This window comes from Thalia democratica, chromosome 2, assembly GCF_965202585.1.
Source record: "Thalia democratica chromosome 2, ktThaDemo2.hap1.1, whole genome shotgun sequence".
Taxonomy (NCBI): Eukaryota; Metazoa; Chordata; class Thaliacea; order Salpida; family Salpidae; genus Thalia; species Thalia democratica.
Window position 1 is genome coordinate 63,843,060 of NC_139166.1, and position 72,089 is coordinate 63,915,148.

Genomic DNA, 72,089 nt, shown 5'->3' on the forward strand with positions numbered 1-72,089 from the left:
ATGTTTATTTATATAAAAAGTGTGTATATTATAAAAGTAAAAATTATAAGCTTAACTCGACTAGGAAGTATCAAAAAAAGTTTTATTAGAGAAGTAGAAAAATAAAATTAATTTTAACTAATTAATTCCTGAACTACTAGAATAAATTCCAAAATTTATTGACCATGGCTTTAAATATTTTAGAAATATGCAAGTAAATAAACGAACTATAAACAGGTGAATCGTGATGATCATTAAATAGGATTCTTTGAACTATAATAAAAAGGTCAATCTAATTATTGTTTACAAAATTTCAACTAAATATGAAAAGTATGGTTTTCATTAATTTAACAAGGCAATAGTAGTCCAAATTTAAAGAACAAATAACAAACGCCCCCGATTGATTTTATTTTTAGCTAAATATTTAAAACGTGAAAATAACTTTGGCAGCTAGCCTGTTATTAATTTCATTATTAAGTTTAAATACTAAGTTTTAATACATAACTGAGGTTATATGTAAAGCTGTTATTTAGCTTATCAAAGTTGATAAAAAGGCTACCTAAAACAATTGACAAAAGTAAAAGTTTTCCATGTTGTTTATCAACTCGTTTTTGTGCTTTTAATTAAAGTACTTTTAATAAACTAAAAGGATGAATAGCAATCTTAGTAACAAAATAGGAACTTTAAGTAAATTAAGAATTAAATTAGGAACGCGCTACGTATTAGTAGTTTTTTTCAAACGTGACCTTATTTTTACTGTTCGTTACAAACCTTAAAATATGAAGTGTAAGTTTCGACTGTTTCTGATTTTATCAGCAGATTTACATGCTCGCGGGTCACATTTGGTTTGCGTGCCGCAGTTTTTTGATTCCTACTCTAGTTAAAAACCTATAGATATTAAAACATCTAAAGTTTTGGTGAAATTTAAGTTTTGCTTAGGAGATTACAATAAAGAAAAGTTATTTAAAAGCATTTTAAGATTTAATACACCTTCAGTGTAGTCCCCACCTACGCTATTAAAAATAAATCTTTTTATAATTATACATATTATGATATTCATAGCTAAAACTAACGTTATTTGCCAATAGCCCATTTAAGTTTGAGTATATATTTTGGCAACTACAAACCTCCCCTATTGTGCCGTCTACTCTCAACTGAGCTGTAAAATTATCGCCCATTTGCGGAATACAAGCACAATAGTTTAAACCAGGGGTCGGTAGCTTTTTGAAAGTGACAGATTAGAATAAATCCTTTAACGCTTAGTGAACTCTTTTAAACTTATTGTTTTTTGAACACGTGATTTTTATACTTATGGGGGAACACGTCATTTTTTAGGGACAGATTGTCGCTCAGTGAACTGTTCTGAATTTAGGAGCTTAACAAACGTCATTTTATACTTTTTAGAGGTAGATTTACCTACTCCTGATTTGACTATCTATAAACAGAAAGAGTTTTAAGTAGTGAAAATGCAAAAAAAAAGCTCAAAGTATGCCTCAATCTAAGAAAATATTTTGACTTTATATCAAAACATAATTCAACTATTCCCAGTTTTTTATATTGCCGTAAACAAGTAATATTTATCAATTAAAATACATTAATGTTTCCTTAATTTTTACTTTTGAATCTTAAACAAATAATCTACATTTTTAACATACAATTAATATGATTAAGACAACTAAAAGTAAGGTTTTAAAGCTTTGACTGTATAAATAAAAAGTATTTAGATTTTAGTTCACAAATTTTTTTTTATTAAAGGATTGATTTATGAAAGAATTATATTTGTTTTATTTCTAAGATTTTTCCGAAAAATTAGACACTGTAAAATGTAGTTTAAAGATGACGCTCTAGTTTATTTTCTTTTTTGTTCTAGAACCAGGTTCCTGAAGAATATTTTGGTTATCGAGTGGCACACCACGGATACTTATTAATATGTTGTCCAGACCGAGATCAAGGTCAAACGTCAGTGTACATACGCATTTTAAAGAATGTAATTTATAAAATAAAAACAATTTCTTTTCAAATAGTTTATTTGCGAGCACTTCGAAGTGTGGTTTATTCGCTCCAATATTTTAAAACTTGTTTCGAATGCTTTTAAAAACTACAAAACCGAGCATTCAATCTCGACACAATGCTGTAATAGTGATAAAAACATAGATTACAGTAATAAGAATATTATTATTATATCAACAATAAAAAACAATATTTGTATAACTGGTACCAGCCAACATCTATAAGCTGGCTGAGGGTAAAGTACATACTGGTAAAACTATTGCATCTTTACATCTCCTTACGAGTGACTTTTCGTTTCCACCTTCCCCTGAGATGGAGGTATCCTAGTTAGAAATTTTTCTCGAAATGGTCAACGTTTAACTACCTAATAGAAGAATAAGTAAGTACAATAAACTTTAAAAATTTTTGCTTTTACTTAATTTTTGGTTATTCTGAATTTGTACCTGATTTTTCTTTGTACTGACTTATATAGTGAAAACTATTTTGAACTTTTATATCTAAAAAAATTAGCTGATTGACTAAACTTACTTTTTTTTTTAATTTCAAATACTTTTAATGCAGTAGCTTAGATATCACATAAAACTTTTAATCTAAAAAAATAATGGTTTGAATTTAAACAAAAAAACCAAAATACTTTTGTTCGACTGTGAAAAAATTAATTTTCAAATTAGTACAAATTAGTTTTAGTCGGAAACTTATGGAAGTTTTTGAACTTTATTAGGCTCAATCAAGACTAAACTCTAATTAGCAAAACAAGGATCTTGTTTTTTTTTACTAAAAATATAAATTTACTAACCCCGCATTCTATATTTCTAATAATTTTAATGTATAACAGTGTTTTTATTATAAAATAATGTAATATTAATAGCTAACTTTTCAAAGCTTATACTACTTACATAGTTTATAAAGCAATTAAGTTTTTAAAAAAACATATTTGGTAATTAACTAAAAAGTTAATAATAAAAATAAATACAATTTTAAGTTTTTATTAAGTATCTGATTCCTCTGCTACACCTTTTTAAAATAGCTTTTTATACTATATATTGTAGAAAAAATAGCTTCAAGTCTAGTTTAGTTCAAATAACTAATATTAAAAGTACATTCTGTGCGTTTTTGTTAAAAGGTTGTTAAAACTATAAAAAATTTAGAGGTACCAGAATTGTTGTAATCATTAAAGAAACTTAAAAAGCCAATTTTACAGTTACAAAATAAGTTATTTATTGTTTTGAATTGTATAAAACAAAAAGGTCATTAGTCATAAAAACTAGGTTTTGAAAAAGTTATATATATTTATAGTTATATACATCTAGGATTAGTATATATTTTTGTTCTCAATATTTAATTATAATTCAGGTATCCTATTTTTAAACTTACTTGTTTATACTATGTTATAGTAAGTATATTAGTAAAGTATATTTTCTTAAAAAGTTTAGATACAAAAACAATTGTGCAAATTAACTATTCTACTTATTACCCGGTTTCAGTGGGAAAAAACCGCTTCTTTTAGTGAAATAGTAAATAAAGAGAATGGTTAAGTTTCACATTTAATGTTATACTCAATAAAAATATTGCTTTACAGTAAATTGAGCAAAATATTATAGATAATATAAATAACTACATTACAAATTTTAAAAAACTTAGAAGTTGTCTTAGAAGGTGTTATCAAAAAGCTTTTTGTCAGTATTTTAAACTGTGCAATAGGTAATAATTAGTTAAAAACACAGTGAAAAATAAAAATTAAAAGTTATTAGAAATACTTATTAAAAAAAGGAGAAAAAGTTTTCTCAAGTATTTACCAATATTTTTACATTGTTCTAAATACTTGGAGTGCACGACTATTCAAATTTCGACAATTCAAATTCTTAAAAAAAATTGAAACGGCTACAAATAAAAAAGTTATGTATATTTGTCAAATATAAAAAATAGATATGTAGGTCATATTGATATCTACAAGCTATTTTTTTCATTTTGCAAAACATTAAATATTTTTCAGATATGGCTTAAATAAAGTAAAAAGTATAGTTATATATTATTGATTTTAAATATCTTGAAAATATTTTAGATCTACAAAAAAGAAAAAAGTGGCTTGTAGATATTAATAAGATGTACATATTTATATTTTATTTTCTTCAAATTTATTTAACTTATTGAGATATAATGACTAATAAATTTGACTTGTCCGAATTTTAATTGTCATGTAAACAAATACTTGATACTTTAAAAACATTTTTAAATTTAAATACCAAGTCAGATTTGTGATATGTTTTATTTTAAAAACGTTACAGATATGTTGTTTATTTAACTTTATAAGTCTGCATAATTTTAATTGGTTACCAAAATAACTTTTTTTAAAACAAAATCTTTTAAATATTTGTCTATTGTATTGTACAAAGTATAAAATTTGGTAGAATTTAAAAAAGGCAGCCATATTTTAGTAAACTATTAAGTTAAATAAATATTATTAGAGCTTAATTTTAGATTATTCACCAAAAAAGGTACAATTAGGTTTATAGTTTTTTTTAATATGTTAACATTTTTTTGAGTTTTTATGAAAGTAAAAGATTTTGTTCGCAGAGGTGTGCTACTTCATACTATGTCAGTTTTCGCCATGATGCAAAACATAAAAATAAATCAAAGAATAAGGTTGCAAGAAAGAAGGTTAAAATCAGCTTTGATGTTCGTGTTTAAACAAAGTATATTTTGGTTTTTCATTTAAGATAACTAACTTAGTCATATTGAACTATAAATATATTAGCCTTTTTTAGTCAATTTTAAAACCATTATATGTTTTCAAGACCGGTAACAGAAAAAGAGGAATTGAAGCAGTTGATAATAGTAGCAGTTCAGTATCATAAGCTGGCAAACAAAAAGTATCAAAATCATCAGTTTCATTAGAGGTTGGTTTGTTATATTGCTACATTTTAATTTTTATATAATTATATCAAATAAAATAAGTCCCAGTTATTTTTTATAACGTGATATGAACTATTTAATCTCTTTGAAATTTTCTTATGTAACAAATTTCAGACTGCTGCTGGAAAAAGAAAATTAAAATCAGCTGATAGCAGCAAAAAGTCTCTCTGAAAGTAGCTGAAACATCTAAACTCAAACGAGTAAGATATAATTTCTTAAATTTCATAAAACAAACAAAAATCTAATAATTTCTGAATTGAAACTGCTTAAAATGAAACTAAGTTTTAGTTTTTGTTAATCTGTTGTTTTAATAAACTTTTAAAAGTCCATTTTGCAGCTTATTTTTAAAAAGAAGAGATATAAATTTTAGCATCAATTGATAGCTTGTTTAGTTTGTTTTTTTAAGTAAAGATAAGTTTTAAACAAGACTATCATAATTATAAAATCAAAATCCTAGTCTCGTTTGGTTTACAACATTAACTTTGAGTTTTATTTAGTGAAATCTCTAACTTTTAAACTTTTGGTTTAAAAATGCTCAAAACCACTAATTTAACATATGCCAGTTTATTTATCTTATTTTTGTTCACACTATCAAATCCAAAACTCCCCAGAAAAAACAAAACAAAGAGCATATGGTGTGCAAGTGGCACAAGTGTGGAGCCGCCAAACCAAAGAAGAAAATTTTCGGAACCGGAAAGTTTTGCTCCAGAAAATGCGCCAATGCTTTCACGGGAAGCAGAAATGGCAAAAGAAAAAAACGTCACGTCTGAAAAGGTCAAACTCGGGGTGAAGGACGATGTGACAAGAATATTGCCAGTGAAAAGTTGGAGCAAAGCTCAGGATAAAAAGAAAAGAAAACATGTAACAGAATCACAGCAAGCAGAACAAGATGAGTGAGTTTTTCTATTGTGGGTTTAAAACACAAACTGTTTAAAAACCAAGCATATGGGTGTATAGTGTTCGTTAGATTTTATAACAAATTTTTAAATATTTGTATTGTTATACAAGTAATAACTCTATTGAAAATGTTTTACAGTGCTTTTTGATTGTAGCTTGACTGTAAACAGTATAGACAGCTTAGTTGGCTTAATATACAATTAAATAAAATTAGTCAAGTTAGTTTTTGCAGTACAAACAACTTTGTTTGTAAACTTTACATTTTATTCATTTTTCAGAACAAAGGAAAAATACGTTAGAGTTTATCCTGATATGCCGACGCAAACAAAATTCTGGACAAAAGTGTTCCACAACGGGCTCAAATGCGACAACTACGACAAGTACTTGGACGGGTAACCGCGCGAATGTCTTGATCGCATCCACATGGTTTTTACGAAACCTGATTACCAGAACGCCTTCAAATCAGTTTTTGAGGTTGGCAATAGTTTAGAATAGTGTTTAAAGGTTTTCCTACAAAGGGTGCTTAGAGTCGAAATTCTGAGCGCGAAAGAGTTTTGTGATTTGTTTTCATTTAAAAAAATCTTGTAAACAACAACATATATCAAAATACTATTGATGTAAATCAGAATTTTCTAAACTTTTTATCAAAAGGCCCCCTTTGAAGAAATAAAAAGCAATGGCCCCTTCAATCACAAAATATTTATAGTAAGTATAAATACCACTAAAAACACAAAAGACCTTATTTTTTGCTTTTCATCATTAACTCAAGAATATCTAGTGCAAGTTTTAAATCACGACTTTATGCCCCCGTGAGCCCCTTTGCTACTCATGGCACTCAAGGGGGCCCCTCGACCCACTTTGGGAAACCCTGATGTAAATGAATAATGTAAAGAATAATGAATTAGCTTTTTTTTTCTTACACTTCTACATTTCAGCCGCTGTTAGACAACATGAAAAGAAATGAACCTGAAATCACCTAGAAAGAGCTGACAGCTAGAAAGTACGAAATATCCGACAAAATCATCAAGATGATAATGCAGTTCTACAACAAGTACGGTGCGGAGGTCTACAACTTGTACACCAACAACAGAACTTTTCGTCCAAATCAAATCGACGAAAATTCAGCTGATGATCTGGGAGACAAACTCAATTCGGACGTTCAAGACGAACCCTTTGATTTTCTCGAAATCCTGCCAAACGCAGACGATCTCAGTTCAGACGAACTCGACAGGTGCCTGCAAGGGTTCACCGGCATCGTTGACAGCCGCGCCATCTTCCAGGTTTCCGTCATCACGAGGATCATCAGAGGTTACTAGATTCCTCTCGACCCGCCGAAGCTGTTGGAGAAAGCAGTGACTGGTGTCCTGATGGAAATTTTCAAAAAGGAGAGTTTCTATTCGGAGCGCCCGACTCTCGCAACCACCGCTGATCCGGTGAAGACCAGAATTCCAGGAGTTACTTGTCGGATTTTTCAGACGGAGACTGGTAACTGAAAACTTATTAAATCTATGACAAACTAAAAATGCTATTATGTCTTCTGGCTGGTAACTATTACTTGTTGTTGCAGTTGTTAACTCAGTATATTTATGAAATGATAGAGCAACATTGTACAATCTGTTATTTTGTTGCTGCTTTGGTATGTTCATGATTTGTTTGAAACATTTAATACTTGGTTGCTTATAAATATTTTAGCTTACTTGATTGTCTTTTTATTTTTTAAAGAAAATGTCTTTTTTTAAAAACTCAAATTAACAAGGTTTGTTTTAGTATCATTGTTTACATAAAATTTTAAGCGCAGATATTTTCTTTATAAATTACTATCAACAGTTTTTAAAAACATCAGTTTTGTGCATGAAATGCTATGTTGCTGAAATGGTTAGTAAATATTTAGTTATGTTTTTTACTTTGTTTAGTGCGAATAAAATATAAAAAAAAAATGCTTATCGTATTACTATTAGTTGTTAGTGCTTTTTATTCCGGTCAGTCATAAATTGTTAGTCAACTTTTTGAGAAGTTTTAGAAAAAACCTTAAAATTAAAAAAAAACATAAACAAACAACTGTTTTAAATCTGAAACCTTCTTTGTCCATGTTAAGTTCAAAATCTAAGTGTAATAAAAGTTAGATAAAAAATGCTTTTTGCTTTGTAAATGTAATATCGGCTTACTAAGATGTTATCTTTGACTCGTTAATTTTAATTCAATGTTTTAATTATCAATAATCTAGAAATTTAAAGTAATTAAAAATTACAAAAGTTTTTATTAATATAGTTTTACTACCTTTCTAAAATCAAAGTAAAATGTTTATAAAACTACAAACTTATCAAACAGAACTAAAATAAATACGTATTTCTCTAAAGTTTTTTTTTAGCTAAATTTGTAAACAATGCTTAAAATCTAATTACTAAAATTTCAATGATGTGAAAAACATAGCTACCATCTACTATAAAGTCTATTTTTTAAGTTTTAATATAACTTAAATTTCTTAAAGTTAACGGTTTTTCAAAACTTACAAATTATAATAGAAAAATTAAAAAACAAAAATTTGACTTTATATAAAAAAGAATAAAATAATTTCTTTACAAGCCTAAAAGATTAGATATTAGTTCTCAAATATTACAAAATCTATTTAACTGTTTTTAAAAACAACTAAATATATGTTTAAAACAAAACAAAATCAAGTAAAATAAATAAGTAGAATATCGCTCGAATAAAGTTGAAGTAATAATTAAAAAGCACACTGTATGACCAAAAAATTTCACATATATGTAAGTAAATAGTATTCAATAACAAATTGTTTTAAAATGTTGTAGTAGGCGTGTTATTTCGTTTTTATTGCTTAACAATTTTTCCCCATCAGCTACGACAAAAGCCATTCTTTCTAAACTTCACATATATCTGACTTCATAGGAATTTGAATAGAACATTCAAGTTTTTTTCCGAAAATATTATTTGATACAACGTATTCAGAAAAAGTAGATGCTTAGGGTTTTCCATTGATGCTACAACAAAGCTGTAAATAGAAAATTTCATTATTTAAAAAACTTAAAAGTATTTTTAATCAGACTCAAATCATGCACATATCACGCTAGTTCCACGGTTTTTTTTTTTAAATGAGTGGGTTTGTTTTATTATGAAAACACATTGACCCACATAGTTGAACTTTGCATTTGAATTTAGCCGTTGAAAGCTAAACAGCTTTTAACTTGATAATTGCTGTTTCAGCTTGATATTCACATTTTTTGCTTAATACATACAGTTTCAGTTTGGTATTTACAGTATGAAAATCGCATTGCTTATTCTCATTTGCTGCATTTCTTTTTCGCTTGCAGATAAAAAAAAATATCCAGAAAACAACAAAAAAGGTTTGTTGAAGCTTAATTTATATTTACAATAACTAACAAATAGATAAAGAAAAACATAATGTGTTTAAAATTTTTTTTACCAAAGCTCTTTATCTTTAATTTTTTTACTAAAAAGTATAAACAATAACGCAAAACTTTAAACAGTCTATTTTTTATTATTTTTTCAAACTTAAAGATCCTCTTTTTTTCAGTTGATAAAGCTGATGTTAAGATACAAAGTTTGTTTAAAGAATTCTCAGTAGGTTAAATACAAATTAATCATCGCACAAACAACGTATAAAGCTTGTGTTGAAAAAGTAAGAACTAAGTTAATATTTAAAAATATTCCCGCCAAAACAACTTATACAAATTTAACAGCAGATGGTTTTGGAGAGGAAATGCTTCCGTTGGAATGTCTGAAGCTGAACAACGGAATGAGGGTTCCGATGGCAAGAAAGTTCGTTAAAGCGGGAAGAAAATTTGTTAAATGTAGATAGGCATTGTTTTAATATTTAAAAAAAAACTAAAAGTTTATACTTACACTCCTACTCTTAATTTTTACTGTGTACTGTTTCCATTTCCAACAACATGTGAATAAAATAACTAGATATATAAAGTTTAAATATTTTTCTTTCTTCTAGAAATAATTTGTAAGTAAACAGTTCAAATAATTTTAAAACAGTCTAATTTTTTTCGTTTTATTTGAATGTTAATTTGTGAACCATGTTGTCAACAAACATTCAAAAAGGCTAATGTACATACTTCCAATTGAGATACAAATACATAGTTTTTTGTTTAACTTAATTAAAAATTGACCATTTTAAGACTGTGACCTATCGAAAACATTTCTATGTTTCTACAAATTCGAGAGTAAATTTAATACAAAAAGTAAGCTTCAAGTACTAATCAATAAATTTAAACAATTTTGTAATGCAAATTCTTTTATCAAAAAACATACAATAAGACGATTTATGTGGTTATAAACACTTTTTAAACAAACACAGATAGTATAATATAGTGTATTTATTTAAAAAGTTAAAAGTTTATTTTATTTAAAAAATGCCTTACATTACTTTTGCATTTCAATTCCTGAATGAATGAGTAGAATTTTTTTTGAAGAAATAACAACAGCATGCAGTTGTTAAGAAAAAAGTTTTATATAACAGATGACTCTAAAGTTCAAAAAAAATATGGAGATTTACAAAATAGTTATTAGAAAATTCTCGAAATTTTAAATCATTTGGAACATTATAAAAGTTATTGGGGACTTTTTTCTCTTAAAATAGAAAAAAAAACTGTGCAAAAATAAGTGTGTTTAGATTATTTTTGTTAAAAATGTTGCAACTAAGATGCAAATAGAACTCATAAGCGTTTTTTGATGCTACTCATGTAAACGTTATTTTACAAATTGAAATTTTCAACACTGCTGTTTCAAAAAAGTAAACAAATATAATTTTTTTTTGTTTTTAGGAATTAAGAAAAAAATTGAAAATTAAAGTTAAACGTAAAGTATAAGTTTTTTAACCTCATTACTTTTTGCCTTTTTAAACAAACGAGATGCACAAAACATGAAGTTTTTACTTTAAAGTTTTTGTGTCTTGCACAATTTATGAATTCATTTTGACAAAGAAATAAATAGATTTATGCAAATTGTATATTTTATACGCGAGCGGTTTCGGTGGCAAGAGATTGCGACCTTTTCAAGCAAAAAATTAAGTATCTTTTATTTTTGCTTGAAAAGGTCGCAATCTCTTGCCACCGAAACCGCTCGCGTATAAAATATACAATTTGCATAAATCTATTTAAATAAGCTCTTTACATCCCAGTAAATTGAGCTTTCTTTTTAGTTAAGGCAAATAATTATACGACAAAGAAATAAAGAAATATCTCGATAACCGAAAGGTTTTTTGCATACTAGGTCATTGGACCAAGTATTTTTAAGTTCTTATTTTGTCGTTCCAGAAAATATTAATTTTATTGCAATTCTTATATTAAAACTATTAAAAGTAATATCAAAATGTCATTGATTTATTATTCTTTTTCTTAATAATTTATTTGAAGTATGATTTGAAATACTTAATTTATTGTAAATAACATACACGAAGTGCCGATTGAATTAATAATAAAAATAATCTCTAAAAAGCTAGTTAGAAATAACACACTATCCTGAAAAATAAACTAAAACAAAATTCAAAATCAACAGTTTTTGAATTTTAAATAACATTGTAAAAGTTTTCCAAAACAACTTTTTACCTTAAAAAACTTTGCGTGTAAATATTATATGTAAAAGAAAGTAAACTTTAAAATTTTATCTATGGTCAATATTTGAAAAAAATTATTAGCGTTAATGAGAGTAAACAAAATAAATTAAAAGTATAAATTAAGCATGTTTAAAATACTTGAAAAATCTTAGCTTTTTTTTTTCAATTTGAAAGTTGATAATAACCTAAATATAAATACTACACTTTGCATAAAAACTTATCAGTATTCAAAACAGTATAAAAATTTTGTTTTACATTTGATTTAAACACCTAACATTGAATAAAATGCATAAGTATAGTACAACTTTTGGAATTTAGAATAGCTTGAAGAAATAGCACTAAACATAAGTTTAATATATAAGGCAAAATATAAGTTAACTTTTGTAAACAATATGTTAATGGTAACTCATACTTTAAATTTAGTTTTACTTTTATGTGTAGTCTTATTTTTCTAATTCATCGCTCTGTATACTTTTGTTTTTCAGCTTCTTTAGCGTCTGATGAATTGCTTTGCAGGGAAACGGCGTAACGTAATAAAAGTTAGACCAAAAATTAGTAAAATATAAATTAAAACAATAAAAATAAAAATTGGTGGCAACTATATGAGTAAGATTTTTAAAAACTATCTATTTTTAAAACTACAGTTACATGTAATTACTTAAATATTAGTCTTCGTAATTTTGATACAAATTTATTAAAAAAGTGAAATTTTAGGTTAACTATCAATTCTAACCAGTGATCGTTTCTAACCAAATCATATCTAACCCGATCATTTCTAACGCAATCATTTCTAACCCAATCACTTCTAACCCGATCAAAAAAAAATTATTTTTAAGTATATTTTCAACTGTATTTAGTTCAAAAACAAACTAATCTTAACATAGTTGTTCTTAAAATAAATTATAATTTAATTTGCCTTAACCAAAACTTAATGTTTATATAGTTTTAATTGAAATAACTTTAATTAACATTTAATTTCAGCTTACTTTTCTCAGAAACTTTCCACAGAAACAAACAGAGCAGGACGGATTGGCTCCGAGGGCTATCAGAAGGTTTCAACTTTACACAGCTGATCAGAAACATATAGGTTAGCAGTGCAGTTTTTGCATGGAAAGAATCTTGTTGAGACACTAAGGCAGTGGTTCCCAACCTTTTTGATGCCCCGCACCCCTAAAATCTCTTAATTTGATCTCGCACCCCTAATACTATATGCTATAATTGTTTATTAATAATTTGATTATAAAATCATTGATTTCATTAATTGATAATTTGTTTTTTAATTTTTATGATAGTGTACTATATTAACAAAAATAAAATGCATTGAAATTTAAAAACATTTCAGTGTTCAACTGTTTCAGTGCAAGTTAAACCAAACTGAACATAACTATCATTCCACTTTCTTATCTTTGACATGATTGAGAACTAATTATATAAACTGTATTCTAAGAAAAATAAAAAAGTCAATTACTAAGACATTTTTTTCATAAAATTTATACAAAAACATTGCTTCAGCCTATGACTTCGTCATTTAGTTTTTTAAGGTTTGAAAAAATATTAGAAGTGAGGAAAAAGCACAAGAAAAGTAATAAATATTAGGCAAAAACTTAAAACTAAACTTTTTATACATTTTGTTATGAATATATGTACTTAAAAAATAAAAACTAGCTGTTTTAAGTTAAGCTTATGTAATGTTTTATTTTCAAAACTATTAGCAGCTAGGAGGTTTCAAAATAATAAAGATTTTAAAAAATTAAAAGATATTTAGTCTTAAATTGTCAAAAGATATGTATAAAAGCAAATACAAAAAAAGTTTGTATGCTTACAAAATAAATAGAAAAAAGTAGATTGAAAAAGATAAACGGTTTGAGTTCAAAAAAGGAATGAATAAAAATAAAGTTGATGCATTGATTACTTTTGCTAATCTATAAAAATTGGTTTCACTAAAGCTAAAAACAAGTTTTCTTAAATGGTGTAACATACAGTAATTGCTGTGAACTTTACAATTTACTGATGTAAAATTTTTAAGCACAGTTTTCTGCACAACTAAGCTTAACAAAAGATTACATTATAAATGTAATAGACTTAACAGAACCTGTTCTTAACAGCTATAAAAAACCTGCTGAACATACTAATTTTTAATCTAAGTATTTTAATTAAAGTAGATGCTAGATCATAAACTGTTTTAAATAATTAATGGCCAGTTAAGAAAATAAAATATTTAAAGAATAGATGATTAAAGTTAACAGGTGTAAAACTCTAAGAAAGCTTTACTGAAATGTCAATTCTAAACTAACAGCTATAAATGAAATTAGAAATTTACTTCTAGAAAAGCGCTCTTGCTCTATGACGTATTAATAAAATTAATTTATTCAGAAAATTAGCGTCAACTTCTTTTTATAACAAAATGTACTTTTTAACTTTATAAACTTTATCAGAGAGTGAAAATCTCCTTATTTATTAAACAAAAATAAAAACCATCTCGCACCCCTTGGAATGCTGCCTCGCACCCCCAAGGGGTGCGAGCACCCCTGGTTGGGAACCCCTGCACTAAGGTGTTTCAACTAACATTTGCTGAGTCGGCAAAAAAAATCTTGTTTTTTTATAAAATGTTAGTTACTAAAAATTAAATTTATGATTAAATTTTAATATAATAGGGTGATGTGGGTTAGGGATAAGGGTATAAATACTTTTTTCTTAAAGTTGCTGACTCATCAAGTATCAGGGAAAACACCTTAATGTTTCAATAGAACTCGTATGAAAGACGTAGGAAATGGTAGAAGAATGATACGTCTCACTTGCGATGGCCGGCATAATGTTTTCCAGCACTGTTTGCTAACCACAACACTTGCCCACTCAGCAAGCGTGAATTTTGAACGTCTCTGATGTTTTTGCGCTTCAGTTAAGTTGTACTTGTACCACACAGCGATGCAAGAAGTTTTGTAAATAGTGTAAATAAAGTGTAGTTCAACAAATATGTTTTCCTTCTTTTCACAAACTATAATGTAAAATTCCAATCTAACGAGATTGAAGAAAAACTTTTTTTATTTAAACTTATTGTAAACTTTATTTATTTAGTTAAAGTATAAAAACTAGTTTTTATTCGTTTATACAATTCACTTGTAGTAGAAAAGCTTTTATAAATGAAAATACCTAGAATACTACCAATTAAAAAATATTTAATGCCAAAGGTTTTAAAGTAGATTTAGAAAACTGCAACATAAAAACTTAATCTCTGAAATTTGAGTTTAACTACGAACGAAGTCTTATTCCGTATTCAGAGCTATTTGTTTCTGGAACATCAAAGTTTTAAAAACATTACGCTAATTAACATTTAGTATAGATATAAAATGTAAATGTGAAGTGATACGCAAATTATGTGTAACAGAAAGTTATTACAAAACTTTCTATATTTTAGATTTTAGTTTGTCGAAAAAAATATCTTCAGCTTGGTTACTACTGTTGTTTACTGAACGACAACAATAAAATCGCTCAAAATATTCGGTCCTGGGGCCTGGCGCGCGAAAAAACCTTTCGGTTGTCGACTAAATTGATTTAGTTTAATTTTAGTTAGTCTAAGTAAAAAATTTTCTTATAAAAATACTTTTTTAAATTAAATGTAAATTTTGATAATAAAATATTGATTAAGTATAAGTGTTTTACTACAAGAATTTTAAATGTCGTTTAGCTTTCGTTACACCAGATTCAGATCATTAATATTTTTGATAATTAATTAAAACTTAAATTGACAATATTATTTAACAATAAACATTTTTTTCTTATTTGATTCTTTGAAAAAAAATCAGCTCTTTATTTATTTGAAAAGTATATTTGATGTTGATTTTCTATAGTGTTAACTGTTAAGAGATCGAAAACTAAAAACTTAGCTTTATTACTTATTATTTAAAAAGAAACAGAACATAAAAGATATAAAATTAAATTAATTATTTTTCTAGTAATAAGGTTAGTAACCGAAAAAAAAGGTCTTAGTTTTACTTCTAAAGTGTTGGTTTTACATACCTCTTAATTTGTAGGATCGAAATTGAAACAGTTTCATAAAAATATTTTTATAATTATGTGTTTTAAACAGCACAATTTATAAAATATATCAAAGGCGAGAAAAAAAATATTAAACAAATTAACTACTTTTGTTGATTATTTACGGTTACATAAATTGCTAATTAAAAAAAGTTTTTAGTTTTTAAGGATTGTGATTAGAATTATAAACGTTCATTTGAAAAAAATTAAATGCATTATATTAAATATAAAACAGTTTTTGTTTAGAAAATAGCCATTAACGAGAGTAAAATACTTCAAAAATTTGTTTAAGAATAAATATATATATTGTTTACTGAACGACAAAAAAAGTTCAAAAAGTTTGGTCCAAGGACCTGGTGCACGAAAAAACCTTTCGGTTATCGAGTCATACAGTATACACTGTAAGTTCTAGTCTAGAAAAGTTTAACGTCATGTCCAGGACATATAAAAACCAAAAGTGTAAAAATGTTGTCATAAACAATTTGTTAATAACATGTTTTATAACAACATCGGACAAAAAAACTTGACCTAAAAAAATTACAAAAAAAATATTTAAAAAGATTTTAAAAATATTCTAGACAAGGACCTATTATGATTAAAAAAAATTCTAGTAGTAGTTAACAATTAAGTTTTTTTATAGCTAAGATAAAAATATAAAAATACTAAATATTACGTTTGAAAAATGTGAAAAATGTGTTTTTCGTTCATTTAATTTTCATTTAATTTAAAATTATTTGATTGGTTTATCAGTTTTACAAATAGTTGATTAAAAAAATGCATTATATCTAACTTTGTTTGAATTGTTTGGTTTTAAGCATTTTTTATTTTGCAATCAACCAGGGGTTAGTAGTTACAGTAACACCAGTTTGTTTCGATTCTAGACATTTTAGTCTCAATTATTCAAATAGTTGATCATGCATGAAGCATCCAATAACGCCATAATGTTTGCTTTAAGCACAACCTAGCAACTCAAATTTCATTGTGATCATGGTAACTGGTTGAGAATGGGAAAAAACCACATGTGTTTACATCAAAAGTTATTGTGAACTGCAAAGAACCTGGTGTTGCCATTAGTAAAGCCACTTGCTGTTTGCTAACTTACTACTTGAGCAACCAGGCTTAGAGTAGTGGTGAATGTAATCTTATTGTGTGTGCATGTTGTGTTATTTAGTTAATGTTTATAATAATAAATTAACCTTTTGTTTTAAAATTGGAGCATTCATTTTTGTTCACAGTTATTTATATATTCATAGTATTAATCTACACTTGAAGTGTTTTATACGAATTGAAATTAATAAGATTAAAAATTATTAAAATGTAAGATAAGTAAGATTAATTTAAGTTTTATGTTGGATTATGTTTTTTAAATAAAGTTTTCTTAACTTACAATATCAATGTTTTAAGAAAATATGAGCTGATTTAAAAAATTTTGCTTTTCTACATTTAAACTAAATTTTTACAGTTTAATTTTTTTAAATTGTTGAAAATATATATGTTATTTTTTAATTTTTATCATAATGACTAAGTGTTTTCTGTTGGCTACTTAAGCTATATTAAAAGTAAAATTTATCAGTTTATGACTCTTTCTACGTTTTTTCATTTATTTTTCATAAACTAAGCTAAGAAGTTTAATGTGACTTTTATTACAAAAGTTAATTTGAAATTAAAACTAAGTAAAGAAACATCTAGTAACTACATTCAAAAGTCTAAAAATAAATACCTCTTGTAAAACATAACTACTATGTCCCCTATGATCTTAAAATTAAAAAAAAAGAGTTTCTTGCACTGGTAAAGTGAAGAAATTTTTTATTTTTGTATTTTGCATAGTAAGCAAGTGCAGATATAAGTATACATAAAAAAAAATCCTAAATGTTTATAAAATAAACATAGAAACTTAATTTATTAACTTGTTTAAAATTAATTTATCATAGTACAAAAACAACCATTGTTATTGTACAAGTTGTTATGGGCATAGGGGGGAGGTCTGACATTTTTCTTACTAAAAATAATATTGGATCTTATATGAAAGCTTGAAGTACAAACTTCAAATCAGTTTTTATAGAATTAAAAAACCTTATTTAATGTTTAAAATATTGTAATTTTTATAAAACATTTCTAATACAAATGTATGGACCACAAATTTTTTGGGGTCAATTTTCTTGGAAATTTAAAAAATCTCTTAAATTCTATTTTCTCCTTTGTTTTTTGAGCTAGAGACCTCAAAATTTAAGGAAACGTTCCTTTTATAATTTAAAAGACTTTGAATTTTGGAATTTTAAAAATATTAATAAAAAAACATAAGATAAAACAAACTAAAAATATTGGTGGTTTTTATTTAATAAATTATTTTTTTTCAAAATTAAAAAAAAATCCTGCATTTGATCTATTTAATATTTAATAATACACTTTCTGTGAAAATTTAAAGAAGATTGCTTATTAAATGAAGGAGGAGATAGATTTTTAGTGAAATGATCTTTTTTTTGCGTTTTTATTTTGTGCTTTCCATTAGAAACCTAATAAGGTCACTGAATTTGATCGCTCATATCTCAAAAAGTTCTTTGATTTTTTTCATGCGGTTAAAAATTTCTGAAAACTCAGATAAAACTCTATAAACTAAGATCAGTTTGTAAAAAATCAAGGTGGACCCCCTATGTCCTTATTCCATACTAATACACTACAAATCAATTTTAAGTGAATTTAAAACGATATCTAAATTTTGAATTCTTTGCTCTCCTCAATATGTTTGTATGTGAAACTAGTGAGTAAATTTTAATTATTTTTTGAAACGTTAATAAATGTTGTACATTCTTTGAAAAGTTAGTTATATTTTAAATATTTTTTCATGTAAAAGCATATGTAAAGGTCATATGTCAAATAGATTCTTGTTTTTATAATTTACTTGTACTTTTCATCTTAGCTACCAGATGCTTTTACAGTTTAACATAATTCACAGTAGGAAATCAAATAGTTAAATTCACAGGGTTACATGAAGAAAATGCAAACTTTAAAAAAGTGTTTTATATAAAATTTATCTCTATATTTTTCTCACCAATCTTATTAATTTTTTATGCGTAATTTGTTTTCTTTGTTTTTACAAAAAACAATTTTTTTGAGAATTGGTCAAAAAACACTAATTTATTATAAATTTTTGAAATCTAAACAGTAAAAGTTTTAACACTAATTGAGAATTGTTTAATAAAAATTTTAGCTTGATAAGCAAAAAGATAGAATTTACAAGAAAAGTCACAACAAAAAGGTTGGAGTCCATACATTTGTATCTAAAATTTTACAAAACTGACTGTGTCTTGATAGTTTGTTCAAGTTTTTGTTTGCATAAAAAGTAATTTATAGTTAATACCTTAATCTTAAATATCATGTTCATGGTAGCTTTTGTAAAAATAGTCTTTGCTTCCTAAGCAATTTGTTATAAAATAGTTTTTATTAAACTTGATATCCCTACTTAATTACTTTTGAATATTTATACTTTAAAACTATTTATTGTTGATTTTTTATACATTTTATTAATGGCAAAAGGAGAGCAAGGCATTTTTTATACATTTTTATCTTTTTTTAAAGATTTTTACTTGGCTAACAGTTGATTTTTACTATTTTATATCATTTAAATTAGTTTTTGAGATATAAGGTAACAAAGTCGAGAGTTCAATAGAATCCCTATAGAAAGGCCAAGTTAAAAAGACAAAAAAATATTGTTTCATTAAGAATCTATATCCTACAGTTTTTAAGCAATCTTTCTTAAGCTTGCTCAGTTTATACTAACTAAGTGATAAAAAATCTCATTGCAGGAAATAAAAACTTAAGAATTTTTATTAATTCTTGTTGTCACAAAATATTTTTTTTTGTTTTTTAAATGTTGCAATACAGTTTTTCATATAATACAAGGAATATTTTTTGAAAATATGAGCTCAATAGCTTAAAAAACAAAAAAATATATTTTTAGTAATTTAAAAAAAATTCTGAGTAAATTGAAAGTAAAAAATTTAAGATTCATACATTTGTATCAGAAAAATTTTCCAAAATATATCAAAAATAAATCTTCTCTGTTTACGATGAAAACTTTATTATAGTTTTTATTTGTTATAAATCCCAATATTAACTTTTGTTAAGTTTTTATCACTAATGCCCTTAACGTTTAGTTTAAGGACATATGTGTTTGAGTACATTTTTTATATTAATACTCTTAGGTAGTTTATATGCTGAATAATAATTTAGTTTAAACTTTCTTTTTTTGTTAGTTTTAACAAGTTTAAACATATATTTATTGTTTATTGAAATGAAAAATTAAACAATATTTTTGAATATATTAATTTATTAACTATGATTTATTGGCACAATTTTGATAGTTTAAGGAGTACTGGTGAAGACAACTTGACGTTTAATTTTGTAACTTTGTAAAACGTTGTTTTGAAGCTCATTTTTAAGTTAAATTTGGTGCTACTTAGTAATATTAAGTTGTAAAGATAATTGAAAAAATTATTACAAATTTAGACAGTTACTTAGTTTCACTGCTAAACAGACTGTCAAACTGCAATTGTGTATTTTAAAAGGCTTTAAAATGACAAAAAATGCAAATATTTATGAAAATATTGTTAAATTTGTAAAAGAAAGTTATAAAGAAATAAGCTGTATATTATTTAATACTATATTGTTAATTTAGCCATTGTTATATAAGTATAAATAAAGTTGAGTTGAAATTTTTAATGTTGTTTGAACAAGGAAAAAATTTATTATATTTTTCAGATTTTTTATTGTAAAAAAAAATTCAAAATAAGTTAGTGAAGGTATCTAAGTATATTAAAAAAAAAGTAAACAAAAATTTTGAAATAGTTTTGTTTTAACTATAATACTGTTATATAGATGTCTACCAATACTCATTCATACTAATGCAGTCTGTGTGATTGCAAATATTTAAATAATAGCTTCTGAATTATTTTAATTGTGAAATAACAAATAGTCAATTTTTTTAGTTAAAAAATGTTATACAAAGAATAGAAATTTATGTAAGCAATTTAATTATAAAATGTTTTTATTAATATCTTAAATTAACTGACAAGCATTAGTTTTTTTTTGCAGCAATAAAAGCTTTATAAAGTTTATGTGCAAATTTTCTATCTGTTAGCTTGCCACTGTAGTAAATAGCAAAGATGTTTAAGAATATGTTCCAGAGCGGTTTCCTGTCCATCCTATACAGTATTGGTAGCAAACCCCTGCATATCTGGGACAAAAAGGTTTGTTTGTCTTGACTTTGTATGTTGAATAAAAAGTACTGTAAGTTATAATTACTTTATATATTACATGTTAAGTTTAATTTTCATAAATGAAGTAGATATAAGTAATAAATTAAATTTTAATTAAATTAAAATTTAGAAATTATAGAAAGTTTAGATTTATAATTGTTAAATATTTTCGCAACTTATGTAATTAATATTTTAATTAAATTTTATTAGACCTTTAAAGATATTTTGATAAAATAGTCAAGGTCATAGAAGGTATAGTTTGTTTTTAAATAATTAGCATTTGTTCTTGAACTAGGCGTTATAGTATAAACTGTAAGTCAGTTTTTGTAAAAAAAAAGGTTTGAGATACATCTATGAATAAGTTTTCAGTAAAACCCATGGACTATAATTTAATCTTTGTTAATTTTCTTAAAATAAAAAGTTTATTTCAAAATTATATTCTTTTAATATTATTGTACTTTATACCTCGACTTTCCAGGAAATCTCTCATGCAATTTTTCAACATACATTTCAGAACTTACATAAAATTCAATATAAAGTATTATATTTGTCTTTTAGAAAAATAAATACTAATTTAAGTTTTTTTTTTAACAAATCTAAATTTTCATCAAGATAAGATTGAGCAAGTTTAAATTTTTTTTAATTTTGTAGGAGGTAAATTAAAAAAAAAAAATCAACTCATATTTTATTTTTTAAATTAGTACAATCAATTAGGAACCACCTATGAAACTCTAAATAATTTAATCTGTTTACATTAAAAATTACTTAAAATTTATATAAAAGTAAAATAGTAGTACAGTTATTGATATTATATATAAAACTTAAAAAGTTGTTTTATCCTGTGGCCCAATATAAATGCTAAGAACTCAAAACTTAATTTTGTTGAACCAAAGCAGTTGCTGCATGTTTTTTTTTAACTTAATTTTAAATGAATATAGCTTTTTTGATTAGTTTTAAAGTGCCATTTAATAGATTTAAACCAGTTATTTGTAATAACTATTTCATAAACAAAGTTAGCTTCAAAAAATGACTGTTTATCACCAACTCTTCTTTATTTACATTGATATTTTATAATAATTTTATGTATTTCTGAAAGCTATTTAGTAAATATTTAAAAAAAAACTTTTGCAATAAAAAAAGTCCTTAAGTTTATACCTACTTTAAGTAAAATATATCTGTAAACAAAAACTATCGTAATTCTTCATTTCTGCATGTAACAAAGTTTTCAAAGCTGTTATTAAAAAAAGACTTAATTTAAAAGTGTTTGTTCAAATAGTTGTTAGAAAACTCAATACATAGCATATTAAAAAAAAACAGTGTACATATTGCTTCTGAAAAGAGCATAGGGTAGAAGTCCAACATTTTTTTTACAAAGTTCAATTTTTTTTTTTATATTAAAGCTTTAAGTATAAACTATAAGTCAATTTTGTAGAATTAGAATTTAAATTAGGTTTTAAGATATCAGCTTTTTTGTAATAAGTTTCCAGAAAATGTATGGACCTTAATTTTTTCATAATCAATTTTCTTGGAAATTTAAAAATTCACTAAAAAATCTATCTTTTCCTTTATTTTTTGAGCTAAATAACTCAAACTTTCAGGAAACATTCCTTATATAGTTTGTAAAAGTCTGTAATTGTTGGTGTTCTAAAAACATTAGGAAATAAAAATTTAAGACAAAAAAAGAAAACAAAAAAGACTTTTTTTATATACAGTTTATATTTAAATTTTTTTTTAAAGTTCCTACATTGAATATATTTGAATACTAGTTATGGAATTACTGTGAAAATTCTAAGAATATTGGTTAAAAATGAAAAAAAAAAATACTTTTAGTGTTTTTTTTTTGTATTTTTGGTTTGCAAACTTAGAAAGCTTACTGACTTTGATTGCTTATATCTCTTAAGTTACTTTGGTTTTTTAATCTGTTAAAAATGTCTGATAGCTCAAACAAAACTCTACAAAATGAAATTAAGTTATTGAAAAAAGATAGACCCCCATATGGCCTTAATTATCGGTCATAATTTTTTCTACAGATTTTAAAGTACAGGTTTTTTGTATTTTGATTTGTGTACACTTATTTTTTATAAGTCTGTTTAAAGCCACACATAAGTCCAACATTTTTTTAATAAAGTTTTACACATATAATAAAAAACTTCATACTTAAAAGTTTAAAGTTTGAACTATAATATACTCTACTTATTACTTATTAGTACCTATTACATATTTCAATTAACTTTTGAGGTGTGAGTTATATAAAGAGTTTTCAATACAAATGTACAAAATATAAGTTTATCATTGCCAATTTTTTGAAATTTGCTAAAAATATATCTTGTACTACTTTTTTATACAAATATCTTTAAATTTTTAGGAAATGTTCTACTTAATATTACAAAAAATTGCTAAGAAGCAGATTTAAAAAATATTTACAATTAAAATAAAGTTAGAAGTCTGATTTTATAATAACTTTTCAAATTAAAAAGTTAAGAAAAAAATATTTTTCTTACAAGTTTTTCAAAATTTATTAAGGGCATAGGGGGTCCACCTTGATTTTTAGAAGTTGATCTTATTTTATAGAGTTTAATCTGAGCTATCAGACATTTTAACCACTTGAAAAATTAAGAGTAACTTTTGAGATAAAAAGCAATTAAAGTCGGTGACTTCAATAGGTTCCTAATGGAAGGCGCAAACCAAAAACGCAGATAAAGACTATTTCATTAAAAATCTATCTCCTCCTTCATTTTTTAACAAATCATTTTCAAATTTTCACAGAAAGTCTAATATTAAATTTTAAAAAGATTGAATAAAGAAATTAATTTATTTGAAAAAAAAACATTATTAAAAAAACGACCAATTTTTTTTTGTTTTTTTAACCTAAAATTTCTATTTTTTTAAAATTATTAAAATTGTAACATTCTAAGTTTTTTAAACTATAAAAAAAAAAACGCTTCCTGAGAGTTTGAGGTCTTTAGCTTGAAAAATGAAGGAGAAGATAGAACTTTAGTGTTTTTTTAAATTCTTGAGAAAATTGATCCAGACAAATTTGTGGTCCATACATTTGTATCGGAAACTTTTTACAAAAGTTACAATATCTTAAAAGTTAAAAACCATTTTTTGATTTCATTTAAACTGGCTTGTAGTTTGTACTTGAAGCTTTCATATAAGAGCAAATGTTATTTTTAGTTAGAAAAATGAAACCCCCCTATGCCCTTAAGGATAATGTTGAAAAAGTTTACACATAACTTATTAAAAACTGTTGGAGAAGGTAAATTTTTAGTAAAATACTTCACTTTTACCTTTTTAGTTTGTTTTCCATAAGAAACCTATTTAAGTTTCTAACTTTAATTGCTTTCATATCAAAAGTTACTTTGATTAAAAGAAAAACTATTAAAAACAGCTGTTAGCTTAGTTGTTTATGTAAAAATCAGATTAACTTTAAAATAGATGTAATTAGATGTATAGTTATTTTATATAACATTCTTTTGAGGTTCCAAATTGTAAGTACATGGTTTTTGATGTATTTTGACAATAGAAACTAAAAATAAAAAAATTCATATAACAATATACAAAAAAAGTTATTCTGAAATTTGTTAAAAACTTTTTATTTTAAGTTACTTGGAAGAAAGTGCTGTAAAAACTAGATATTGAGTTATTTAAATATTCATATATTTTAATTAAAACCTGTATATTATTTACATCAGCAAATGATTAGAAAATTATTTTATAAGTCATTCCAGTTTCCATTAAACTTTAAATTGTATATCTAAAAAATATACATTTCAAAAAGCATTTCTGCTTAAACAAACAAATAAACATCCTTTAAAAAAATTTTCAGCATTCACTGAATATGAGCACAGAGAAAAAACTTAAGTTAAATGTTGGGAAAAAAAGTTGAAATGAAATGTTAAATTGAAAAGTTATACATAACATTAAACATAAACTTCACAGTAATTTTATTTTGTTAATGATGTATTTTCAATAGTCTTCATAGGTTGTTTTGAGTATTCTTCTTAGTTTCATATACAAGATATCTTAGCTGCGAACAACTAAAACAGGTGAGAAACGGTCACATCAAGAGGATCACAGACAACGACATCCAGTCGCTGGTGTTGGAGATAGAAGGTACCAACGTGAGCACCACCTTCATCACCTGCCCCGCCGATCCCAGCAAGACACTCGGGATCAAGCTCCCCTTCCTTGTCATGATCATCAAGAACCTCAAGAAGTACTTTACCTTCGAAGTTCAGGTTTCATTCAGTTGATTATAAAAAATATGTTACCATGTAGTTATGAAAAGTTTGTTTATTTACAAAGTTTGATTTTATTTCCTACTGTAAATTATCTATAATAAAATTATAGGTTTAGTTATCAATAAGTTTGCAAATGTATATTGATATCTTAAAGGGGATTCAAAAGTTTCCCACCTGTAGGCATAAATCACTTATACATAAAATAACTTTCATATATCTGATTTTTTTGCTTAATAGATTGATCACCTTTAAGTTTGAGGTTTGCTGATTCAGACTTTATTTGTGTATTCTTTAGTATACAAATTATCTTTTATTTAACAACTTTGGTTACTTTCCCATGTATTAGTTCAGTACAATATTCAACGTAATAGTAAAATAAAATCAGATTTAATTTGTTATTGTCTGAAAAGCTGCTTAAACTGTGTGTACTTAAACATAAAGGTATGTAGTATTTAATTTATCAAAAAATTGAAAATGTATATAAATTACAAAATAAAATCAACAACAATTAAGCAGACTATTTAAGCTAGATTAAATAGTAACTTTTTATAATGAATAATGTATTTCTAAGTAAGAAGAGACTAAGATCTATCGTATATGTAGTTAACCTATACCTTAATAAATTATTATTGTTCTGAAGTTGTTTTTAAACTCAAGTTTGTTTTTGCTTGTACTATTTTATAGTAAATCCTTATTTACAAAAGTAGTCACAAGACTTTTTTGTTTGGTAAACTCTTATAATCTTTTTGTTTGTATGTTGTTTGTGCGTAAAGTTTTTATCAAAGGAAGATTATAAGTCTGAAATCATAACAAAAATACAATGTTAAAATTTTTTTAATGTCAGTGTAAAAATATTTTTGAATTACAAAAATAACTTGTAGTAAATAATTAATAATATTTTTGCTAATTATTTTATAACAAAAATCCTGTCCTTAAAGTGTTTTAAACTTGTATTTTGATTAAATATTTTTACCATATAAAATATTTTCAATATGTTATTAATGTATAGTTGTATTGAAGTTTATATTGCATTAGTTTTGTTAGTTATGTTTTTTAACATAAATAAAACAAAAACAACATAACAATTGATTATTTTTTTCTTAAACACTTTGGCTATTTTAAAATAATATGATTATGCAAACATAAATCTGTTGTTACAAAATAGTTTTTATAAACATATTTGTAGTTAAATAAAAAAATTAAATACAAACTAAAGCTTCTTTACTAATGTCCTGTAAGTTATTTTAAAACTCTAAACATTGAAAAAGATTTTAATATTTAATGTATTTTCACAGCGGTTTTATGCAGAGAACTTTTAAGTTAAGAAATAAAAGTTGTGAAAAACATAAAAATTGTGGTTTACTTAAAGTTTAGTTTTTCTAAGCTTTTCGCTTCAAACTGTATGTGAAATAGAGTTTACTTTAAAGTTTTTTTTTTGAATTAGTTTTTCTTAATGTAAAAATTTATACTTTTCAATTTTGTTTTCCTCTTGGTTAACATAAAAATAAAGAAAGTGTTTAGTTTTGAGTCATAAAGTTTAAAAAATATACAAAGATAATAAGCTAAGTAATCAATGATAAAATTAATAACAACATGACAAAAACAGTATCTAATGTAAATGAAGTATTACAAATATATTATGTACCTTTTTCTTTATCTTATAAAATTACGCATGAAACATATTCTCAACAATTTCACAATAGGTAATTTCCCTTTTGTAGGTCTTGGACGACAAGAACGTGCGAAGGAGGTTCCGGGCGTCCAACTACCAGTCCACTACCAGGGTGAAGCCGTTCATCTGTACCATGCCGATGAGACTGGACGACGGGTGGAACCAGATCCAGTTCAACTTGTCCGATTTCACCAGGAGGGCATACGGTACCAACTACATCGAGACCCTCAGAGTCCAGGTTCGTTAGAGTTTAAGTGATTAATAATAATTAATATTGATAAATTTATATATGTTTTAAAGTATTATTTATGAAAGATTTCACCTTAGGCTTACTTGTTTATATCTAGACTTATAGAGTTCAGTTTTTTTGTTAGGGTATAACTTATTTAAAAAATATAAAAAATATATACATATATGAATAACTTTTGTAGTTGTTAAGAGATAGACTTATAGTGTTTGTATTAAAAACGTGATCAAATTGAACAAATCATTATATTTTCATTCATAGTTTTTCAATAAGTACTGTTTTATTAAACTGAAAGTACAACAGTAAGAATAAAACTCCAAGCTTTAGTAATATATAAATAAACGAATATATTATAAAATAAAGTATGTCTTAGTAATAAAACACTAATTAAAAGAAAATAGCCGTTGTGAATCTTATAAACAAGTAATTTCTTAATTTTTTTAACAACGAGTTTAAGAGTTTATCAAGCTATACAGTAGTAAAAGCAAAATAGACTAAGTTTTAAGTCAGTATCACCACATTGAAAAGAAAAATATCTTAGTTATTCAAAAATAGAATAGATAAAGGTAAATAAACTTTCTATAGAAAAAAGTCAATACAATTAATCTTAACAAATTTTAAAGTTTTTCTCAAACAAATTCACACCAAATTTAGTTGGTCAATTTCACATAACTCTGGTTCTAAATTGATAAAGATTTACTCATTAAAAAATTACCAGTAAAAACCAGTTTATAACTTATACATAACCATAAAGACTACTCTTCAAAACAGATCCACGCCAACTGCAGGATCAGAAGAGTGTACTTTTCGGATCGTCTCTACTCCGAAGATGAGCTTCCCGCCGAATTCAAATTGTACCTACCAGTGCAGGCGAAGAAAAATTAATTTGTTAGTTTGAGGTTTTAATTCATCACATTAATATATCAGGGTTGCTACAAAACCTGGAATCCTATAAAAACCAAGGAATTTGACAATTTTAACATGCAATGTAGTTTAGTTTGACACAAAAGTCTATCATATAAAAAATAAAAAAAAACATTTTGTCATCATCAAACATTTTTTTAATAAAAATATATTTAAAGTAGCTTTACAGTATCTTTTCAATGTTTTTATACTATTTAACACGGTTTTTTAAACTTAGCTTTAACTTTTAATTAAAATAGATCCGTAAAAGTGTACTTTTAAAACCTGGAATAATTCAGATAACCTAGAAGAAATTTCTCAAAAACCAGTGGCAACCCTGATAAATAACATAGTGTTATTTAGTTTTGTGATGAAACTAAAGTACAATACTGAATACTGGAAAAAAAATTAGCACATGATTATATTTTATAATGAATATATACAACCAAGTAAGACTATTAATTAACTTTTAACTAGTGATAAAAATATATAAACAATCAAGTAACATATTACAATTATTTACCTTTCTGGTGTGTTTCAAACATTCAATTTATTTAAAACTTTGTTGAAAAACAAGTTTAAGTGTAAGTTTTTAATTATTTAAGTTTTTACAAGTATTACCAGAAGTGCTACTTTTAACAATAAAAAGTATGAGAAACTTATGCTAAGCATAAGACATGATAAATAAGTTATCCGAAAACTGTTAAAACTTTATCAATAACTGTCAAATTTTATTTTATTTAATCTAAATACTGTTTGTATTGTATAGCTAAATACTTTTTTTAAAAAATAGAGCTATAATAGTATTTAAGGCTATATTAGAGAAAAAAAGTATGATTGTATATCAAAAAACATTATATTGTTTGTCTTAAATAACCTATGTTATATAAGATTTCGCTTTACTGTTTATTTTATTTGGAAACAACTCGTTGTCTTAATTGTGTTTACAAATATTCCTTAAGTACTTTTACATTCGTTGCTGAGCAATTTAAGTCGTAAAGTTTTGTTTACATGCTTCTTCAAGAAATTTAAAATAAGTTAATTACTTGGGTAAACACATTATGTATTTAATTGCTAGGATACTGTACACATTTGAACTAGTTTGAAATTTGTGGTTTGTACTCAAGTTATTCCAATGCACTTGCAAAAAGTATCGATATATATCAGTGTTTTATAATTTCCTGATATATTTAAGAAGTAATGTGTATAAAAAGTTTTCAGTAATACTGTTTTAATTTTTGGCTTAGTGTTATCTACAAAACTCCTTAAAAGTTAGAAGTTCGGATAAAAAAGAACAAGTTAATATTATATTTAACATTTTTTATTTATTTTACTATTAATGTTATTCAACTTTTGTTAACTTAATATAAACACTATTTTTATTTTTACAGGAAAAGCTTTAAACAGAAAATAATGAAAATATACCAAAATTATGATGGAGTTAAATTTAAAAAAATGTTTTTTTAATTGTATTGTATGTAAAAAGTATATAAATGCACAAATATTTAATAAGCAGGCTTCTACTATAAAAAGTTTTTTAAGCATTTTATCAAAACTCAGTTTAGCATAAATATTTAAAGCATTATATTTAGTTTTAGTGTAAATATTTAAAACTTTTTTAGCCGTTTTAGGGCTGAATATTATTAAAAGTTCTTCAGGCCTTTTAGTTATGTTTTTTAAAATAAAAAAGGCTGTTTTTAAAGTCTTTTTTCTATGATAAGCTTGTTTAGTTTTTAAGGCAATAGTTTTAACATTTGCTCTATTACTTAGATAAGAATATACATCATTTTTTATTTTCGTAATATTCCTCTTTGTCAGTTTATTTTTCGTGTTCTTGTTTTTATTTTACGTTTACTTGTTGTGTTAGTACATTGAACTTTAAAATAAACCATGAAATTGTAAGTTTATTAATTTATAGTTAGTTATTGTTAGAGACTTATTAAAGTATAACTAAATAAAGTATTACTTAGTTTTTCTTAAACACCTTAAACTATAGTAAAGTATCTTTTAAAAGTTTTTTTTTACTTAATTTTCTTTTTATTTAAACTGAATTGTATTTTTATAAGTTTTAAAAGGCAATTGTTATTTAATATATAAAGTTTAAAACCACTAAATTAAAAAATTAAGTTAATAAAGGTATTTAGCGCTTTTTAGTCTAATACAAATTCACTATGTTTTTAATAGCAAGTATTTTGATTTCCAATACTTTGGAGCACAACTTAGTCTAAAAAACAAAGATAAATTTAACAGAGTTATTTTTACAACATATAATGAAACTGTAACTACATAAAGAAAAAGTCATTAAAAACGTTGTTAAAGTAGATGAAATAATTTGTGTAATGTTTTTATCAACAAAGTCGTAAAAGAATATAAACAGTAATTTCAAAAAATACTTGAAGTTAGTTTTTGCAGTTACATTTACTGTTAAACATGAGCTAACTTAAGTACTCATACAAACTATAAATTTTTACTATAAGTTAATGTAAACATTTGTCCAATAAACGCAGTTTGAAAACTTACTATTATCTTCATAAATATCTTATTTAAATAAATTTTTTTATCTTTGAATTCTATTAACTATGCAGAAGTTTTTAAAGCATCTAATTTAAACATCAAAGTTTCGTTTAAGTGGATTAGGAAGCACTCAAGTTTATTTGTTGTGGTTAAATACTTCTTTTGGAATAAATTATTTTGGTTAAAACTCCTAGAGTATAAAGTTTTAACTTATTTACTAAATATGACTAAAACAAACTTTGAATGACTTCAAGTGTTGTAAGTAATATATAATAGTTATATTTAAAAAGCTTATTAGATTACATTAACTGGTATGATATTGAAAAAATAAAAAAAGCTTTTTTAACAAGCTTACCTTTTGGCTTACCTACCAATACTTTCTTAAGTAATGAAACTTTTTTATTAATTATTTTTAAAATTTGTTTTATAACGACCGCCTAGTAACGAGTTTTATAAAATTAACTAGTTATAAATTGCTAAGTTTTGCGTACAAAACAGGCTACAACTAATGTAACTTAAATCTATTAAAATAAAGTTTTAAAATAAGTATTTTTTTAATTGGAACAAAAATCTTGTTTGCTTATTTTGCTGAGACAAAGCTGTTTTGTATGCGTTATTTTAAAAACATATAATTTTATTATTGATATCCCTGATTTAAACAACAATGTGTCATACATTAATGTAATTTAATAACATGCAGTTTTTATAATAACTAAGTATTACAGTTAACGTTCCTCATACTTTTCTTTGTGTTTATTTACAAAAGTAGACGAATAAATACTTAAAAAACACAACTATACTCAAAACATTTAAACAAGTTTAACACTAAGTATATACAAAAATGCACATACCAGAAAAAAAAAGCTTATCTAACTTTTTGCTGTGCAATGAATGCGAAGAAACATTAAAACAACGTTAGAAAACAGCTATACAATTTTACAACAATTTATTTACATTTGAAATATATACAAAGTACAAGCTATTCAAATTTTTGATGTGCAGTGCATGCGAATAATTATTTTCTAAAAACGTAACAGAAATATAACTGAAATTCAAAATAAATAGTCAAAACCTACAAGAACAAATTCGAATGATGAGGGCGTGAGGGGTTTCTCAATGAAAATAAAAAAAATAAAAAATAACAGTATTTTTACAGTTCATCACGCATATTTCCTGCATTCTCGTCGTCACCATAGTTACCATCCTCTTCAGGGTCGTAGTCGCCATAGTAACCGTCCTGAGTGCCATCCTGATCTTGACCCTGGTCCATGTTCGGGTCGTACTCCTGGTCGTTCTGGTTGCCCGTACCGTCTTCCAAACCTACATCCTCCATCCTGTAATTAAATAATGTTTAACATTTTTTAAACCACATTTTATAAACAGCTATGAATAATTAAGAAACGTTTCAACTTTCATAATACTTTAAATTCCAAACAAACATTTTCCAACTAAATCATAAAAATAGTTCTAGTTTCATAATTTTTAGAAAAGTATAAAGCTAAATTTTTGAATTTATACTAAAACGTATTACACATTTAAAATTAATACAAATTTTTACTTCAACCCAACAAAATTAGTCCCCATTATTTGATAACATAATCTTAACAGCTTAAAAATTACATTTAAAAATATTATTTTTCTTTATTAGCTCAACCCCTACAAATTTATCTTCATCTGATAACAAACTCTTTTTTATATTTAATTCTTTTATAATCTAAGTTTTCAACCAAACCAACCCAAATTCGTCCCCATCCGCGGATATCATCTGAACTGCTTGCTCAATTTCTTCCGAGGTGTACGGAGCTTCATCCGTCTTCCTGTCTTCTTCAATCAAGTCCTCATCCGTAATCTCGCCCGCGTCCAACAAACTCCTGTCTGTTTGTTTTGTACTTTCAACGCTTAGTTTTATTTTGTGTGAAGGTATTAAAAAGACTGCTGTCAACCAAAATTGAAATTTGAAGTTGTCTATGACAACTGTTAGTTATAACTTTGTCTTTTGTTTTATGACTTTTCGATTTGAGTTTGTTTGACATGTTTGTTAGAGTTTGAAATAACAAAGTGCTAGTCTGCAAAAAAGTGAATCAAGTCTTGTAAAGTTTGAAACAAACATTTTTGTTATAAGTGAGGAACTTTTACAAAAACAAAAACTCTTAAATGGACTTTTTCTGTTGTAATAAGTTTAACTATAGCTGCAGATCTCTAATAGAGGGAAACATTGTTTAATAACGGTGTTCTGTAAAGTTTAAATTTAAAGTACTTTTATGTCTTTTTGTTCTAAAACTTGCTAAACTTTTGTTTCAAAAACTGTGTTAGAGTTTAAAGAAAGTAAAAAGTAAAACAAATCTAGATTTCAAAACGTTAAACATGTTTTTGTGGATGGAGAGTTTTTGTGTGCTATATGAAACCGAATTTAACTTATATACTAGTAATAGAGTTAACAATGTTAGAAAAAATAGTTACATAATTTTTTAAATTTCTTGCGCAAATAGAAAAAGGTAAGTAAATTTCAGTTTACAGAAGATGTTTTAAAGTAATTAAAGCCTCAGAAAAAATAGTATTACTGTTTTTATTTACCTCAAATGTCGAAATAAAAGTACGATATAATTTTTTTCTTAAAACTTAAAAATACTAGTCGTTCAAGCAAGCATAAACAAAAATAACTTAAAAGGTATGTAATAACTTACCGTCCGTTTTTGGTTTTGTGTGTTTTAGATCGTGTTCTCTGTAAAGCAAAAATAATATTTATTTAAATAATCATGAGTGTTGTTGTAAATTAAAAATACATTTAGTTGTTTTTAATTTAAATAATAAGAAAATCTGGATGCTTATTTATAAAGTTCAGTTAATAAAAACAATTTATTGAGTTTTGTTAACTAATAAACATTGACTTGTCTTAAATACCAAATAAAATAAGCTTTTAGTTTAATAATAACATTGTTGCAATTTAATCGTTTAACTTTTTATATTGTTAAGAAAAAAAAACTAATTTTACTTTAAATTGTTCTAATGCAAATCTTATATTAGTCTTGTTTGATTTTTATAAGCTTATTTAATGTACTTACATTTTAACTTTGAACTCGATTGTTTTGATAGTTTTTAAATTGTGTTGTATGTTGAACTACTAAAAAACAATATCAAGTCTTATTAATTTGTAGTTTTTTTTTGTTTTTAACAAGAGTAGTGAAATAAAAACAAGCATGTTTTTTTGTTAACTTTTTACATAAACGTAGTTGAAAAAAATCTAGAACAATTATACAATAAACGTTCAATTAAACAAGCTCTTATTTATAAAAATAAAAAAGAAACTAACAAAACTTCCAATTTTTCATTAACATCTTTTGAATCTGTTACAACTATCAACAAAACTATTTGACTTAAAATCAAAAGTACTTTATACTGATTCATCGTTTGTCATTGTATAAAATGAATTATAAATATTTTATAAACTTATTGCCCACTTTCTTTAACCGGAAATTAGTTAAAAATATATTACTAAGCTTTAGGCAAGCTGATTAATTATAATTAACTGTAGTTTTTTGATATTTTTCGATTTCAACTTTGATATACCAGCTTTTTAGAATTTTCATTTTTTTTTCACTTATTATATTTTTATGAACCGTATGATTTATTATAAATAATTGATTACTAAACTCAAAGCTATTACAACGTTTAAACGGATATATTTAGAGTTGTGAACCTGTTTATACTTTAATAAAACTTCAAAATTTTATGTTAATAAAAAGGTAAAATATGGTTCAAACTATCTAATATACAATTAAAATAATTACTTAATGATTTGATATTTTTGATGCGTATCGTTATACATTTTTCGTATTTTCTTATAATTAAGCCAAAACGAACTTTTTTAATTTATCAACTAGTGTAGATACGTTATTTATTTTAAAAGTTACATCTAAACAATACAAGTTAAAAACATATTCTTGTATTATAGCATCATGAAAATATAGTAAGTAAAAGTAGTTTTAATATTAAATGTTAATGAACTTAACATTTAAAATTTATTGCAACCTTTATAAAAGTGCTTTGTTTTTATGCTACAGTAACCTCTCGGATCTTTACGCACTCGTGACGTTACGCACTCTCGTTTAGTTACTCATTTCAGAATTCTATAAAGTTCAGAAAATAAAAGTTTTCATTTTTTTTAATATTGCACAATTTAGGTTTAATGTATATTTTTGAATTAAAATATGTTTTTGAATGCTAACACACCTCTCTATACCTTTAGACTTTGTAAACTTATGTTCCTTGACTAATTGATAAACATTTAGTTATACCTCAGTATATCAGAAATTTTGTTAACAATAAGAGATTAAATCAAAATTCTGAAAGCAACATGACTGTGTTTAAAAATAAAAGTATAATAAAATAATGAGAGTTTACAACACAAAGAAAAAATACAGCAGTCTTGCCCTTTATAATAATAAACACCATTTTATAATTGTAAAGAAATGCTTAATTATAAATTGAATTTGCTGAGTAGAAAAGGTTATAAATTGTCACATTTAAATAAAGATAAAGATAATTTCTACTTATTATTAAAATAGTAAAACTATTTCTACTTGTATTATTATTTTATAGAAATTCAACTTTTTTTTAATATATGTATATTTTTATCTGTTGTTTTCATACTTATAAATTAAGTAAACAAATAGTTAAAAGTGGAAAAGTGCCCAGTCTGCTTTTAACTAGAAGCAATATTAAAAAACAGCCATTATAGTGAGTATATTTGGTACCTCTCGTTTCTTTACGATCTCTCATATCTTTACGCACTTTTTTTTGTGGACACAATGTGCGTAAATAAGCGAGAGGTTACTGTAATTCATTAATATTATTTTCAATTCAAACTTTAAACAAAATTGCATAGAAGTTATGCTTCATAAATGTTAGAATTTATAAACTTTTATATATGAAAACCTCGTTTTAAAGTATCAACAATTAAAAATATACATACTTAAAAGAACTTACTTTAGTATAAGTTATTTCTTTTGAAAAACATTTTAGCATGATACGCGTCTTTTAAGCTGTAACAAAACTTACAAAAAAGTGTGAAAAGTAAATAAAATTGTTTATTAAAAACAACGTTACTTATTTTAAAATAATAAAACTAAAAGCTCAGAGTTATATGTCAATTTGCTATAAGCTGTGTTTGTAATTTAATTTTGACTTTGTAAATATTATAAATAAAATCTTAAGTTTATTTTTTATATGATAGTTCCAGCCACGTTCACAATTCTAAATAGTAGTAAAAGAAATTACTTTTGGAAAACAACGGACTTTTATAGCAGTTTGCAGCTACATACACATTTATTATTGTTATATGCTACATTTGTGTTTAAGTACAAATGGTTTGACAAAATTTTAACTAAAAGTATTTTGAGGATTAGGTTTGAACTTAAAAACGTCAAAACTGTTATTATTACTATTTTTTCGTTGTTAAAGGTTCTATTTAAAAATGTTCTTTGGAATATAACAACAACACTTAAAAAAAAAAACTCTGTTATCCCATAAAGAGAAGATGTTAGGTTTTACTTTTAACAAAATAAACACTTCTTGAATTTTTGTTGTTTAAACTTATTTAATTCTGATTCAACTGAACTTAAATATACTATCAAGCTGTTCGTTAAAATATACTTTTAAGTTTGTAGCCAAGCTTTTTTAAACTAAAACAGCTATTGCGCTTAAAAGAAAAATAGAAAATGTATTAGTTTATATATATTCTAGAAACTAAAACAAATTTGTCAAAGCCTTGTTTTATATCTTATTGTGCATAATGAAATTGAAATAAGTTTGTTTAAATTACTTTTTGTAAGTTGTTTTATTTAAAAATTTTAACAAACTGGGTTCTAACGTAAATTTCTTTATCAAATCTAAGCTTTTTTGTTTAAAACCATATGTAGTTATTATAAAAGTATAGTTTTAGGCTTGAAAAAGATTGTTCCAGATATACATAATAGATTATAATAAGTTTAAAATAAGAATATGATGTAACTATTTATTCAGGTAATACTATAAGCCTGAGTAATATATTTTATACTTAATTTTTATTGTCGGTAAATACCTACTTTTGATTTTAAATACTCCTTATTTATACTGAATGCATTAGTTTTATTTAAAGTTTTTATTTTCTGGTTTTTCAAATTAGTTTAGTTTATGGATGTTGTGCCAACGAACAAACTATTCTATTATATTTAAAAGTAATTTACTTTTAGTTCAAAAAAAATTCATTACTCAACATTTAATTTGTACTAATATGTTTGACAGAAAAAAAAATCTTTTTACAAATCAAAAGAAAACTTACTTAAACAGTTTTTTAAATTTTCTACATTTTATGTTATAACTCAAGTTTTATTTTTTAAAGTTACTTTTTGACTTTATTAGAATAATTTTAGAAACTTTTAAGATTTTTTTTAAACTATGGCAAGGTTTCTTACAAGTTATCAAAAAAGTTTTGTTAAGAAAAGTACTTAAAGAAAAATAGTCGCGTTTGATATAATAATAAAACTATTAACAGCAAAATTGCAACAAATTTTATATAGCATCACTGCTTCACTTTACATACATAACTATTTTACTAAATTATTAAAAAATTAACATGCTTGTTACCGTGGTTTTTGACAATAGAAAAATTATAAAGGTTATAAATACTAAACTTAGTTTTTTAATAGTATTTATAACTAAAATTAAGTTACAATCAAAAGATTTAGCCCTAATGTACCGTAGTTTGTCTAACTATGAACATAAATGTCAAAACAAACTCCTTACACACTCTTTTGACAAAACTTACCACCGAAGGAAACAACTCGATACAGTCTATAGAAATTATAGCATAAACTGTGATATATGTGTTTAACAAAAATTATAATTTATTGAACGACGAAAAAAGAGCGCTAAAAATACTTAGTTCTAGGACCTGATGCACGAAAATCCTTTCGGTTATCGGTTATCACACCACTTGGATACCTTTTAACTTCTTGTCCAAGACATGATTTAACATGTGTTAAATAAATATTAATTATGAATAGTCTTGAATTAAAGAGGTTAATGTTATACAAATGTAGTTTTTCAACCAAGCTGAATGTTAACGTTTGCTTTAATTGTAACAAGATTTGTTGTACAAAGTATCGAGTTAACATAAAATAATTACTTAATACATTTTTGACTTTTTACAGTTTAGTTAGTGTTTTTCAAAAGTTACTTTTAAATATTTTTGTTCGTTTTAAAAGTACAAGAAAAATAATAACATTAATATTTCATATCCTTAATTTCTTTTAAACTGGATTTTACCTTGAGTAGAACTATTGATAATAAACATAATTTTTTAAAGTAAATGTATTAGTATTATATAACTTATAAGAATTAAAAAGTTTAGTAAGCAAAAGTTAACAAAACTGACAGTAGTTTATAAAATGGTTTTAAGTTTTCTAAAAGTTTCTACCTAGTTTTGCTGTTTTTACAACTATTAGAGCTTAAATTGGATTATATAAACAGCAGTTTGAAAAAATATAGCGTCAATGTTAGCTACTATTATAGACTGTTAAGCTTACAAATTACAAATAAAGCATAAGTTTAGTAGCATATACTAAATGAAGTTTATTAGAAATTACAACTTTATTTAATATAGTTTGTTTTTAGAATATTTTTTTTTGATGAAAATGTTTTACAAATTCTGGTAGTATTTTAAGTATTTGATGGTAACTTGGTTATGAAAACAATTATTAACTTAAGTTCTTTATAATAATGGTTATTTAGGAAAAAACTATAACTAGCAGATAAAAATATTATTTTTTATCTTGCTAAAAGTTTATATAGTTATTTGCCTTAACTAAAAAATAATGCTCAATTTACTGGGATGTAAGGAGCTTATTTAAATAGATTTATGATTATAAAGATTAAATTAATAAATTATATTTTATTTTTACTTGAAAAGGTCGCAATCTCTTGCCACCGAAACCGGTCGCGAATAAAATATACAATTTGCATAAATCTGTTTAGCTAAAAGTTTATAAAAAATATAGATAGCGGTTTTATAGTTAGGTAACCAATTAAAATATTTAACTTTAATAATTATAGTTACATTTAAAACAAGTCTAATCAAAGTTTTATTTGCTTCAAATAATATATTTTTGATTTAGTATTAAACAAATTACCCATTTTTGTTACGGCAGTATTAAAAAATAATTTGCTCAAACTTTGTATTTAATTTTTAAAAACTAAACTATAAAAGTGTTTTTCTTAAAAATAATCTACTTATTTTTACGAAAATAGCGCTAAATACAATAGTTTTTTTTGTTTCATGGTATCAATGATGACTATTGAAATAAAATTAAACTAAAATAATCACCTTTAATAAAGTACTTACATTAGCCAAAAAATATATATTAGGTAAATAATTGTAATAAAAATACATTTATTAACTTTGTTAGTACTATTTGTTTTAAAAAATATATGTTGTAGATATAAAAGAACTAATTATTTATAAATTTGTTTGTAATTACCATTCTTATGAATGGTTTTAAAATTTGCTCATAGCCAAACTTGATTGTAGTCAAGTTTTTAAATGATCAAGTCAGCTTTGATTTATAAACTGTTTGTAACATTATTTTTAACGAATTTTCTATAGTTACGTCACAACGCATTTCAAAATGCAATACCAAGTCTTGAGTTTTACGCGAGAAAAGTTAATGAAAAATAAAATTAAAGCGTTAAGTTCCACTAATGAGTAAAACTTTTTAACACCTTGGTACCACCATCTATTAATATTTTAAGACACTAATACATCAGTACACTACTAAAATAATTTAATAAATTGTACTAAAGTATTTTATTACTTTTAGCTTATTTACTTTGGCATAGTTATAAAAATAAATTGTCTAATAACTAGATTTAAAAAATTAAGCTATAATATGTAAGTTTTTTTAACAACACTAAGTAAAAAGTAAAACTTTATTATAAAAAAGATTCATAACAAAGTTACTTATAATAAAAAACTTTTGTTTAGTAAAAGCTCCAAAATTAATAAAGAATTAAAATTCGTGTTTTATTAATTTTTTTTAAATCAGAGAATCTATGAAAAATTAGTATAAAAGTAAATTGTAAATAAAGGTTTGTCATACTTTTTCTAACATCAGACCTAAAGCTTTCGGAAGACTGAAACTTTTTAGTTTTTCTATAGTATATGATGCATATAAATTACGTCTAATTTATCAAAGTAAAGCAGTTTAACCGCTGACTTTTTTTGAATTTTTGAACATTATTTATCAGTTATTTATTTTTGCCAGTTTTACGCTAAGTAAAATAAAAGCAAACATAATAGAAACTAGTAACAACGATGGTCAATAAATATTTTTTTAAAGTATTTACATAAAAAAAAGAACAATATTTACATTTTTATTAAGCACACCTGCATTTCATAAAATAAGGCTACTAGTTTTTGAATATAGTAAAACTACAGTACTGTTAAATAGCATTATAAGCAGGGGTCGCCAAACTGTGGCGTGCGAGAAAAATCTGCAGCCCGCGAACAAAAGAAACATATATAAAGTTGTTGTATTATCCAAAAATAAGGTTAAATAGTTTATTTTAAAAATTGATTTAAAAACTAAAAAAGATCGATAAAAATAAAACAAAAAAAAATACATTGAACTTTTATCAATTAATTATTTTTCAACTCTACTGTTGCTACAAGTTTAGCATTACTATTTTTCTATTAAAAAATTATTAGTTACTAATTGTCTAAACTTCATCCAGTAATGTAATTTTGTATTTTTATTTGTTTTTTTTATAAGACCATTAGGGGTCAATGCATCATTTAACCGAACATGGCCATAATGGTGAATAGACTTCTTATCAGAGGGCAGTTTTGGTTGAAAACAAAAACGGTTCGTTTTGCAAAGCTACTGCACGTATAGCAGTTTAGATAAGTATATCCACTAATTACATACTAACTGAACTATTTTTTTTTAGAGTCAAGGCAACTCGTTAAGTCGTTAAAACGTTACAACAAAAAAAAAGCGTATCTAATTTGATACAATAGTTTAGCGAAGTTACCGCATGTATACCAATGAAAATTTATATACTTACCATTTATGACCTGCATTAAATCACTTCTTGGTTCTAAATTGTTCTGTAAAGTTTTTTTGACATGAGAACAAAAACTTGTTCTTTATTTTATACGATTCGTATATTTAGGTTCAAACAGTTTTGAACTTCCTTTCAAATACCACGCATTGCCACCAGTATATACAAATACTGCTTTTCTTCATGCTATCCTGTTTTAGTGAGTCTCAACTGTAATTATTTTTAATGGATAACTTATTATTATTACCCTAAAACTACTAACTCATATATATTATTTTCAAGCACTTTTGTTATATTAATACAAAGTTGCTAAATTTTAATTAATTAAAAACTTGATACTTTAACTGCTTTATAGTAAAAAAAGTATTGACGTTATAAATTTTTATTTGTGCAAATATTTTTGTAGACTGTATATATAATTTTCAATTTTTTTAGTTAATAATAATCAAAAAAAATCAATAAAAAGTTAAATATAATTCAAGTTCCTACAAAAACATCAAGTTATTATTTTTATAAGTTTCAATAGTGTGTATTTGTACTGAAAATGTAAATAGTAACTGAAAAAGTGTGTGTGGGTACCACAAAATGTTACAATTATTTAAAATTAAACAAATGGTTCATTTAAGTAAAATTATAAATTAAACCTGTTCTACTATGTTAACCTAAACTCAAACCTTTCTTAAAGTATAAATTACAACGAAAAACTAGTTGTAACTGCTTTTTTCAAACTTTTTAAATTATATCAAAACTTTTTTTTTTGTAAATAGTAGTTTAAAAAAAAGCTAATGAAAATACAAGTTGCTCAAAAAATTGATTAATTAATATACAATAAGTTAGTTTTTATAAAAGTTTATGCAAAAATTATATGTTTAATTGTGTTTTATTACTTTTTTACTGACTTTTAAAACAAGATCAACTAAAAAGAAAACTTTAAAACTTGTTTCAACGAATTTAGCTTTGAAATCCATATCACTCACAAAATTCGTTTTATTGAACTTCATACTTTTATGTCACGACCGGATTTTAAAAACAAAATTTAAATGAACTAATGTCTTTTTGATATTAATATACAAATATACCATTTAGCAGAAAGGTTTTAGACTCAACTTATCAAAACTCTTCATTTAAAACTTTAATAACTTATTTAGAAAACCATTTTAGTAAAAAAGTACTTAAAACCAGGTAAAAAAACAAGTTTGTTATAAATCTATTTCAAATAAATTAAAAAGTTCATTTCTAAAGTGCTAATATTTTACACTGAAAAAAAGTTATAGGACTAAAAATTTGAAATTTTTATGTCACTTATGAAGTAATTTTAAACTTTGGACAACCGTAGTAGAACAGTTTAAGATAATTAAAAATTCAGCCTAGGTATACCAAATGCTCGCAAAATTATTTTTCAGTAAATAAACACAAGTAAAGGCGTTAGAAAACAAAGCTTTAACAAATTTTTGGGCAGATTTTAATAAACATAAAGATTGTTCTGATTTTATTCAGTTATTAATATTTTCTATAAAACAAAAAACTTGAAAGTTAAATAATATTGTTTTTAAAAGCGATAATATAAATAGATAAATCCGTTCTACTAGGTTTACCTAAGCTCCAATGTTTTTTAAAGTAAAGCATAAAAAAAGTTATAAATAAGTATTTAAAATTTGATGTATTATATTAAATGTTTTTTGTAAAAAGTCATTAGAACAAAGCAAATTAAAATACAAGTTGCTTTAAAACAATATCTAAAAAACAAAAACAATTTTTTGTAAAGTGTATTTTTATAAAATTCCTAATTTTTTGTGACAATAACTTTTATAAACAGTTTTATATACTAATTCAGCTTTGATCTAAATATAGCTAGCTAAACCATTATTTTTTTGTGAATTTCGCCTCGGTACGTCATTACGAGTTTTAGAGTGCAAAAAAAATAAAAGCATTTCTGTGTGTTTGTTTTTTAACATTCAAATTTAATTTTTTGCTGAGAAATTTTGAATTCAACTTTAAAATACAAGTACATAGTTAAAACTCATTGTTTAAAATTTGTTAAAAAAATTTAAATCATAAATTTGTGTTTGTATTTTCAAAGCATGGTAAAATAAACAAGTTGCTGATGATAACCGCTTAAATAAGATAAAGAATATTCGTATAAAATGCTAACAAATCAGTCTTTAAAGTTTACAGAACTAAAAGTTACACTTATGGAACAACTTTATAGTTTCGTTAACCGTTGTAAAACAATTTGAAAATTGATTTTCGATTTTGATTTTTAAAATACATTATGCTCGCAAAATAGGCTTCAATAAATTTTGCCTTAAAAATAATTGTTTTAATATAACTTTTATATTAAGTTCACCTTAGTTAAAATTTTTGTTATAGCAAAATATACAACAAAGATAATAGTAAAAACACATCTTGTTAAATTTTTTCAAATTTATGTTATTTGAGTAAGAGAATTGGTAAAACTAGATGATTTGAATAAAACTTACTATTAAAAGTCTTAAAACCTATAAAAAATGTTTTATTTATACAAAATGCTAAAACAGTTTTATAAAAATAAAAGTTTGAACATTTTTTGTCATTTTGTAGTTACTTTAAGATTTAGTTGACTGTTTTAGAACAGATAGAAACAATTCAGTTAATAAAACGAATTACTCGCATTATAGAATTTTAGTGAATTTTAAATTGTTACGGTGATACTAGCTTTGAAAAGCAAAGTTTTAATGTATTTTTGTCTTTTTTATTTTAGTATACAAGTTTACTATTTAGAAGAAAGCTTGTAGACTTAACTTATCAAACCTCATGGTATAAATTTTCAAAAGTTCTCAAACATTTTTGTTGATAAAATAAGTCTTAGAACAAGGATAAAAAACAAGTTTCTCATAAACTTGTTTAAACAAATGAAAGAGTACTTTTACAAAAAGTAACATTTTACACTTAAAAGTAGTTATAGAACTAAAACTTTAAAATTTTTACTTATGAGGCGACTTTAAAGTTTAAAGAACCGCAATCGAACAGTTTGAAACACACAAATTCAGCCTAGAAATACATGATGCTCGCAAAGTCGGTTTTCAGTTACTATCGCATCATGACATATGTAAAGGCATCAGAAAAAACTTAAACAAATTTTCGAGTAATTTTTCTATCTGATTTAGTTTAGTTATTAGACAAAAAATCTTAGATTAGCCTGGTATTGCTTAGTTGTTAGTACGTATTATAGCAAAATTGAAACTTAAAAAGTTTTATTTAAATTAGATTAACTTTAGTAAACTTTTTTTTTGTAAAAATTCATTAAAACAATGCAAATTAAAACTCAATTTGCTATGAAATAATATCTAAATAAAATAATAATTTGTTTGTATTTATAAAATGCCTAATCTGTATCCTACTAATATTTATAAAAATTAAATTTTTGGTATTATTTGTCACTGATGTAGTGACTTTAAAATTGAAATCGATATTATCAAAGAATATTTTGCATCTTAAAATTCAGCGCTGAACTGAATATTGCTGGCATAATTCTTTATTTGTGAATTTCGCATCGCTACGTCATTACGAGCTTAGGAAAGCAAAATTTTAATGAATTTATGTGTGTTTGTTATTTTGTATGCAAGTTTAACATTCGGCAGAAAAATTTTATTTAACTTATTAAAGTTAATTTTTCTAATTTGTTAAAAATTTGTAAATTTCAACTATGAAGTTATATTTTTAAAACTAGGTAAAATAAACAAGTTGCTCATCAAAACTTTAAATGAAATTTTAACTGTAAATTGGTGAAAAAATAAAGAACATTTTTATTAAAAGCTAACATTTTAGTCTTAAAAATTTTTATAAAACTAAAAGTTTAAAATTTTTTGTCACTTTATGCAGTAAATTTAAAATTTGATTAACCATTGTAGAACACTTTGAAAATGAATTTTCAAAATTAACTAGTGAAATGCATTATGCTGGCAAAATAAGTTTCAGTGAATTTCACCTCATAAATAATTGTTATAGTTTAAAATTTTCATATTAAGTTTACCTTAAATAAAATTTTTAGTATAGCAAAATTTACAACAAAAATAGATTAAAAATTCATTTTGTTATCTCAGTAAAAAATTATTAAAACTGGAAAAATTTAAATTAAATTTACAAAAAAAAAAGTGTTAAAACTTACAACAAACTGTTTTATTTTTACAAAATGCTAAATATTTAGCCTTAATAATTTTTATAAAAATATAAGTTTGAGTATTTTTTTCACTTATGTAGTGACTTCAAAATTAAATGGGACTAATGCAGAACAGATAAACTCAGTTGTGTGTTTAAATTCAGCGTTGAAAAATATAATGCTTGCAAAGTAAGTTTTCCCTCATGCGAGAATTTTTTGTCACTTCAGTCACTAAAATAATTTCAGAGCATTCGTGTTATCATAACAAAATATGTTTTTTAGCAAAAAGCTTTAGAAAAGCATGTTTTTACTTAGTATAATTTTTTATGAAAAGCTTAAAAATTTAATGTTTGATCTTGAAAGGTAAATGGCAATCTATAGTTTATGTTTAAAGTAAAATTCTCTATAGATACTTTTAAAATGTGCAATAAGAACTAAAATTGCGCTTAAAATGACTTTCTTAATTGTTTATACTTGTACCTACTGTAAAATTATGTAACATTGTTTTTAATACTGCGGTATAAATTTGATTTTATAGTCAAATTTTATCAAATATTTTAGTTTTAAAACCATTTTATAATACCTTAAGCTTTAAATATTAATTTTTTTATTGTTTATATTATTTTTTGTTAATTTTTTGCTAAACTTAAAAAAAAACTTTTCTTAAATATTGTAAGGTTGAACAAATACACTTTTTTACAGTAAATGTTCTTTTTTTTGTATTCAGTCTACTTAGTAAAAATATTTGGTAAAGTAAAGAATACAACAAAAAACTGAATAAAATAAATAAAAATAAATTTGTCGATATGAAACAACAAATTGTTTAAGAAAAATTAATAAACAAAATACATTTTTTTATTAAAAAAACACTTATTTTTAAAGTTCAAAAATTATATTCTTAAATTTTTTATAGAGCTTAAAACTTGAATAAAATTTTGATCACTAATGTAGTGACTTAAAAAATTGAGATCCACTATCAATTACTTAAAGAGTTTTGTTTTCACAATCATCTTTGAAATAAAAATCGCTCGCAAACTTAACTTCCTAAAACACTATTTTTATGTCACTAGGAGCAAATAAAAAAATTTGAATAGTTTGCTGTTTGTATTGCAATGTATAAATTTACCAGAAAATTTTCAGATTCAACTTATTAAAATTCATCATTTAAATTTTAATAAATTAGCTTAAAGTTTACTTTTGAAAAAAAGTCTATAGAAGAAGGTAAAAAAGATAAACTCTTTACAACTGTTATATAAAATAAAAAGTATTTGAAGTGTTTAAGCACATTTTAAGTATAATTAGCTTTAATAGAACTAGAAAATTAATATTTTTGGTCACCTATGTAGGGACTTGAAATTTCGAAGGGTAGTTGTAGAATAGTTGGAAACAGTTGTGTGTTAAAAAGCAGCTTACATATACATACTTCACGCAAAATAATTTTTAGAAACATTCGCATTATTACGTCACTTCGGGCTTAATTTTCGTTGCAACAGTTGAATAAATTTCTGAGCATTTGTTTTATTACGATTTGGTTTTGATACTTAGCTGAAGGCTTTTCGATTAACATGATTTTACTTAGTACATTAGTTTTTTATGGAAAAATTAAAAGTTTTTAAGCTGAACAATATTTCTTTAGTGTAAAAATATACTAAAATAAGATCTACATTCAAAATTAAATTTAAGTAACAACTTAAGTTTAATTTATTTTTTACAAATATTACTTATTACTTAATAAAAATAATTGATTAAGTAAATGCAATGTAATTTTTTTTTTTGTTTATTATATAAGACCATTAGGGTTCAATGCATCATTTAACCTGACATGGCCATAGGGGTAGACTTTTTATCGGAGAACAGTTTTGGTTGAAACTAAAAACGGTTGGTTTGGCAAAGTTACTGCATGTATAGCAGTTTATATTAGTATATCTACTAATTAAAATAGTTCTTTTTCTAGTTTCAAGACAACTCGTTGTGTTAAAAAAATCTCACAACAAAAAAAAAAAGCGTATCCAATTTGATACGATTCGTTTGGCGAAGTTACCGCATGTACACCAACAAAAATTTATATACTTACCATTGATGACCTGCATTAAATCACTTCTTAGTTTTAAATTGATCTGTAAAGTATTTATGGAGTAACAACAAAAAAACTCGTTCTTAATTTCATACAATTCGTATATTTTAGGTTCAAACAATTTTGAACTTTCTTTCATATACCACACATTCCCACTAGTATTATATGGGACACGTTCAAAATCCACCCGCAATCAAAATCCACCCGCGATCAAAATCAAACCGATCAAAATCTACCCGATCAAAATCCCCCCGATCAAAATCAACCCGATCAAAATCTACCCGGTTCAAAATCCACCCGATCAACATCCACCCGTTCAAAATCAACCCGGTTCAAAATCCACCCGATTAAAATCAACCCAATCAAAATCCACCCGAGTCAAAATCCACCCGTTCAAAATCAACCCGGTTCAAAATCCACCCGATCAAGATCAACCCGGTTCAAAATCCACCCGATTAAAATCAACCCGAGTCAAAATCCACCCGATCAAAATCAACCCGGTTCAATATCCACCCGATCGAAATCCATCCGAGTCAAAATCCACCCGATCAAAATCCACCCGATCAAAATCAACCCGACTCTAAATCCACCCAGATCAAAATCAACCCAATCAAAATCAATCCGGTTCAAAATCCACCCAATCAAAATCAACCCGAGTTCATTTTTTTTCGAAATAAGAACTAATTTCTAATAGAATTTTGTAATATTGAATAAAGTTATATGTTTAAACAACTATTGGTATAAAAAAGAGTAAGTATTTATAAAGAAAGAAATTTTAATTTATTTAATAAAATAATTAAAAAAATAAGTTAAGCAATATAATTAAACAGCATTAAAAAAAATATTCATAGTAGCTTTACAAGTATTTAAAATGTTTATAATTTACTAATGTTAGTAGTGTTGGTGTTACTTTTAAAAATGAAGTTAAAAAAAAATAAAAAAAGAATTACGCTCAGTTTTAATCCATTTAAACTTCCTTCTAATTTAAGTTCCCAAAGTCAATCATAATTAAATAAAAATATTTACTAAGGATAACTCATAGTAAATTAAAATATCAAAACTATAGAAGTTTATAAATTAGAAGAATCTTTAATAACATTTATTAAACTAAAGAAAATTACAAAAATCAAATACCAAATAATGTAAATTTATGAAAATGTTAATAAAATGTTACAAAAAGAAAATTAAAATATTAATCTAAAATTTTTGAGCTTTTTTTTTTGATGTAAAAAGTTTTGTGTTTTGTGCTTTACTTAAATTTCAAAATAGTATTACATACAATATTTTATTATATAAAAAAATTCAACTAACAGTGTTTATAAAAAATAAAATATAGATAAAGAATTATATAAAATTGCTACGTGATAATAAAATAAAAATCCTTTGTAAATTTGGAAAAACTATCACCTATTAATTATATTTAAAACATTATTGTTTTCGACGTGGAAAAGACGTTAAAAGATATTTTTGGTGTGCGACTCGATAACTCTAAGGTATGTTCGTGCAAGAGGACTTAGGACCAAATATTTTGAGCGCTTTTATTTGTCGTTTAGTAAACAATTTATTGACGTTTCTTTTATTAGTAATTTTAAAAAACAGAACATAAATTTTAATATAAAAATACGAAAACTAATTTACTAAAAATATAAATGAGGAATATGTAAGAAATCAATAACTGTTTTAAAACAATTTTATTGTTTTCTATCTAATTTTTGTTACAAATATTTTTTAGTTATTTTTTTAAACTTATACAATAATTTTAGCTGCTATTATCTTTTTTTCAAAGTGTTTAAGTTATTTGAGTTTTATTTTATTAAATGTTTTTTTTATAAACCATCTATTTTTGAAAAAACTAAAAATTGTTTTGTCTAAAGTAACTAAAGTTATAAGTTATTTTTAATTAGATAACAACTTAATTTGCTAGTTTTTAACTAATAGTACAAATTAAAAAGCTAAACATTTTTCTATGAATTCTAAAGTCCTTTACATAAAACAAATATCGACTCTACAATTCATTGAGTTTGCTCAAATAGCTTGTAAATTGCAACTAAAAAAGTTAGTAGTTAGACTTGAGCTAGGGAAATTATATACTTTAGAATTGTAGTAGTAAACAAATAAGTTGAGTTTTTTAGAAATGACACTATATTTATAACAAATATTACGAAAAAAAAATTTATAACATTTTTAATTTATTATTAAAATGTTCTATTTTTACATATGTTCATTAAAAAAAGTATGTATTTCAGACAAGAGAGTTTAAATTCAAGTATAAGTCATTTTTATGAATTTTTGTACCAGACTGTATCAACTTAAACAATCGTATTATTAATTTTATTAATAGGTTAAGGCCAGTTTTGAAACTGATTAATTGAGTGGTTTTATAAAATTTAATCTCTTTTGGTTAACGTTTAAATTTTAAATTTAAAATTTTCTAATCTAAAACTTTTAATTTACATGCGATAAATTTTCTTGAATTAATTTCCGACAATTTAAGTTAAAAGCTATAACTGCATGTTTTTAATTAATTAGTTGTAAACGTTTTATGTTTTTTTATAAATATAAAGTTGCATAGAAATTGTAATTAAGTAAGATAAATTATTATTTACTGTTCAATATTATATTGTTAATTGATATTTTCTAATTCATAGAAATGGAAATGTTATTATTTACCACTATTTTTTTAAATATAATCTTCATATAAAAAAAAGTCCATTTGTTAAAACTTAGAAATTTTAAGTAATTTAATTAAAAATGAAACAATATTAAAATTAAACAAAATTTTATATTGGTTATAACGAATTTAAACGGTAAAGACAACTATTGTTATAACAAATTGTTTAGCAGACAAATTAACTTTAAAAGCGTGAAAATTTTGTCTAACAAATAAAACAGAAAATTAATAAATATTTAATTTAAAGTTAATATTGAAAAATCTTTAAATGGCAATACAGTAAAGGTAACTATCTAAAGTAAATTAGTGACCTTTTCTTAACAAAGATTTCTAATAGTTACAAATTTATAATATCATTATTAATATTGATAAATTAATATCAAGTAGTGTAAAACTTTGGTAAGTTATTACAACTTTATTAAAAGCTTAGAAGCATTGTCTAACTAACATGACCATAACTTTTAAAGATTAAAACAGCTTAAAAAATTATTAAATTTTTATATATGTAAAACGTTAAGATCTTGAAAATTTCAGTAATAGATAAATACGACATGACGCAAAAGAGTGTGTATTTGTATGTTCTAAAAATTTTACAAACGTTTTTTTTGTACTATAGTTTCTAAAAATGGTATAAAAAGAAATTTAAAAACTTCATGTCTAATTAATAACAACTTTACTGTTTTTCAAAATCAAACTTTAAGTTTTAAACAAGCTTAGCTTATTTTATTCCAAATAAAGTTCACAAAGAAACTAATTAAAGTATAAGTGCCTAGGTTTTGATGCCTGGGTCCTTCGTATGACAATAAACTTACAATAATAATTAACATAAAGTGAAGATCATACCAATCAGATCATCAGACCACAAGCACTTGGTAGACTGAGACATTTATCCAAGTATGTAAACTTTTGTTGTTTAAAAGGAAAAGTAAAGTCCAAACTTTAAAGAAAAACTTCTAGATTTACTATCTGTCTTTTTTCACATCTAAGGCTTAAGCGTAATAAATGGTTTTTAAAAGATATTCAGGAACTTAAAAACAAACTATTATAATTTCTTTTTCTTTTTTTTGAAAATTTCAATTTAAATTTAGTTTTGTTTTGCGGACCAAATTTACATGCTCGAGGGCCACATATTTACACTTCGAGGGCCGCAGTTTGCTGACCCCTAAATTAAATGGATTAATTTGTAGTATAGATGGTAGCTTTCACTTGTAATACTCAGTTTTTATAAAAATTATATCGTGTGACGTATTTGTTTAAAAATTACTTAAAAGTTCTAAATTATTAAATTTTATACCTAGAAACAGTAAATTATAATTGATTGTCGTGTAATTGTGATTGAGATAATACAAGATTATTTTTTCTGGCACATCCTTTAGTTTTCTAAAAGTTTTAACATAGTCATATTTGTATAGTAAAACTTTAATTTATTTATCCTGACGTTGTTTAACTTTTATTAGCTCTTATAGTTATACTTGTATCAAAAACAACAGTTCCTTTAAAAGCTGCTTGACGGCTGTAGCTATTCAAAATTATATTCAGTAATCAAAAAAACAAAAATATTTTTGTCAAAAATTCCTTATAATAAGCAAAAATACCAAATAACAACTCAAAAAACCCCACAAAATAAGTTCAATCTGTAGTACAGTTTTTATATTCTTAGGTCAATTTATAAGGGACAAAAATACAAGATTTTATAAGTGTTTTTTAAATAAAACTTGTTTAAGATTGGTACTTTAGAGTGGTGAGATTTGTTTAAATGATACTTGATTTAAAAAGAAATTAATAAACAAGGTGCTTGTTTCGATTCGGTTGGATTTTGACTTTGGTTGATTTTGTGTCGGTAGGATTTTGACTCGGGTTGATTTTAACTCGGATGAATTTTGATCGGGTGGATTTTGACTCGGGTGGATTTTGATCGGGTGGATTTTGACTCGGGTTGATTTTGATCGGGTGGATTTTAAACCGGGTGGATTTTGATCGGGTGGGTTTTGAAACGGGTGGATTTAGAGTCGGGTTGATTTTGATCGGGTGGATTTTGAACCGGGTGGATTTTGAACCGGGTGGATTTTGATCGGGTGGATTTTGATCGGGTGGATTTTGAAACGGGTGGATTTAGAGTCGGGTTGATTTTGATCGGGTGGATTTTAACTCGGGTGGATTTTGATCGGGTGGATTTTGATCGGATGGATTTTGAACCGGGTCGATTTTGATCGGGTCGATTTTGACTCGGGTTGATTTTGATCGGGTAGATTTTGACTCGGGTGGATTTTGATCGGGTGGATTTTGACTCGGGTGGATTTTGATCGGGTGGATTTTGAACCGGGTGGATTTTGATCGGGTGGATTTTGAACGCGGGTGGATTTTGATAGTATAACTATTATATACAAGTACTATTTTTTAATAAAACGAGTTATTTATAAAAAACAAAAATACTAAAAATAATTTTTGTGAAAGTTTATTATATTTCTGTACTTGCCATCGGAAACACATTAAAAATTAAAATATGATTTTTTATTTACTTAAAAAAAGATAAATTAAACTAATTAGTATAAATGAGAGTAATAAATAATCTTTGTAAAATAACTTTGAATTAAATTTAAGTATAATTAAGAGCAACAAAATGGTTAACTTCACTAAAAATAACATTAAATGCCTAAATTTTTAATTTTTAAACAACTTTATTTCTTAAATATCGAATAACCTTCTAACTAAAAAAGAAGAAAGCAATTACCGCAGTGAAAAACATTTTGAATTTAAATAGTTAAAAATATTATTCACTATCTGTATCATTTATAAAATTTTCAGCTATGAAAGATCTTTTAAAAGCTTTTGTCATTGATTGTGTCTTAATTTCAGTTATACCTTCTATGAAACTCAAAAACATTTAGGTAAAACTTCTTTGATTATAGTTTTGAAATGTATAGAAGTTTGTCCAATATAGTAATTGTCACATAAGCTATTTGTTTAAAACGCAATTTTTATCTAAGTTGGGTGTCGCCTCTTTTTGTTTAATTTTTAACATTGGTTTAAAAACAATTATAATTCTTTGATTTACCTGATTATACGTTGATTTTGATAAAATTTTTATCAATGTTGTCAAATACAGGTGTTAAATCTCTAATAAGTTGTAGTCTAAGTCTGCTTGGAATTTTTTCTTTTGTCTTATATTTCTTTAAGTTATTACCATGTAGTTTTATCACTTTCTTAGTTAAGTTTAATATATATTCATACACTTTAGAGTTAAGAAACTACTTTAAACATGGCGTGTTGGCTCTAAGATACATTTTTTTTGTTTAAGTTGACTTATTTTTCTTAATGCAAAACGATTGTTAATGTAAGTTTTGCCAATTAAACTTAGTTTTTTAGTTCATACTGAGTTTTATTTCACCTTTTGTAAGGTATAAACGTATAAATATTCTCCGACTTCTTAGTGAAAGTTAGAACATGTCGTGTTGGCTCTATGATACATTTTTTTTGCTTAAGTTGACTTATTTTTTCTTAATGCAAAAATATTGGTAATGTAAGTTTTGCCAACTAAACTTTGTTTTCAGGTTCATACTGAGTATGATATAAAAAGGTAAATGATATGAGGTATAATAAACATATAAATAACGTATAAAAATGAAAACTTGTTGTTCTCTCCGACTTCTTAGTGAAAGTTATGTAAAGAATTTAAATCTTAAAAATAAGCTTTGTTTCATTTATGTATTAGATATTACTAGACAGTCATTAACATATTTAATGTAAACAACATGTAGAGACAAATTTTTAATACTTTTAGATTTCAATATCCTAGTAATATTTGCCAAGGTTAACCCTACTGGCTAACCTATAGCCACGACATCTAGTTAACTATAAATTTCATTTTTTAAATCAATTTGTAGTTTTTATCAGTTTAAGAAAAATATTTCTCTTTTTTCATATAGCTTGTCACCACTTATTTAAATTGGTTAATTTTAAAATACATTTGTAAATAGTTGGTTAAAGTCAAATTATTTTAATACTTATGATTTTGTCAGTTTCTTCAAAAAAATCTTTAACAAAAAAACTGTGCGTAAAAAATACTGGCTAAATTATTAAGCTTAGAAACCCAGCTAATTTTTGCTAAGGTAACTTGATCATCTATAAACTATATTTGTTTCAGAACCAATATAAGAAATTAGTTAGAAAGATGTGATTTCAAATTTAGACAAAAGTTGTATTTGGTAGAAATTCAGTTGCACCTATGACAGTGTAACGAAGTCGATTCTCGATTTCGTTGTTTTTAATTTTTCCGCCAGTTGGCGCTATAGTCAGCCGAGATTGTGTACTTATTTCTTGATAACGTTAAGAAATTGCTTATTAGCCTTTAGCTCGCGCACTATGCGCAGCTCTTTTCTATTGTTCTTTATTTATGTTTATTTTGTATTATGTTTGTTATTACGCTCAATTAAGCCATAAGACCGTGCGAGAGGCACACAAATTGATAATATAAACTTTTTTAATTATTTTAATTTTATAAGATCTTGATGTTTATTTACATTATCGTATTATATTGTGCTTAGTTTAGCCATCGTTGTGCATGAGCACGACATATATTAAGACTCTGTATTATTAGTAAGACCTATTTTGTATTTAAGATTTAAACGTTCAGACACTTTAAGAACATTACTAAGACATTTTATTTTGTAGAATTTGGCGTTTACTAGTTGTATTTATATTTGCAGTTTTATTCTAGTGATATATTGGCTGCTTTATCATTTCTACTTCTTAATTTTCACATTAACATCACGTTTTCAATAAATTCACTTCATTAAAGAAATTATATATATTAAGTTTATTAAATTTTTTATAATTACTAAGTTAAACCTAATGAGTAAGGTAAATACAGTGAAAGCCTTAAGAGCTAAACGCGCTAAGCGTTTAGCACGAAAAAGGGGACTTCCCCCAATTAAAGGTAGTTCCTTCCACAGGCCCCGGAGGACTACAACAATAGCTATATCAGACAGACTTCTAGACATTTATAAAGTAGGATCAAAAAAAAATTACCTAAAGTTTCATTGGATATTTTGAAGGATAAAAATGAAACTAAGACAAAAGCAATCATAAACACTGTTTAAAGGTTTACCATAGCTGAAAATTTAATAAAAAATAAATAGTTTGCAAAAAATTCACAAGTATTTAGATTTTAGTCTATCAGATAGCTTTAAATAGATTTTTATTACATTTTAGGTTTAGCTTGAAAAATCTGCAAATATTAGCATAAATTAGCAGGTTAAAATGCATATTTGCTAAGTCGGTAAAATTTTAAATTTTTTCTTATACTTATTTTTGTTTAGGCCCTTACCCATAGCATACCTTACTCAAACAAATTGATAATAAATAAAAAAACAAAGGTTTTAAAAATTTAAAACAAAAAAAATTTGCTGGCTCAGCAAATATGCAAATTCACTTGCTAAATTAAGCAAATTATTTGCAGTTTTACCAAGCTACCTAGTTTTAGTGAGTCTTAACTGTGATTATTTTCAACGGATAGCTGAACATTGTTCACCTAAAACTACTAACTCATGTATACTATTTTCAATCTTTTTTGTTGTATAAACACAAAATTGCTAATTTTTAAATAATTTAAAACTTGACATTTCAACTGCTTTATAATAAAAAAAATGTTGATGTTATAAACTATTGTTTATGTAAATATATTTGTAGACTGACATGTATTTTTTTATTTTTTAAGTTAATAATAATCAAAAAGGAATCAATAAATTTGTAAAGTATTTGAATTCTTACAAAAACATGAAGTTATTATTTTTGTAAGTTTCAATGTTGTGTATTTCTACTGAAAGTGTAAATAATAACGGTGTAAATGTTTGTTAAAAAAACAAAACTTTAAATATTTAAAATAAAACAAATTATTTATTTAAATAAAGTTTTAAAATTAAATCTTGTTCACTAGGTCCTAAGCTCAAATCTTTCTTAAAATATGAAATACAATAAAAAATTAGTTAAGGCTAATTATTACAAATTTTTTAAATTATATCAAAACTATTTTTTGTAAGTAGTCATTAGAAAAAAGCGAATGTAACACAATTTGCTTAAAAAAGCTGTTTAATTAATATACAAAAAAGTTTATTTTTATCGAATGCCCAATTTATAGTTCTGAAAGTTTATGTAAAAATAAAACATTTGGTTATATTTTGTTACTTATTTAGTGCTTTTGAAATTTAGATCAACTATAAAAGAAAACTTTAAAAGTTATGTTGACGAATTTAGCTTTGAAATTCATATCACTCACAAATTTTGATTTCATTGAACTTCATATTTTTGCGTCACTACCAGCTCTGAAAAGCACAATTTTAATCAATTTATGTATTTTTGATTTTAATTAACTATTTAGCAGAAATTTTTAGACTCAAATTATCAAAACTCATTAAATTTTTTTTTATGTTTTTAGAAATAACTTTTAGTAAAAAAGTCTTTAGAAAAAGGTTAAAAAAGAAGTTCCTCATAAAGTTTGTTCAAAGTAACTAAAATTTTTTATTTACAGTGCCAACATTTTACACTGAAAAGTAGTTATACTATTAAAAGTTTGAAAATTTTATAATACTTATGAAGTGACTTTAAACTTTTAAAAACTGCAGCCCGCGGGTTAACTGTGGCCTTTGAAATGTAAATCTGCGGCCCGCAAGCATGTTTTTTATTTTAATGTTATGTGGCCCGCGAAAGGAAAAGATGCGTTCCGCGAGCATGTAAATTTTGCCCTCGAGAATATAAATTTGGCCCGCTAAACAAAATTATATTTTAAATTCACTTTTTCGAAAAAAAGAACAGTATCTTTTTTAGTTGTGTTTTTAAGTTCCTGGATATCATTTAACAACCATTTATAATCTTCACTGCTTAAGCTTAAATATGTGTAAAAAGACATATATTAGTTCTAGCTGTTCTTCTTTAAAGTTTAGATTTTGCTTTTCCTTTCAAACAACAACATCTTGGAGTGCATACAAAAGCTTACGTACTTGGATTAGAAAGTTTCTTAGATTCAGTAAGTTGACAATGCAATAAGTAATTTTATTTAGTATAATGGTTTTTATGTGTACGAACACTGTGCAAACACTACAGTGTTTTAGTAACATTTCAATTCTTTTTAATTTAGGTCTTTGCTTTAACATGTGATTATAAAAATGTTTCTTTAATAACTATTTTATCGCTATAAAGAAACATTTAAAAGAAAAAAAAACTATTTACTGAAACTAAATTATTTTTTTTAGTTTGTAAATAATATTTTTAAATGATGAAGTTTTTTAGTCTTGGCTTTTTTACATTTTTTATCTTTTACAAGCACTGACTGGTTTGATGTTACTGATTGTAACTTTTTTGTTTTAAAGGTTGCAACTAAGAAAACTTAAAATAGTTAACTTGTCAAAATAACTGAAACTAAAAGTATGTTTTGTGCAATGAATATATAAATACTACTTTTAACAACTTAAAATAAATAGAAATAGGTTTTGTAAAAACTGTACAAAGTGATCCACATCTGTTTTCTGAGCTTATTTTTTTACAGATGTCAGTAAGAGTTCCTTATAAATCACTACGTGAAATGGCTATTTACAAAATGCAAAAGACTGGAGGAAAGAGAACTTTATGAAATCGAATTAGAAGAGGAAATGGATATAAAATTTTATTAATTGTTTCTTTACATCACTTTGTTTGTAGTTGATATTTTATTCTTGTGTATCGTGTAAATTTTTTTCAAAAACAAAACGTCTGATAGATTGCTTATTTCATTGTTAAAGAGTTAGGAGTTAAGTGGTAATGAAATGAATAACATTATTATTATATTTAATTAAATTTATAAATAATTTAATATAATATCAGGATATAATTACTGTATTAAATACTAATTTTAGACTCTAAATTTTAAATAGGCGAGGCCAGGTCCCTATAAGTAGCTAAATAAGACTAAAACAGATTAAAAATAAAAACTCACTAAAACTAAAACTGCAGCCCGAAAAAATTTTAAACTTAAACTTTGGCCCGCGAGAACCAATTGCCTACCGACCCCTGATCTAGACTAACAAATATTTTTGATAAATGATTATCTTATTAACTTGTTTCTAAAAGAAGCTGTTTACACTAAAAGTTTATAACTAAAAAGTGTCATTATTAGCAGCTTAAGATTAGAATGTTCTTCAATTTACAAAGCTTACTAGCGAATATTTAAACCACAACTATATGGGACATAGTAAAACAAGTATTTTAGTAACAAATTTAAAACGATGAAGTTTTTAAAAGTATTTATTCATTATTACTAAATTCTTTACATTCTTTCATATTAAATATCGATAAGTATTGAGTATATAAGTACTATCATTATTACTGTTTATTAAACGATAAAAAAGCGATCAAAAATTTTGGTCTAAGGACCTGGTGTACAAAGGAACCTTTCGGTTATTGTGTCGTACACCACATGCTTATAAAATTTCTAACAAGCTATCTAACATAATTTTTTTTATCTGAATACTTAGGTCTTAAGAATAAAAGCAATAATTTAAACGAAATGAAAGAAATAAAAAAACAAAACAAAAATTAACTAAATTTTCTTTTAAAAGTGTACTTAAAAACTTGTCTAACAACATAAGAAGTAAAAAATATTTACATAAAGCTTTAAATTAACTTATGAAAAAATTTAAACAATACTAATAGCAAACTTGTGAGTATTTAAATGATAGATTAAAAATTTTTAAAGAAAAAAAAAAGTGATACGCTGAAATATTTTTACGTTAAGTTTATTAGTATTTTGTGCTAAAAGTCTAATTTTTTTATTTAATAATTTTAATTGTACATTAAAAAAGATTTTACATTTGAATTGATAAATAAACTATTGTATAACTTTTTAATAATCTTAAAGAGGGGAATTCTACCATAACTGAACTTAACTTTTATAAATCGAAATTTAAAGATAAGTACTGTAACATTTATGCATTTAATAAGAAAAAAACAATAACAATGAATATTTTTAGTAGCAAAAACAAATTTCTTCCTGTTTTAAAATAAACTTTAAACTACTTGTCTAAGTCTAAAACTGTAATAAAAGAAAAAAAACATAAAAAAGAATATTTTTTTGATTTTCTTAGAAATAGATATTTTTTCACATAAATTTGCCTGAAACAGTTATTTCAGCTTACTATTTAAATTTTACTTAATTTAATGGTATACATCTATAACTAACTTTTTACATTAACATGCTAAACAAGAAAAAAAGAAAAAGAAAGTTTGCATGTAATCTGAACTAAATTCTAAAAAGTAATCTTAAAAAATAATCTAAAGAATAAACAGATATAAAATGCTGCAATCTAGACTAAGCCACTGTTATTGTAACCAAACAAATCAACTTTTGAACAAAAATTTCCTGAAACTTTCCAAAATGACTTGTATTTTTTAATATAATGGTAGCTTATTTCATAACATAATACCTTATTAGGATAGCGATTTATGATCTATTTTGCTGTAAAATCTGGGTAGGAAAAAGTTGTTTTTGAAGACCTCGTATGATGATTATGTACATTTTCTACACTTTTATAATAATTATTAAAGTCATCCTGTAACAAATTATTGTTAAACTAAAACATAAACGGACCAAATTCGTATAGATAGAGACTTTCAAAATCTAATATTTTTTTTCTGAGTTTTTAATATCTCACACTGTAATATTTCTTACTATGTATGCGTCTAAAAACTCTGTTTATGAGAACACCGATATCATTTTTATATCATTTTTTTTGCTCTTTCCCAGCACAACCAGCCATATCTAACATCGTCATAAGCAAAGAATTAAAGACAAAATATAATGCTTTTTCATTTAGGAGTGTCTGGTCTTATATAACACACCCAATATTTTTTGTAACTTGGTTTTTATAGTTTCTATGTGTTCTAAACATTATTAACTTCTGTCTATAATCATCCCCAAATATTTATCGCTACTTGTGTTTGTTATAACTGTTTTACTATTTTTACATTAAGGCCTATAGTTTTCCAAAAAATAGTTTTTGTTTGATGTAGAATCGTGCTTTAAGTTTTAGAAAAGTTTGGCTTGAGTTTTTTTCTATAAGCCAATCTGATACCCTTTTTAGTTGTGTTTTAAAACTTTTACTATCATTTAAGTATGTGTTTTTTGTGAACATTTTGTATAGCATTGTTTTATTTGTAAAGTTGAGGACGTTAAGACAAGTGTTATTTGTAAGTCATTTATATATATTAAGAATAATAACTGCCTTAACACTAAGCTGTGTGGTACCCCAACTTCACTTTTTTCACAGGTTGACTCATATCCTCCAAAGCTAAAGAATTGTTTCCTTTTACCTAGATGTGAACTAACTAGTAATAAATTAATACTTTTAAATAAAAAACAACTAGTTTTGAGTTTTTTTACAATGGTTTTGATTATGCTTTAAGATTAAAAAAAAAATAGCTCTGCTACAGTAGAATAAAGAAAACCATTTTGGCAATTTCTAAATTAAAAGCCTTACTAAATATAGGTATTATGTTCATATACACAGTTACAAAAAATAATTCCATTTTACTGGTGTTTTATGCAATAGGTAGTTTGTAGTAAATATATAGATATTTTCTTCGGATCAGATTAAAATAAACGCAAACAGAAACTATACTTAAAAAAACTGTAATAATAAATTATATTGGCGTTAAATTAAAAGCGAATTAAATAAAAGATTTTAATTATAGGTTGTGTTTATGATAATTATATGACTAGCAAACTAATAATAACTAAGTCTCAAAACTTGGAAACTAGTTAGAAATAGAATACTGTTTTTGAAAACAGCATCTTATAACAATAAGATGTTAAATACTAATTATATAACAAAATAATACAGAATTCCAAGTTGTTTTTGCAAAAATATGTTTTTTTGATAAAATTTAATAACATAAGTATATACTATTAGTTCAGTTACTAGGTATGGTATATTTGTAATTTATTGTTTTACGGACTCAGTATTACAAATCTTTTAATGCTTACAAATGCTGATATCTTAAAGGGTTAATTATATTTCTTCTTTATAATCGAACTACAAACTATCAATAAGAATTTCATTTTATTAACAGGGATTGACTTGATTGTTTAGCATTGACTAAATATAACTATACTGAGTTAAGTAAATGATTAAACTTCTTATATTGAAGTTAATTATACTAAATAAATTAATCTTTTAGTTGTTGATATTTATTAACTTCATTAACAAACAACAAATGAAAGCAAACAAGGTCACAATAAACAAAAAAAAACTGTAAGAAATACAACAGTAACATAAGCGTAAATAGAAAATATATATATATAAATTATCATATAAACGTAACAACCTTCAAACACAACACATAATATCTGGTTCTTATCAAAAATTATGCAGGAGCAATGACACATGAGCAACACATTATTTCTTCTCTTCGAAGCCGGAGGAGCCGGAATCGAGGCATTATAAGCACGCAAGGAAACAGTGTTGCAGCATCAGGAACAATAAGCACAACCCGATTGAAAGCAAGTCCTGCTTGAAGATGAATTGGATCAGGAAAAAGAGGAAGCACAACGCTGAGAAGATGGTCAGCAGGTGTAAGGCGAGGGTAAAACACATGGAACGTTCGTACAAGGGGTGGATCTTCTTCGGGTTGATCTTCTTTGGAAGTTTCTTCTTCAGGAGTTTGTGTCTGGCCATTTTAACGAGTGTCACGAATAATTTAGTAGAAGTGCTGAAAAATTTTGAATAAAGTAAAGAGCTTTAAAATTATTTTAGAAACAATAGTAAGTTAAGAAAAAGTAAATTTTAACAATAAAAATTATAAGGTTTTACTGAATTAATAACTCTTAGGAAATTAGTTTAAATGATTCTGATTAGTAGTTGTAGTAGTTTAATGATATGATACAAATTTTTTATAAACTTTTATTATGAATACGAAGTCTTTAACAATAAGCATTTTAAATTGTCAATTAAACAGCTGAATTCTAGCTTTATTGTTAAAATAATACAAACAATATCATTCACTATTTTAACTTAGCAATAATAACCTAAACACTTTTAAATTACTTTAAACTATGGTTTAATAACTTAAACAAATATCTGCTTAAACTGAAGATGTGATTTGAAATGTTACTAATTTAAGTAGCTAAAATAGACAATTAAAGTAAGGCTAATAAGAAAAACTCATTTGGAAGGCAATCTTTGTTGACAAAAGGTACAATTTTGAACTTTTTTCAAAATGTTTTTACTGTTTGACATACTTATATCTGATGTATTTAACAAGTGAAAAAGTACTTTTAAAGGAATTTATTACATTACTATTTTAACCATAGATACTGTTTTTTTTTAAGTTATATAGAAGGTCAATAGTTCATTGTTCAAACAGTTTTAAAAGTAAGTGCAGTACCAAAATTGAATCATCATTTTTTTAAATTTATAAAAAAGGTTAAATTGTTAAAGTAATACTGATATTAAAACCAATGCTCTCTTATTGGTTATAAAAAATATCTGTAATTTAAAAATGGACTTTTTAGCTTACTAAGATTATTAAAAAAATACTTCGACCAGAAAAATACTTTGTTACATACAGTCCTGCCCCTTAGTGCGTTTTTTATGAAAAAAATGGCCAGGGACTTGTAAAAGGCTGCCAACCCTTGCTCTAATTGGTTGTCACTAATGTAACAAAACAACAAAAAACTCTAGTTTTTAATCGACTGGTTTGAATTTCTTAAAATTTAGAAAATTTCTTATGACTATACAGCTTTAATTTATTATTAATCAACATGTGAACAAGCAATATTCGTTTTTTAATAACTTATACTTTGTATTTCATATTTCTGCTTTTAATAATTATTGACAATACTTATATCGACCAAAAGTTATTGGGTGCCTCAAACACTTTGTAAACGTAGGTTTGACTTATAAACTCGAAGTTGTTTAAGTTATTAGTTTTTATTTTGAACCGAAGGTTCTTAACCTTTTTATAATGTTTTAATCCTTTTTGAAAAATTATTACCAATTTTTTTCCTTTTAGAAAGCCTATCACCAAATTTACCCCACTATATGAAACAGTGTTTAACTTTGAGAAAAAAAAATAAATTTTATAATTCATAAGCTTATTAATTATAAAAAACCGTAAAGTTTAAAGAGTTTTTTAGACTTTTATAACTTTAATAAACCTTTATAAACTGGTTTTTACTGTAAAAAGTAGAAGTAAAAGTGTAATAAAAACTATTTTTTTCATTTTTAATCATAAGTGGTTATTATAAAAGTTTAGTTTTAGGCTAGAAAAGAATCAATAAAGCTAATCATTACAGGTTAAAACAAGTTTGAAATAAGCATTCGTTGTAATTTTTGAAACAGATAGTAGAATAAGACTGGTTAAAAAGTTTTATATTTATATATAATTTTATTTTTCCTAAAATCTTAGCTTTTGTTTTAATAACTCCTTATTTATATTTGGTGCATTAAATTCGTTTAAAATTTTTGAAGTTTTTTTATCTTTATTTTGCAAAGTAGTTTCGTTTTAAATATTGTTCCAATTATCAAGCTATCATATTATATTTTGAAACAATAGACTTTTAATTCAAAAATAATGCATTCCTTAATTTTTCATTAGTTTGATAGAAAATCTTATGCGTTAACAATTACTTTGACAAACGAAATAAAATTTACTAAATAATTTATTTAAATTTTCTACATTTTATGTTATAACTAAATTTTTATCTCTTTTGGTCAGTTTTTGGCTGTATTTTAAAATTTTCGAATAGCTGTTGAACGAGTAATCAAAAAGTACTACTTTTTTGCAAGTTTTCCTAGAATATTTGTTGATCTAAAAAGCATTCATTAAAAAAAAAAAAAAAATAGTTGCATTCTTAAATATAAGTATATTAAAAGAAAATTCTTAACAGCAAAAAGTCGAAACAAACTTTCAATAGCATCATTGCCTAATTTAAAATTCACATAATATTATTACTAAAGTATTTCTATATTAACAAGTTTTTTACAGTGGTTTTTGACATCTAAAAAACTAAAAAGCTTATTAATAATAATGTTAGGTATTCTAATATTAGTTATAATAAAAATCAAATTACAAACAAAAGACTTAACCTTAATGTACCGTAGTTCGTCTAACTATGAACAAAATTGTCAAAATCAGCCCCACATTTTTGACAAAGCGTGCCATTGAAGGTACAATTCAATTGAATCTATAAAAGTTTTAGCGTTTTTTTTGATGCATATGTTTAATATGTATTAAAAAACAACAAGTATAAATAATATTAACATTTAAGAGGTTAGTGTTATATAAAATATATTCTGAACTAAACTATTTCTCAATATTTGCTTTAAATGAAAAGTAGTTTTGTTGTACAAAATATCAAGTTAAAATAGTATAGTTACTTAATATATTTACAACTATAAACAATTAAGTTAATACCTTTTTAACTTAACTTTTAAATCTTTTTGTAATGTTTTAAAAATATAAGAGAATTAATAGCGCTAATACTTGGTATCCCTTATTTCTTTTAAGTTGGATTTCACCTTGAGTAGAACTATTGACAATAAATATATTATCAGGATTTAACTTATAAAAAGTTAACAAGTTTAAGAAGCATACAGAATACCAAAAGTTACAGTTGTTTAAGAAAAGGTTTTAATTTTTGTAAAAGTTTCTTCAAAACTTAGTTTTGTTGTTGTTAAAACTATTAGAGCTTAAATCTATTTTGTATAAGTAGCTATTTGAAAAAAGTTTTGTTAATGTTAGATACTATTACAGATTTCTAAGTTTATAAGTAAAGTATAAATTAGAAGCATATTCTAAAAGAAATTTATTGAACTTACTAGTATAAGATAAAGTTTGTATTTAGAAAGTTTTTATTTTAATGAAGTGGTTTTAAAAAATCTTGTAATACATAAAGTATTTAAAAATAATTTACTTATAAAAACATTTATTAACTTTGGCTTTTTATAATAATGATTATTTAGCAAATCATCATAACTGAAAGATGAAAATCATTTTTGTTAATAAGTCTTATCAAAGTTTTATTTGCTTCAAATAATATATTTTTGATTTGGTATCAAAAAACTTACAAATTTATATCACAGAAGTATTTAAAAACATTTTGCTGAAACTATTTATATCTAATTCTTAAAAACTATACCATAAAAGTGTTTTTATGAAAAGCAATTTACTTATTTTACTTATTATACGAAAACAGCGCTAAACACAATAGTTTTGTTTGCTTCATGGTATAAATGATGACCATAGATTAAATTCAACTAAGATAATCACCTTTAATAAAGAACTTACATTAACAAAAAACTATATATTAAAGTAAATAATTGTAATAAAAATACATTTATTAACTATGTTAGTTCTATTTGTTTTAAAAAATATAAATGTTGTAGATATAAAAGAACTTATTATTTTATAAATTTATTTGTAATTACCATTCTTATGAATGGTTTTAAAATTTGCTCATGGCTAAACTGGAATGTTGACACAGTTTTTAGTTGACCACGTCAGCTTTGATATATAAACTGTTTGTAACATTAATTTAAAGGACTTTTCTTTCATTACGTCACAACGCATTTCAAAATGTAAGTCTTCAATTTTACGCGATAAAATTAACCAAAAATAAAATTAAAGCGTGAAGTTTTTTAACACCTTGGTACCACCATCTATAAGTATTTTAAGACACTTAACATCAGTACACTACTAAAATAATTTAAGAAGTTGTACTGAAGTATTTTGTTACTTTTAACTTATTTACTAAGGCTTAATTAAAAATTAGTTTGTTTAATAACTTGATTTTAAAAATAGCTAATAAATGTAGGCTTTTTTAATAAGATATAGCGAAAAGTAAAACTTAATTTTAAATTAATAAAAAAATTTTTTATACCAAAATCACGTATAATAATAAACCTTTGCTTAGTAAATATTCCAAAATCAATAAAGAATTAAAATGCACGTTATTTTAATGTTTTAAAATCAGAGAAATTATGAAAAGTTAGTATAAAAGTAAATTAATAATAAAGGTTTATCATACCTTTTCGAACATCAAACCTCAAGCTTTCGGTAGACTAAAACTTATAAGTTTTTTGTTCATGATACATAGAAGTTACGTTTACTTTATCAAAATAAAGCAGTTAAACGCTGTTTTTTTATTTTGAATTTTTGAAAATCATGTATCAGTTATTTATTTTTGGCAGTGTTACGCTAACTAAAATAAAAGCAAACATAACGAAAACTATTATCAACGATGGTCAATAACTTTTTTTTTAAAGTATTTACATAAAAAAAAGAACAACATTTACATTTTTACTAAGCACACCTGCATTTCCTGAAATAAGGCTATAAGTTTTTAAATATAGTACAACTACTTTAAGAAGGCTTTAAAGTTTAAACTTGTAGTAGAAAAAATTTATACAAAACAAATTTTTATTAATGTAACTTTATAAAGCAACTTTAATAGTTCTTTTTTTTTGCCTCAATTTTATTCAAAATATATTTGATTAAACATCATACTAAGAATGGTTATTTTACTAATATTTAAGTTGACAAAAAAAAAATCTTATTAGACTTGGCAAGAATATTAAAAAGTCTACCAACACAAAAAAAAAATTTATGTACTAACTGCAAGTTTATTTTAAGTAAAATCTATTTTACTCAATAGAAAATAATTGCTTATTTACTGCTAAATATTGAAAAAAATAAACGAGTATCAATTTATAACTAATTGAAATTTTTGATGTTTGAAAAGAAAACAGCTTGACTACTAAGTTAAAAACACAAAAGTAAAATAAGCAAGCTCATAAATATCAAATTCTACGAAGTCTCTAACTTACAATTTAGATTTAACAGACTAATATTATAATAAAAAAATACAGCAACTGCAATAATATTTATTTTAGCCTCAACTTTATTTAAAAAATATTGGATTAACTAAACATCAAACTATTAATAATTATTTTACCAATATTAAATTAAAAAAAAAGGAATGCATAATAAAGCTTGGCAAGTAAATTAAAAAGTCTACAAACAAAGAAAATTTTATGCACAAATTACAACTTTTTAAAGATAAACTAAAGTTGCTTAGTAAAGAAAACAGTTACTACTGAATGTCTACCTAAATAATTAAATCTTAAGTTCTAACTTTGCAAACACAAATACTTAGACTCTTACTTTTCACCTTCGTAACTAAAATTCATTCTTCTCTCCTTTTGGTTGATAAATTTCTCCATCACCTCTTTCTTGAAACTAGTACAGATTTTAAGCAAGTCCCTACTAATCGAAATTACAATAAAATAATTTAACCTTGACTGACCCATGGTATTTCTCAAAAATGTTTTTATCCTTTTCAAAGATGAAAATGTTCTTTTAGCTTCTACACTAGTCATGGGAATAATTATCAAAATTCTAAGAAGCTTTGTAATTATGTTAAATACTTTAGGCATGTTATGTTCTTCAAGATATAACTAAGTATTTTTTAGTATTTTAGTATTTTCACTAAACCATCCTGATGCATTTCTTTACGTGTATAAAATGTTTTCAGTTCTCTTTCTAACTGTTTACATTCAACAACAGGATAGCACTTCTTCACTGTTTCTATAAGTTCTAAAGGAAAACAAGATTTATAAACAGTAAAATATTTTGCCAAAAATAACTGTGAAATTCTTAAATGGCCTGAAAACTTGAACCTTTCAGTAATGTTTAAGCTGACAATATCACAGACTTCTTTTGCTGAAAAAAAAGGCTTTTTCTAACATTATCTGTACTACTTGAATTTCTTATACTGTTGACTGCAGCTTGAAATGTTTCAAAATGTTGTTCATCTTTTTGAATAGTTAAGTCTGTGCATTGCATGATGTTATACAAAATTTTATCTACAGGTATAATTTCCGAAAACAATTTCATTCACTTCCTCTGAGTGAAATCTCTTGGAAACCACAAAAAACAATTTAAAATTAAATTGTTTTTTTAAGGGTATATTTTCTTTAATTAATTTTAATTTGTTTTTCATTTTGATGATAGTATTTTTCTCAGAAGCTCACCTTTTTTAAGTTTAGTTGGTGAGGCTGTTGAACTTTCCGAGAAATTTAAAGATTAATTGTAAATATGTAACCATTAGGGCAGTAAAAAATTGGTTAGTTAGTTTTCATGTGACCATATGGATGAAACACTTATTTTTTAATTTTAAATAAGCTTGTTATTTTCAGAGTAAAACACTAAAACTGCTTTAGTCAGCCTGACTATAGTTGGATTTCAAACCTATTATCCAGGGCTAGAAATCCTATCCCGAGCTAGAAACACCTACCATCTTTCAGTTCTAGAATCTTTGTTTATTAGATCTCGCGAGCCAAAAATTTGCAAACAAAGAGATTTTTACAATTTAAAACTTTACAAATAGGGTCTTTAGTAGTACTATTGTTGTCGTTATTATCGTGTTTTTTAATGTTTTCTAAAGTGTTTTTTAATGTGTTATTTAATGTGCTTTTTATTTAATTTAGTTTAAGGTAAAATTTCTACTATTTTAAATGTTTTGTTTTAGCAATTTTGTCTTATAAATTACTTCAAGTTAGTTCAGTACATCTCTATTCTATTTTTCAAACTTTTTCTAAACAGACTTTTATACTTTATGACGTAAATATTTTTTGTTAGACTTTTCAAATTCATTATATATAACTAAAATTACACTACAATATTCATAGTTTTTAGCAATTTTATTCCGAAGAGAGCTAAACGAAATTAATCAATAAACTTTTTTTTCGAAAATGAGTAAGTTATGTTTAAACTTTTTAATTAAAACCAGTACCAAAACCAAACTATTCAAAAAATATATATTACTCGTAAAACCGTTTTTCAGTGGGTTTAATATTGTTATGTCAATAAGAGAATAAAAACGCAAAATTTAAAAATAAAATATGTGCGTTAGCTTTATAATATACAAGTTTACCATTTCAAAAACCTCAAAAATATTTAACTCACTGTAAAAAAACTGCTAAATATGTTTTAAAACTTGTTTTTGTTAAAACGAGTCTTTTGAATAAGTTTAAAAAACAAGTTGCATATGAAAACTGTTTAAACATAACAAAGAATATTTTTACGAAGTGTCAACATTTTAGTATTTAAAAGTTGTTGCAAAAGTAAAAGTTCGAACACACTTTGTCGCTTATGTAGTGACTTTAAATTTGGAGAACCGGTTTGAAATGTTTATTTAGCTAAAATCTAAACTAAGCTTTGAATCACATAATGCTCGCAATTTAAGTTTTCAGAAAGTTTTGGGTTATAACGTTGCTTCGGGATTGACAAAGTTTATGAGAATTTTATTTATTGAAGTACAACTTTGTTATTCATCAGAAAGCTCCCACACTATCTTAATATTACTCAATATATTGTTATTAGTATATCAGTAAAAATTTTTTTTAAAGAAAAGTAAAAAATAAGATGCGAGCTAGATTACCAAGAGACTTTTGCTTTTAAATTTAAATGAACTTCTAAATTTATAAATTCAAAAACCATTTTACATTACTCTTGATTAAATATAAAGTGTTTGATAAAATATAAGACATATTCTTCACATTTCGTTATTAATTAATAAAAATTATTGTACAATTAAAACCTATATCTAATAAATAACCAAATGCTTGGATGTTTAATATACCATCGAAAAATGATAATGTATAATAAAGCTGTAAAAATCTTGTCCTAGATATTTTGATAACTCATAGCTATTTGTAAAATTTTACAGCTAGTTAACCGATTATAATATTAATGTTATTAAAAGGTACTTTTAATTAAAAAACTATAGTTTTCTAACTTTTTTCTGCAATAAGAGACAAACTTTTGGTCAAGTTTTATAAATCGTTTTCAAACTATTTAAGCAGTGCTTAAACATACATACGATGACTACTTAAACTAAGCTAAAGTTAGAAATAGTAAAGGTATTTTGCAAATTAAAAGTTAGCCTATATCAAAGTAGTGACGTATAATGGAGCAAACAATTTTTTTTTGTAATCAAACTATGACTTACGAAATTAATACTAGTTGTCATTAAATAATGTAAAAAAACATTTAAACTAATATATATAATTCAAAAATTACTTTGTTTGATTATGTATTGCCACTAAAATAGTGGCTTGAAAAGTTAACGAAGACTTCGAGATTCCATCTCAAGATATCACAAAAAACTCAGCTATAAAATACAACCTGCTTAAAACATCACTTTTCAACAAAATTTCTATTGTTACGTCAGAACAATTACGAAAATGCAACAGAAATTTTTATAGTATTTTTGCGTGAAAAAAACATTTAATGAAGTATAAAAAAACAATAAATGTATTGCTATTTAGCAGAAATTTCTTGTCGCAAACCATGTATTTTAATTATACGTTTAGATATAATTAAGAAAGTACAGTTATCTAAAATACTGACTTCATATTTAAAGCTAATCTTTGTATATGATGTTATAGTTGTGGTATACAATTACATGAAAGGAAAGTAATTAAATGTTCAACTTAAACTAAAGCAACTTTATAATCAACTTTTTAGTTTTTTTTTGTTACTTAAATGCTAATAACTGTGTTATAAAAAAGACTTTTATTACGGTTTGTTTATAAAGTGTAGTGTATAAAAGGGTTATTTCTCTCCATAACACGAATTATTTGTCGTTACTACGAATATTTGTAGTTTCACTGATACTACTTTGTTAATTAATAAATTTTAATCACAACTATTCTTACCTAAATGTTAAAATCAAAACTTTATAAACATTTAAAGTAATAAAAATTCACAATGAAGTTTTTTTAATACAGCCTTACAAATATTTGACATCACTTTCAACCTCTAGCAGATAGTTTTACATAATTAAAAGAAATTTTCAACGTAGTGCATTTTAATATGTAGTAACTAATCTTAATTGTACCTATTTTTATCAGACAGCAGTAAAGTACTTTATTTCTTCTATAAACAGTAACTCATATTCGATTTTGAAATAATAGTTTTTTTATGTAGCTTAAGTAAAGTATATTATCGTCATTAGTGAAGACCAGTTTAAAAAAATCAATGTTTTAACTGCATTTAAGTAAAGGAAAAAATTGTTGACGAACTGTGATAAAGCATAAACATCTTATGAACTTAAAAAGATTGTATACTGTTTATAAAATTTATGTACTAATTTTGTCTCGTTTTATTCAGTAATAAATTAAGTTAAGAATGTAAATGTTTTAAGACTCTTAAAAATGCTTTTAATTATTGTATTTTAGATTGCTATAAGTTTTGATGGGGATTTATAGTACTAGAGTTCTAAATAATGATAATAATCAAATGCGTGTTTTATCAAAAAACATCTGAACTTGATACAACCACTAACAAAAATTTTTGAAACTAAATCATTTTTAAGGTTTTATGGTTTTAATTGATAGCTTTCAAGTTTGCAAGAGGGGACAAAATTGCACAAAGACACTTTTGCACGAGCAAACATTTTGCACGGATTGAATTTTTTATTATTTTTTTACTTTATAGTTTTTTTTAAGTTTTATTCACTTATTTATTTTTAATATTTTTTGTTATTTTTTCTACTAACTGTTACGCCTAACCCTTACCATTAGTCGATAACTTGTTTTATTTTTTATTTTTTTAATTCATCGTTTAAAGTTTTTTTATAAATATTTTTTTCTGTTTTTTTTTTACTCTTGTGCAAACATTACCCTTCGTGCAAAATTTTGACTCGTGTGAAATTGACCTTTGGTGCAAAATTGTCTTCGTGCAAAATTGTCTCCTCGTGCAAAGTTGTCTTCGTGCAATTTAATAACCTCGTGCAGTTTTGTCTTCGTGCAATTTTGACCCGTTCCTATTTTTAATATTATTCTAAAGCTACTGAAAAAAAAAACCTTTCCCAGAATTTTTAAATTAATTTAAGTATTATTTTAGCTCAAACCTTTAAACTTAAAACTCTTGTATTAGGTTCATCTGAGCTTTTATCTCTCTTAAAGAATAAAATATACTTAAAGCTTAAAGTAAACTAAAATAAAACTAATCGAAAATTATTGTACAACATTTCTTTCAAGGGTATTGAAAGTTATCTTTGTTTAGAATTCATTTAAAATTTAGATTTAACCTAAATAGCACTAATTGAAAACTATTGAAAAAGATTTGTTTAAGTGTATTAAAGTGCTCATAAAACTCATGAAATAACTAAAAGTTTTACTTTTATCAAGTGTATGTATTAAATTTTGATCACATAAAATCACTCAAGTGAAGAAGAAAATTAAGTGTAACTACAGTAAAGTAGACTAAAACAACAATTAAACACAAATGAACAACTAGAATTCTAATAAGTATTTTAGCATTTATGAAACTTATTATCTTTCAACCTAACCAATACAACCTCCATTTCTTACGGTGAAAAATGTCTAGGTAACACTGTTATTTTATCATTGCAAAAAGTGTAACTCCTTGTAATAATTAATATACTTTGTTTATTTTGATGTAATATATGTTTAGAAAAACTTCAAATCGTTGTATGTCATTTAAACTATTTTGACTTATTTGTTATTTTATTTTAAATCTAATGAGCTTTAGATGCACAAAATTCTAACGACGGGTTGCTTCACCAAGAATCGATGAAAGTATTAGTTTAAAAACGTTTTTCAATAAAAATAAGTCTAAATACTTTTTTTTGATAGAAATTTTGCTTCTGCTATTACGTCGCTTATTATTTAATATTAATATTAAAAGTAACTGTAACATTAACTTTTTTTGGTTATACCGTTGATCTAAGCTTACAAATACAAATTTTGTGAAAATTTTTTAAGGAATTTGTGTTATGGAG

The 72,089-nt window shown here is 24.7% G+C and overlaps 1 protein-coding gene across 1 annotated transcript; it reads left to right on the plus strand.

Moving 5' to 3' along the window:
• Nucleotides 1-20,531: 20,531 nt before the first annotated feature.
• Nucleotides 20,532-29,640, plus strand: LOC145849879 (cilia- and flagella-associated protein 20). Its single transcript, XM_082954972.1, has 5 exons — nucleotides 20,532-20,682; nucleotides 24,741-24,932; nucleotides 26,657-26,845; nucleotides 27,626-27,742; nucleotides 29,149-29,640. Exons 1-4 carry the CDS (start codon nucleotides 20,599-20,601, stop codon nucleotides 27,737-27,739), a joined length of 579 nt encoding a protein of 192 aa, XP_082811098.1. The 5' UTR covers nucleotides 20,532-20,598; the 3' UTR covers nucleotides 27,740-27,742; nucleotides 29,149-29,640.
• Nucleotides 29,641-72,089: the final 42,449 nt, after the last annotated feature.

Excerpts from the sequence above, each read along its gene's own strand:
- LOC145849879 (XM_082954972.1), top strand. The coding sequence starts at position 20,599 with ATGTTTAAGAATATGTTCCAGAGCGGTTTCCTGTCCATCCTATACAGT. Across the intron at positions 20,683-24,740 it reads TGCATATCTGGGACAAAAAG|GTGAGAAACGGTCACATCAA; the intron begins GTTTGTTTGTCT and ends CAACTAAAACAG. Across the intron at positions 26,846-27,625 it reads TCGAGACCCTCAGAGTCCAG|ATCCACGCCAACTGCAGGAT; the intron begins GTTCGTTAGAGT and ends TCTTCAAAACAG.